This window comes from Pteropus alecto, unplaced genomic scaffold (genome assembly GCF_000325575.1).
Source record: "Pteropus alecto unplaced genomic scaffold, ASM32557v1 scaffold146, whole genome shotgun sequence".
Classification (NCBI taxonomy): domain Eukaryota; kingdom Metazoa; phylum Chordata; class Mammalia; order Chiroptera; family Pteropodidae; genus Pteropus; species Pteropus alecto.
The window spans coordinates 8,360,062-8,411,451 of NW_006442107.1; the positions used below are offsets into that span (position 1 = coordinate 8,360,062).

At 34.4% G+C, this 51,390-nt stretch overlaps 1 protein-coding gene across 2 annotated transcripts; it reads left to right on the forward strand.

Annotated features, from left to right (window-relative positions):
- Nucleotides 1-17,768: 17,768 nt before the first annotated feature.
- Nucleotides 17,769-27,680, forward strand: SYT4 (synaptotagmin 4). 2 transcript variants are annotated; one of them, XM_006919942.2, is made up of 4 exons: nucleotides 17,769-18,008; nucleotides 20,954-21,765; nucleotides 23,443-23,563; nucleotides 24,908-27,680. In XM_006919942.2, exons 1-4 carry the CDS (start codon nucleotides 17,975-17,977, stop codon nucleotides 25,213-25,215), a joined length of 1,275 nt encoding a protein of 424 aa, XP_006920004.1. In that variant the 5' UTR covers nucleotides 17,769-17,974; the 3' UTR covers nucleotides 25,216-27,680. The 2 variants fall into 2 exon arrangements, with proteins under 2 accessions (XP_006920004.1, XP_006920005.1); XM_006919943.2 differs by having other exon boundaries at nucleotides 21,008-21,765.
- Nucleotides 27,681-51,390: the final 23,710 nt, after the last annotated feature.

A 51,390-nucleotide genomic window follows, 5' to 3' on the forward strand; every position in this document is an offset into this window, starting at 1 on the left:
AGACTATGTGCCACCATCCTTCTATGGAGGTGAATCATGCTGCTCACTTGAACAGGATCCAGGTCTGGCTTCTGAGATGCTACATTCTCATTACCCTTGCAGACTATCCAAGTTGTGTTTTAGAAGCTTTTTAAATGTTTCAACTTTTTATTTCAAAGAAAATTTTCATGGAAATCTATAATCCAAAATAGATAAAAGATATCTCTTGTATAAAAATAGAGAAAATAAAAGTTGAATTTGGATGCTCAGATTTCCTTTACTTAGATACCACCCTTGTCAATGTCCCCTGAGACATCACCAAAGACTCCCTTGGCTTTATGGCATGTAGTCTAAATCCACTGGACTAGGCCAGAGACCTTGGCTTGGGCCTTAATTTTCTCCCACTCTCTGGAAGTTCAGACTATGACTCATGCCAATCGCCAATAACTTCAGGGCAATTTGAGCCCCCTGTATGCCACTCTTCTCATGAGACTAGGGCCCCATTGTGAATGGACAAATCACCCAGAGCTATGATGAGCTTAAATCTTCCTGCTTTGATACCTACATCTGCCTCATTAGACTGTCAGGTTGACTGCTGTTGTTTGATTTCATGGATTCGATCCTTCAATTTAGACTCCACCTAAGAACATATTAGCTGCAAGGGAAAAGAAAAAGCCAATATATGTGAAGACAGATATCCAAATTAAACATAATAGCCAGAGATTTGAGACCTCAGCCTGGGACACCTCCCAAGCCTTCATCTTCCATCTCAGTTGCACTTTGACTTGAGTGTAGTGAGCTTTACACTTGACCCATAAGTTCTTCCAGAAATTTCTTAACCCCCCTACCCCATGAGACTGGTAAACCCTCTGTCACTGGCAGCTGAAGTGGGTGTTTGCATGAAAGACCCCTACCTTGGCTGCACTCTGCTCAGTGAGATGGAATAGCAAGTCCGATTTTATCCATTATGCCCATTGAAAGGGGGACCTTTTGGCAAACCATGAAATACTTGTCTGTGTGGTCTTGGATCAGGCTGTTTGATACTGGACGTGACTGCCCAGGCTGCCTTGGGTCCAACATGGCCGCCCCACGTGCCACGGGTGTTAAGATCTCTGTACACATATAGCTCAGTTCTACCCAGTGTGCATCACAGAGTATGTAGGCGTGGTTGGGTTAAACTATAAGAAAAACAAGAAAGAAAAAGAGGTCAGCTCTGGGGCCCTGGTGATGTATTTCCATATGGAGTTTAAGCAGTTGCGCTGACAGAATAAAAGGTATACAAATTTATAAAATCCTCTCTAAATCCAAGGTCCATGAGTTTGGTTCCTCTGTCCTCTTCTATGCAATTTTTTGTTTCAGGTCTTATATTCAGGTCTTTAATAAATTTTGAATTAAGTTTGATGTATGATGATAGATAGCAGTCTAGTTTCAATCTTTTGTATATGGCTTTCCACACAAAGGCAAGGAAATTAAAAGCAAAACTAAATGTATGGGACTATATCAAACTAAAAAGTTTCTGCACAGCAAAGAAACCACCAACAAAACAAAGAGCAACCATTTGAAAGAGAGAATATATTTGCAAACAACACTTCCAATAAAGGGCTAATATCCAAAATATATAAAGAGCTCATACAACTCAATGATAAAAAAATAAAAAATCCAATTAAAAAATGGACTGAGGACCTGAACGCACACATCTCCCAAGAAGATATACAAATGGCAAACAGGCAGAGAGAGATGCTCAACTTCACTAGTTATTAGAGAAATTCAAATCAAAACCACAGTGAGATACCACCTCACACCTGTTAGAATGGCTATCATCAACAGAACAAGTAATAGTAAGTGTTGGAGAGGTTGTGGGAAAGAGGAACCTTCATACACTGCTGCTGGGTATGTAAATTGGTACAGCCACTATGGAAAACAATATGGAGGTTCCCAAAAAAACTAAGAATAAAATTACCATGTGACCCAGCAATCCCTCTTCTGGGTATTTACCCAAAAAACTTAAAAACATTTAACCACAAAAATCTATGCACTCCAATGTTCATAGCAGCAGTATTTACGGTTGTCAAGACATGAAAACAACAAAGTATTCTTTGATATATTCTTCATCGTATCTAGATAGATAGATAGATAGATAGATAGATAGATAGATAGATAGATAGATAAAATGGAATATTACTTAGCCATAAGTAGAGATAAAATACCGCCATTTGCGACAACATGGATGGATCTTGAGATTATCATGCTAAGTGAAATAAATAAGTCAGACAGAAAAAGTTGAAAACCATATGACTTCATTCATACATGGGATATAAAACTGAAAGCGACAAATAAACATGACAAACAAACAGAGACTCATGAATGTAGACAGTGGATTAATGGTTACCAGAGGGAAGTGGAAGAAGGTGGAGGTAGATAGGGTCAAAGGGGGTCAAATATTCGATGATGGAAAGAAGTTTAACTTTGAGTGGTGAACACACAATGCAATATACATATGACGTAGTATTGAATTGTATACTTGAAACCTATTTGGTTTTATTAACCAATGTCATCCCAATAATTTTAATAAAAAATAAATAAAGGCGAGATGACAATGGTGGATCCCTTTAAGAGTAGATAGGGTAGTTTCCTCTATCCTCATTTCAGACACTTTCTTAAATTTTATTAGATTGAAGAAGAAGCCACATATCCATATATACACAGGCTCATGCACATGTATGTGCATATGCACCTGTTCTTCTCTGAATAAAATATGCACCTGATTAGTTAATATTTGGCATTTTGCTATGGCTTTATGTTAAGCATCGCTTTTTGTTCTGAATGTCTGACCTTGAGGTTCAACCATTTTAACATCACTCTTATTATTATTCATAAGATGCGTACAGGGTTAAGAGTTCTTACTGAAAAAATTTCACTGTGGTCTGATTATGAGGACCAAACAGAGTTGACCGCCTCATAGTTCTGACCATTTTAGCTCAGAGAACAATGGCTGTTGATATTCTAGAGTTTAAAGGGATAAAAATTTCAGTTGTTGGGGTGTAGAAAGAAAACCAATTTTCTTATCTGGGAGAAGACAATCAATGATGCATTACTTTAGAAGCAAGAGTGAAAGGGGAATTGCTATAGAACAGTTTCTACCACCAGATCACCGTTTGTCTGCCTTTGTGTACTAATTGCTATCAATAATTAAACACAGGTCTCTGATTCATATGCACAAAAGCAGTGATTCTTAAATTAAACATTTTAGAATCATTATAGTGCATTTTATAGGTTCAGCTAAATACAGCACTGGATGATTATGATTAAACATACTGATGCTAAATTACATATTGATCCCATAAATATCAATGCACACAGAGAAGCAATGAGAAGAATGCTTGTAACTAGAAGGAACATTTTAATTTGAGATGATAATGGGGACAGTTTTTAATAGAACATCATGCAGAGTTTGGGATTCTCTCAGTTGTCTTTCATTGCATAGGAAATATGTTTTTATTTTTCCTTTCATAACATCAAACATTAATTATAGACCATGTCTAATTTTCCAAAGTACATAGCTTGCCTAAGTAGAGTCAAATATCTTGAAAATGAAAAGAAATCATTTGTGTTTCCTAAAACTGTCTTAGAATTTTAAACATAGTAACAGCTTAAAATTGTTTCTACTTCCTTAATGTTTATCAATAAAAGAGACAGATGGACCGTATTGAATTAATCAAATATAGAAACTGTAAAAGTTATTTTGAAAATGACATAGCAATGAATGTTTAAAAACAAAAAAGACTGTGATTCCAACTGGATATTACCATACTATGTGACTTTGTACCAAAACTCTTAACTAGGCATTATTTGTGTCCCCCCCGGCCCCCGCCGGGATTTTAAAGAAGTTACAAAGATCTCTGAGATCTCTTATAGCTCTAAAATGATATGGTTCTATTATCTTATTAAAAATCCACAGCTATTTAAAAGGAAGTTGCATTAGTGAAAATGGGGGCAGAGATTGCTCATAGAAGCCAGAAGTTACACTTGATGATTCACTCATTTCCAGTCATTTCATCTGCAGATCCATTGACTGATGCAGATACTTTACACAGTCTGCATCATCATCCTCAATCAAAGCCATCAGATGATGCAACATGTCTAAAGGACAATCAGTTATGAGTCATGTGTTCAACTGAGTTTAAGGAGACAATAAATAATGAAAATACTTATATGAGAAGAGAAAGGACACTTTTTTATATAAAAATAGATAAATGAAGTAATATTAACTATTGCTAAATTGATAACTTCTTTGAAAAATATTATGCCCTGGTGTTACTAAGTTGATTAGAAATCTTTGGGAAAGCACAGTGTAAGACACATAAAGAACAGATAATTCTTTCTTAGAGCCTTGGCTACTTTCTTAGAGCTTTTGTCTTTAAGGGATTTCAAACATTTTGCAGTAGGTTTTAAAGGTCACAATTGATTCATTCTCTTTTTTTCTCTATCACTTTAGTTTGCAACCAGAGTGCCAGGTTAGAGAGGAGTTCAACAGTAGAGCAACAAGGCACATGGTTTCAACAAGGTCAAAGGATTAAAAAAAAATGCATTCAGTGTAAACACAGCCAAATTTACTCAGTTTTATCAGTTCTTTTTTCAGTGTGGCCTCATGGACTTATCAATTCCATCAACATCTGCAGGATTGATTCTCTAGGACTGATTCTGTAGGTAAGAGAAAGAGAAAAATTATTACTCTTCAGGCTATGACTTAATATCTTCATCTGTAAAATAAATCTATTAATATTCTTATGAAAATATACATATGTTCATTTAGAAGGCTTTTCATTTAATGGAATGATATTAATTTCAGGTTGTATCCAGCTCTGAGCATTGTATTTTATCTCCATTCTGTTTCATTTAGAGAGTAAACATTGTGCCTGCTGTCCTCGGTGGCCTCTTCAAACTCTTCCTACCAAACAGTCATAATGACAATGTTTGGATTTTGTGTTTTGAAAACTTTCACTAATGTACATGAAATGATGTTGTCACTTTATGTTAATAGGATCTTCACAAATAAGCATATTAAGTTTCAACATTAATATGGGATTCTTTTAGATTACTTGCTTGGAGTTATGAAGTAACCAAGACAATGTGAGATTTTAAATATATTGCTCTGTAATGTATGTTATGAGTTATAAAAAGACACATTGCATAATAAAATAAAATAATAAACTGAAATAACAAGAATAGATGAGAAATACAATAGATTCTTTATGTTAAAGGTCATGTATGGTATGCAAGTGCAATATATACTAAGTTTAGTGACGTAGAAAAATAAGGAGAGAACATATTTTTATTTTTCCAACACTGTGCTTCAGAGCAAAAACCCACTGAACACTAATGTAAACAATGGAAACTAAAGTAAACATCACAACTTCACAAGGGGCTATAAAAATGATACAAAGATTGAATGATACAAAGCTGAATCTATAGAGACCTGAAAAGAGAAAATACATTTTATGCTCCACACACACAGATACAAACAATGAACCACCATTATACATGTAAGCTGCTGTACAGGTGGACAAGAAAACATTCATAAGCTCAGAAAGCCATTTGAAATGTACGAATAGCCAGAATGCAAGACTGCATGTAGCAGGCATGCTGTGACGCAGATACTCATGTACAATAGGCTTTGAAAAGAGAGAATTCTCATCAACTGCCTTTCCCAGTTCAGAATGTATTTTTGAGTGGATGAGAATGTTATTATCTTTCGAGTCTTTGCATGAGGACATCCTTATCTGTACCGGGAATTAGTGTGGAGTCCGGCTGATAAGGATCCCATAACAAGGGAACACTTTGTTTATTGATCCTGAGACATCCCCAGGAAGAGTCTCAAGGAAGTAGTTCAAAAGATTTGGCAATTCCTCCTTGCAATATGCCTTTTAATCATTTAATAATCAGATTCTGAAAAAGCTCAATAACTTGTCATATCTACAGAAAGGGGGTCACTCCAATAGGTACTTCAATTATTATACATCATGCTTCAAACCTAGTGACATTTATTTAGTCAAGCTCAAGTACATTGCATGTAGAAAATTGAACTACATTGTACATTTCAAGCATCATGAGTTTTTTTTTTTTTAAACTTCATCCTGGGTATAAGAGGCTAATTTGTGTCTGGAAATTTATTATCAGCTATCTCTTCTTAGAATTTAGTTTGACTCCAAAGTAATTGAAAGTAATGAAAAAGCAGCAAAGAAAAATTACTTCCATCTTTGCCTTCTTGAATAAACCCTTGTTTTCAAGATTCATCTGAGTTTTTTCTAGTTGTTCAGTGACTTCGAAATGTCCTGACATAGAGAAAAAAAATATTTCTACTAATCACAGAGAAAAGTTAGCTATATTAGTATTTTATTGTATTTATTTTATTCACTTTTCTTCCTCTCTTTCTTTGTTTCTTGGACCATGCTGTACCCTGGATATTAACATCTATTTAGCCTTAGATGTTTCAATGAGAGTTTATAATTTTCTAGAACTTCAGTAAAACTAATCAACAATTCTGGGAGCCATGCTTGCATATCAAGTGGGCCAAATGTGGATTGATATTAAAAGTTAATCAGTAGCTTATACATCAGTTTAAAAAACTTATTCCTGTAAAAAATGAGAGTGGGACAGAAAAATGTACAAACCAGACGAAATTAATCTCAGTGATTTCTAATTAGTATACGTTATTGTGCAGTCACCTAAAAGTAATAATTGTGATTTGACTTACTAACCTATCATTGACTTTTCCTTTCTCCAGATTATGGATACCTTCTCAAGTATAAAAAGATTTTCTGAGTTAGAATTTTCAGTTTCTTCTCTTGTTTCTTCTTTGCCACTATTAAATCGATACCATTAAAACTTGATCTTAACTTTCCCAATATTGCTCATGAGTATGAGTACTGCTTTCCAAGAAGAGATACTATGAAGATAGACAAAACAGCACAATTATTACATGATTTTTAGAGGCTCAGGATTTTTCACTCCCTTGATAATTTCCTGGAGAAGAGATAAGTCTTTGGTTATATCCACAGATATAATTCTTTAAAATAGAAGTCACAAAATAATTTTATTTCAAAGTAAGCTATGAGCAATTGTTATAGTTTTTCACCAGAGAGAAGGTATTTGTTTGTGAATGGAAGATAGGAAAAAAGCAGATAATTCTAAATTTGTGAAGAAGTGAATGCTTTAAGGTAAAAAAAAGAAAAAGTTGGCATAAAGCAAGGATAAAGGTGTCAAAGATGTATTTCACTTTCAATTTTTTGTTTGTTTGTTTGTTTGTTTGTTTTGGACATGCATGTTGCTGTACCTAGACTTTAGGCCCTGATATGGTACTTAATGCAGAGTGGGTTTGGTAATGTGGAGATTAGAGCTGTTTCCTCTGGAGTAGAGAATTGTTTCTTAACATTGAATAATTGAAAGGAAGCTTTAAAAGTCATGAAATTCTAAACCTTCCCATCCCTACTTCCTCAATCTGATGCTAGATCATGGTTGTTTCCTGAACTTTATTTACCCTTAACTGCATCATGTACACAATCAAACTCCTTAATGCTGTGGAGTTCCCAGTATTGCCTGGTGAAATCTATGACTAATCTTGTTTATTTCATTTGGTAATACTGGGACCATGAGAAGAATATTTAGAAATGTATATTCATTTTATGTAGAAGTTCACATTTCACGTGCATTTTCTTTATATAATCTTTATGCAGAGCCGATTTCTAGTACTTTCAATTCTCATCTATTTTTATAACATCTGTACCTGGGCAAAAGAAATAGTTCAGAAATGATATGCTGCTATAAGTCCAAAGGAGAAATTCAGATCTTTGACTCTGAAATAGAATTGGAAGTTAGTATATAGTCAAAAAGTTAAAGTTCAGAAGAATACTCAGTTTTTGGAAAAAAAAATTTAAATCATAAAGGCACAATAAATTATACATAGTTTATCTCTAATTTAATTGACTTTCTTGCTTTATGTTTAATTGCCAGTCATTTTCCCTCCCTTACATTCATCTGCCTTAATATTTACCATAACTTGGCTATATATATCCTTGAAAATTGAATGCAAACTCAACAGAGTAGATTTAAAGATTTAATTGGCTTTATTAAATGATTCAGGAATTGGGCGGCAAACCAGCTAACAAATAGAAGTGTGCTCCAATGAGTTGTACAAAATGAAAGGTTTTATAGGCAGAAAGAGGGTGCGACAAGGAAGTTAAGAGAGTGCATTATTTCAGGCAAGGTCACCTTTCCTCAGGAGAAGGCAGGAGGTCTTAATAGGCAGACTACCTCACTAGTGCTGACCAGGAAATTTCAGACTGGTTTAAATTTCACTCTTGGGAGAGATCCAAACTACAGTTAGGTTCGGTGTTAAATCTTGGTAGGACTTAGCAGAAGTGACTCCATTTTGGGCCTTGTTGTTTCTTTTAAATGAAATATTCTTACCTGTGTAAAATGTGAAGCAATGTTAAGGATATACACACGCAAGTTTTGGTAAAATTTTTTGAAAAAAAAACACTATATACAAAAGAATACACAAATCATAACTAAATAATTCAATGAATCAAAAAAAAAACTTAGTAACTACTACCCAGATTAAGAAATAAAATATTAACACCCCAGAAATCTCCATTGGGCTCCATCTCAGTTATTGTCTCCTACAAAGATAATCACCGTAAGATTTCTACTGATTAATTTTTTTTATTTAAATAAGTGAATCTTATAGTGTATACTTATTTCTCTCTAGTTTTTTCATTCAACATTATGTTTTTGAGATTCCTCCTTGTTATATATAGCATTTTGTTTTTTTTCATTTCTGTGTGGTATTCTACTCTATAAAGTTATTTATCCAATCTAGTATTGATAAGAAAGGAAAGTTGTTTCCAATTTTTGGCCACTGCAAATAATGCTTATATAAACATTCTTGTACTTGTGTGTATTAATCTCAATTCAAAATTTAGCAATGAATGGAACTGCCTATGTCTATGTTCTGCTTTAGTAGATATTGTCAGTCGTTCAAAATGCTTATACCAATATAAAAGCCCCAAAGTATCTGCATTTCTGTGTTTTGGTCTGTGATCATTTTCCTTTGTTTAGTTAACATTTATTGGCAATAAATTCTCTTAGCTTCTGCTTTTCTAGAAATTTTTTTCACCTTGATTTTCTTTTAGCTTTATTCTCTTATCATTTTGAGTTATTCATTTATCTTCAGACTTCTGTCATTTCTATTGAGACATCAGATGAGCCTTATTATTGCTTTTTGAAAGAAAATCTCTTTTTTTGTTGTTTTTAAGTCATTTAACTATGATATGCTATGTAGTTTTCTTTACATTAATCTTGCTGAAGGTTCTTAGGGCTTTTTGAATATATGGGTTGATAAATTTCATTGGGTTGGAGAATTTGTCATTTTCTCTTCAAATTTTACTTCTACCTTATTTTATCTTTCCCTCACTTCTGAACTGTGAAATTACACCAATGTTATTACTTTTCCCATGTCCCATATGTCCCTTAAGCTGTTTTCTGAATTTACCATACTTTTAGTGCTCTGTGCTGTAGTCTGGATATTATCTATTAACTTTTTTAGGGGATCCATTAATCCTCTCCACTACTATATTCAATCTTCTGCTTATTATATTCATTCATTTCTGGATTTTGAAAACTATATTTTTCAGTTGTAGAATGTTGGTCTGAGTCTAATAAATTCTAACTCTCTGGTGAATAACTCCATCTTATCATCTCTTTTATCAAAAATATGAATGACAGTTATCTATGTCACTAATCCATGAACTTCTTTGTTATTGCACATTTTCTTCTCAGTTCAGTTTCTCACTAGGCCCGATATTTTTTTTTTGATTGAAAGCTGGACATTGTGTATGAAAAATTGTAAAAGCTCTGGATGATATTTCCTTCTTTAGATTGAGTCTGAACATCCTCTGGTAGGGTGCCTTGTTGGGGAATAATCACAATTATCTATTCAGCAACTTAGCTCAATGGAGCCTGGGTTGTGTTTCTAAAGGGCTCATTCTACTGCTGCCCTATCCTCTCTCCTTAATGCATTTCTTCAGTGCTCCCAACCAGAACCTGTGGTGATTACTAAGCATCTTTTACACTGGTGATAATAAGCATAATTTTTGTCTCTCGAGCACTATGATTCAGCTGAAACCATAATTTTGTTTTTCAGTGGCTTTCTGCAAAGTTGAAGAATGAAACATTTTTCTTGGGCATAAAAACACTCAGTGCAGGAACTATCTCTATGTACCTCCCTCCTTTCCAGAATCCCAGCCATTTCTTTCATAGCTGTTTAGGCATTCCCTAACTCCAATTATTGCCTCTCCAGTCTTCTGAGATTGCCAAAAAATCTGAGCGCATTTCTGTTCCTGAGCTGTTTCTTTGTTTGATTTCTCAGTTTCTTATTGATTTTTAAAAAACAGCCAATTCCCTGAGAAGAAAAGTGACTTGCAGAATATATCAGCTCATGTCTCTGCTGTTTCTCTTATATCTTGGCCCTTGAAGATTTAGTTGCTTCATCAATTCATAAATGCTATAAAGCAAACTTTTAAAAACACGTTTTATGTGAATGTCTTAATTATTCTTGGCAGATGTGCCAAACATAAATCCATTATAGTCTGAAGAAAAGTCTGTGTATGTTTTTTTGTTACTGAAAATATGTACTGATATTTGTGTGTCTTTATTTTGTATAAATGATGTTTTTCTATAACTCTGTTTCTTCAACGTAATATTTTATAAGACATATGTTCATTAGAATATATATATACATATATACATACATATACATATATACATGTAAGCTTTCAGCTTAGCTTTCTGCATGTATAGATAGGTAGATAGATAGGTAGGTAGGTAGGTAGGTAGGTAGGTAGGTAGATAGATGATAGATAGATAGATAGATAGATAGATAGATAGATAGATAGATAGATAGTTTGTTGCTCTTAACTCCAGGATAATATCATATAATTTGCTTTCAATACAATTTACTTATTCATTCACCTTGTGATAAACATTCACACGTTGCCTTCAACTTCTTGCTACCACAAACAATACTATTGTATATAACGACATGCATGCCACCTCATGGTTCTGTGTGAAAATTTTTCTGTGATTATATGTGTTAATGAGGGGATGATTGGATTGTTTTATATAGATAGAGAGATAGATAGATAGATAATTAGTTACTTCTTTAAATGACATTCTACTATAAATATTTGAAAATTATTTTGTGTTGATGTTTAAGTCTATATCTTTTAATAAAATATTATATATTTTAATATATTCTCATTTTTCTTAAAATTCTTAGTAATCTTGCATTAAATAATACATATTTAAAAAATTTCCCTGCCCTCCAAGAGTTTATATGTTTTGAAAATTATTTGTTTATTGTTTGAAAAGATATTGTCAGTAAAACTGCCCACCCTAGGTAAGTGTTCTAAACCTGGAATTATGTCGATCTATAAGTGGCTTGAAAAAAATAATGTCTAGTAAGAAGTTATATTTCTGTTTTTCTTCAGTACTTATCACAATTTTGCTTTATGTATTTAATGGTGATGGAGCATAGACTTAAAAATGTTGCTTATTTATTGTCAGTATATACTTTATCATTATAAGTTACGTATTTTCTCCCTTTTGATATTTTTCTTGACTTTTTAACTTAATTTTAATTTTTTATATTGATATATGTTTTTAATTTTATTAAATTTATTGGGATGACATTGGTTAATAAAATTATACAGGTTTCAAATATATGATTCTATAATATATCTTTTGTTTATTGCATTGTATGTTCACCACCCAAAGTCAAATCTCTTGTCACCATATACTTAATGACCTTTACCCTTTTCTACCTCATCCTCTCTCCTTTTTCCTCTGGTAACCAGTATACTGTTGACTGTGTCTATGAGTTTTTGTTTGTTTGTTTTATTTATTTGTTGCTTTCAGGTTTATATCCCACATATGAGTGAAATCTTATAGTTCTGGATTTTTTCCATCTGACTTATTTCGCTTAGCATGATATTCTCAAGATCCATCCATGTTATTGCAAATGGTAGTATTTCATCTTTTTTATGGCTGAGTAATATTCCACTAATATATATGTTTTATATATTTATATAAAAAACACTTTGGTTGTTTCCATGCCTTGGCCATGATGAATAATGCTGCAATGAACAGAGAGGTATGTATATCTTTACAAATAAATGTTTTCAAATTCTTCAGGTAGATACCCAGAAGAGGGATTGCTGGATCATATGGTAATTCTATTTTTAACATTTTGAGAAATCTCCATACTGTTTTCCATAGTGGCTGTACCAATTTACATTTCCACCAGCAGTGTATGAGGGTTCTTTTCCCCCCACAATCTCTCCAATACTTGTTATTATTTATCTATTGGTAATAGCATTCTAACAGATGTGAGGTGGCATCTCATTATGGTTTTGATTTGCATTTCCTTAATAGCTAGTGAAGTTGAGTTTCTTTTTATATATCTGTTGCCATTTGTATATCTTGAGAGAAGTGTCTGTTCAGACCTTTTGCCCAGTTTTTAATTGGATTTGTTTTTGTTGTTGTTGTTGCTGTTGAGTTGTATGAGTTCTTTATGTATTTTGGATATTACTCCCTTAGTAGAGATGTTGTTTGCAAATAAATATCTTCTCTTATTTGATTGATTGTTTTTTCCTTTTGTTGATGATTTCTTTTGTTCTGCAGAAGCTTTTTAATTTGACATAGACCTATTCATTTATTTTGGCTTTTATTTCCCTTCCTTTGAGGTCAATTTCATAAAATCTCTCTGAGACTGAGGTCCATAATGTTAGTACTTATGTTTTCTTCTATGTATTTTATTTTTTCAGATCTTATATTTAGGTCTTTGATCCATTTTGAGTTAATTTTGTATATGGTAACAAATAGCAGTCTAATTTCACTCTTTTGCATGTGGTTTTCCAATTTTCCCAGCACAATTTATTGAAGAGGCTTTCTTTTCTCCATTGTATGATTTTGGCTCCTTCGTTGAAAATTATTTGCCCATATATGTGTGGGTTTATTTCTGGGCTCTCGATTCTGTTCTGTTGGTCAGTGCATCTGTTTTTTTCTGCCAATATCATGCTGTTTTGATAATTGTTGCTTTTGTAATATAATTTAAAGTCAGGAGTGTGATGTCTCCAGCTTTGTTCTTTTGTCTCAGGATGGCTTTGGCTATTTGAAGTCTTTTGTGGTTTCATACAAATCTGATGGAGTTTGTGGTTGTTGTTGTTCTAGTTCTTTGAGAAATACCATTGGGATTTTGATGGGGATTGCATTGGGTAATATATTGCTTTGGTTGATATGGTCATTTTAACTATGTTGATTCTTTCAGCCCATAAACAGGGATTATTTTTCTGTTTCTTTGTGCCTTCTTTAGTTTCTTTTATTAATGTCTTTTACTTTTCTCATGTCCATATTTTTGATCAATTATAATACATTATTTTATTTTAATTTTGTATTTAACTCATTATGAAACCAATTATCTCGGAGTTTGTAAATCTTTTATGCTTACTTAGATAATTACATTTTACTTTGATTTTTTTTGTATTATGTTTATAACCATTTTAATTTTCATCTTACTACTTTTGTTTTAGCTTTTTTATGTTAGAATATATATTATCCAGTGATTTATTAGACATTATTCCTTGTCAATTATACTAGTGTTTTTTAAATTTTAAAAATAAATATATATTTCATTAATTATTAAATAACAAAATATTTCTTACATCTCCACTATTTTAGATGGAAAATTTAGTATACTTTTACTGCTCCTACACTTCCCAAAATGCACATAAACTAATCTCATTTTTATTGTTATTTGAAAGCTAAGGTAAGTCTCACTTAGGAATAAATTAAAAGAGAAAAGATGAATGTGTTATGAGGAGCTAGCAAGAAATACCTCAAGGTAAACTGAAACAGGACCAGCTTCTAGAAAGGTTCTAGGACAAATTCTTGTTGAAGAATCAAGATTCAAAAATTGGAGATGTCATTTCAAAGACCACAATTTCAATACAGGCCTTGAATGTAAAGATAAAATGAAGTCAAGAGTCATGAAAAAATTGGCGCTAAGATTATGAATAAATGGAAATCTTATGAAATATTTGGAGTGAGCATTAGTGGAGGCCTTTGGTTTATCTTTTGGGGAATTATTGTTATATAGCCAATAATATGTCATTCTGATTTAAAGAATTTCACTAGAGAGAGTTTACAAGAATTTAAATCTGAATAAATTCATGAGTGCTGCTAAATCAGAAACTTGAGAGTCTAAATTAAACTCTAACTGACTCTTAAAAGAGAGGAAAGATATGGACAGACATAGAAGATGGAAGAATGCAATTCGAATGTAAGAGCGATGATGAATCTACAGTTATGAAGAAAAGGGTCAATAAGGATAGATTAAATGTGATGGTGATAACTGTGGGATAGTTTTGACCAAGCTTGGTAGAAAGTACCAGGTTAAAGAAATATGAATGTAATTATGATGTAAGAAATATTTCTGCCCCCAGTTCTAGAGAAAAGGCTGTCCATTTCTCCTGTAGTCTGTAAGCACCATGAGGGCAAAGATAATTTTTAGTATATTGAACAACATAACTCCCCTACTTACTAAAGACCTAGGAGGTAATATATGTTTAATAAGAATGTGTTGAAAGAAATAAAAGAGAAAAGAGATTATAAGCTTTCTTTGGGTTTGGACTAATGGGTTTTTCACTCATAAGAAATTAATATAATAAGAAATTTTATTATATTGAACAACATATCTCCCCTACTTACTAAAGACCTAGGAGGTAATATATGTTTAATAAGAATGTGTTGAAAGAAATAAAAGAGAAAAGAGATTATAAGCTTTCTTTGGGTTTGGACTAATGGGTTTTTCACTCATAAGAAATTAAAGCCTAATTTAGGTTGGCACATAGGAAATGCTGAATACATTGAAGAAAAACAAATGTAGAAATAGTGCATAGTGAAGGGATTTCTGCAGTAGCGATTGGGAAAACATTTGTCTTACAGGATTTTGACTTGGATGTGCTTGTTGCATAAATCTATTCCATTAACATTAAAACCAGCATTCTTAGTAGAATGATATGGAACATTAAAACAATTTTCCATTATCCATTACTCATTATAAGATACTTTGTTCTACTCCACCCACATACCAGTAAAATGTCTTTGTATTACTAATCTGGGTATTGCTATCAATTACTGAAGATCATTGTAACATTTCCAAACCTTTAGAAATTTTCTTTTGCCTAACAAAAGGTTATAAATATGTTTACCAATAATATTTTTAAGTAAAGAAATAGAGAAAATATAGACTAAATTATATAATGAATAAACTAAACTATAAATCAAACTATAAATTAAAATAAACAAAATGAATAGAATGGATAAAAACAATCAATAGTCTTTAAATTCAACTGTATTTATTAAAACCAAATTGAATATAACTGTTCTGTTTATTGTTTCTCAAAGTATGTACCGACCTTTGTTATCGGAATTGGAAATAAAGTAGGGTAAATGCTGAACTATTTCAACAGTCAAGGAATCATTCTGAAGTAAACACTGCCACTTGTACAGAATGGTCTGTGTTTCCCAGGGCAGGAACTTATTTGAGGCTGTGTTTTGGGTGGCAAAAAGGAGGTTACCTAGCAACAACCCCTCCTCCTAAGTCTCTGCTGCAAGACTGGTATTGCTCCTAAGCAAATTGATTACTTGTTTGCTGGATCTAAAAAGAACAATGTAATAATGTGGTAGGGTATGAATCTCAATCATAAGAAACTTACAGACTTTTACTGTATCTTGGGTCAGCTTCCCACTCCTCATCTAGTGCTGCTAGAAGTTCGTCTAAAGAGATTGGATATTCACCGAATGAAATGTAATATTCACCAAATGAAAGTGAAACATCTGATATTTTAATTAATAATGTTTATTTTTAGTTTGCTTCTAAATCAAGCAATGAAACAGTTACTACATCCACAATAGCACTAAGTCTGGGCAAAAGGTAATTTTATCACAATGTGTCCTTATAAATGAGACAGCCTAAGGTGGGATAGGGTCTATAGAAATGGAGTTTAAACAATCTGGACAGGTTTTAGATGACAGCATTTTATCACTTGAAGGTAAAATTAATGAGATACTAGTTTATACAAAACATACACATAAGGTACTTATGTTTACAACAAATGAGTTTAACCATATGTTAGCAATAACTTAGCCAGAAAACACACTCTTTAGTAAACTTCACACCATATATTTTGTCTACCTTTGATATACATCACAAGCAAATGTCAGTGTTCCATCTAATAGGTATTTATTTCTAAGGACAATCTCACCAGATGCACGCATAACTGAGGAAGTGAGTAATCTGAGTGAAAGATAAGAATACAAAACACAGATTCCGTCAATGGAAAATTAAATACAGTAAATTAGCTTGTGTTTTAATAGCATGAAGATAGAAGTTTAAAAAAATCTGTTAGAAGAATGTTAAAATGTCAAGTATGTGGGAGCAAGTAGCAAAGGAAAGAAAAGGGACTTTGGTTTATAAAATTTTCCATGATGCAAAAGACTGAATGAAACCACTTTCTCCCCAGACTCAGTCTTGACGCTCAGAGCTCTTCTTTCCAATGTGCAGGAACCTGTCAATTGTACAGTAGCTTTCTGAGACTCACCCAGTACCTCCTCCTTCCCCATCTCAGCACACATTGAATGTCATTTGCTCATTGAGCTCCAGAGCAAAAGAATTCTTTGCGGAGCAATAATTGACAGTTGGCATTACAGCCTGAGTTCTCTCCTTTGGAAAATTACTAAACATTTGATTTTTAAAAAGCACACTCTTAAGATTAAAATTAATCAGAATCTGACACCATATTTCCCAGTTCCTCAACCCCAGGAATACCATCAGTTCAGAAAAAAAAAACGTTTTCCTTTGAAAATAACTAGTAATTATCAATATAATTTTAGATATTTGTCTGATCTTGTAACTATTTTGCACAACCCTATTAGAAGTCAAAGCTTTTAACCAGAAATGTCATTCCAGAAGCAATCTCATTATATGCAAAAATCATAACTGAGAGTGAGTCTGAATACAGAAGGGATTATTTCCATCTGTTCCTAAGTACTCTAACTGGCCGAATGTCGGATATTAAAGGGACAAGAGCTGACAGACGAAAGGACAGCATCAGCAAAACGTTTAGGCTAATAATTTATTAGAAAATAGACAATTATAATGAGAAACTTATCTGATTTCAAATGGGTCAAATTAATATTCAATTAACTGTTTTCTAACATAGGTATACAAAGAAAAATTCAGAAAGCAATATATTCGTGCATTTTACAATGGTTTTTTTGATACAGAAATTTCTCTTTTCTTACTCTTCCCTTAAATTGCCTCTGTAAATCACATTATTCTTAAAACTCACAGACACATTTTTACTGATCTAGATGATCAGAAGATTTTATTTTAGAAACTGACAGTGATGAGTTTTGGGGCTCATCTCTATGTGTCTCTGAGCCCCCACAATATAGTGAAGCTAATATCCAGTAGTCCGACAGTTAAAATAATCGATGAGTGTGTGCTGAATCCTCAGGAGAGAAGGGAGGAAGAAAGAAGGAAGGGGAGAGGAGAAGCTTGGAGAAAGAAGGGGAGGGGACAGGGGCTGATTTCAACCCTTTAGCGTCAGGATTGCGTCAATTCGGATTTCAGCCACGTCTAGAGTCTCGGAGACGAGCTTCTCAGAAGAGCCAAAACAGGAACAGGGGTGGCAAATCACTGTGCGAGGGCGAGTGGACCTCCCTCTTTGCCTCCTCCCTGTTCCAGGCGCAGATCCCCTGGGCTCTGCGCTGTTGTTTTCAGCACTCGGGAAAGCCGGCGCTTCAGATCGAGGCAAGTGCACCAAGCCAGGGAGTTTTCCGTTCAGTACCTCGGACAGAGCCACGCAGCAAAAAAATGGCTCCGATCACTACCAGCCGGGAAGAATTTGGTAAGCAAGTTACTGAACTTATAACTGCGGTTATTCCTTGAATACTCCGGGTGGGCTGTTTGTTTTTTGTTTTCTTTCCTGCGGGATGTTGAGTAAAGATTTACTAGGTAGTTAATCTAAAATGAAAATGAGAATAGTAACCGGACAATTGTGGCTTATCTCTGTTGTTTCTCCCTTCCTTAGTATCTTTCTTCTTAAAATTGCCTACTGCTAGGGCTATTTTACATCCCGGAAGTTCCTTAAACGTTCAAGTATAGCTCTGTAAATTGCAGTGCGCACTAAGTAAAGGAAAAGAGGTCTGTTTGTTGGTTTCATTAATCCTATAGGTGATTTTATTTGTAGGTAAATCTGTATTTCACTAAGGGGAAGCCAAATGTCCTTGTGATTACATAAGGATTTGATCTTGGCATAATACAATTTATATGTCGAGGGTTCGAGATGTATATTTTATTACAGAGTGTACCATGAGGACGTTTTCTCTGCTATGTTTTTATTGTAACCTGGAAATATGTTGCTAGTGAAAGAGACAGAATCCTATGATGCTAGATACAGTTACAGGTATATTTGAAATGAACAAGCTGAGTCCATTTCATTTCATAGGTGAGCTAACTGAAGCTCAGAGGAAGAGGGAAGTGTTGCAGGTCAAATAGTTAACTAAAAGAGACGGGAAACTAGAATTAAGACTCCATTTTTCCAATTAAATTACCCATTTCCTATACCTAATTTTTGGCACCATTGCTTTTCTTTTCTCTTTTAGTAAATAAAATCAGATGTACTTCTTCAAACAAACAAACAAAAATCACAATTTATGTCTCATTATATTTCAAAGGCAAGATATAAGAGTTTTACTTACTTTTACAAGTATTCATAAAAAATATTTCACAGAAGTTTGTAAATAAGGAATATTGCCTACAAATACATGATAATTATTATTAAACTAAGTAAAATGATGGAGACTTTGCTCTCAAAAGCTTAAGACCTATCGGTAGAGAATATACTGGGAATAGGTAAGTGAGTCTTTCCATGGTATATTAGATATTTCACCATTTGACATAAATATCGAATAGAAACAATTCATGATATTATATTCAGAGATGAGTTTCATAGCCTTCCACTTAGGTAATTGAGTTTATATTGTTGTGATGTTTATTCCTAATTTTTGATCTGAAAGTCAGAAATTTTCTAACATTGAAGCATTTTCAGTGACCATGCTAGTGAAAAATATGTTCTAGCATGGGCCATCAGTCAATTTAGAACAAAAATCATTTTCTATTGCTTTTATTGTTTTTCTTGCATTAGTTCATGACTTTGCTTTTGCTCCCTGGCCTTGTTTTATTAGTCCAAGAGTGAATTTTTTTCCCCTCCACAAAGACTTGAATAGAAAGAAAGGTAAAAAGCTGACACTAAGTTTAGCTGATGAGCTTTAGCTCTCACCTCATTCTTTTCCTGTGGCATTCACTGCTTTTTCTATTTGAGGAATTCAAAGGTTTATTTTTTATCTCTATATGATTTAGTTTCTTGATATAATAAAACTACAAATTATTTTATTGTTTTGTTTTGTTTGCTTATTTATCTTCTTAGACACTTCTGCTCTTATTTGTCATTTCTTAATCTGATAGTCTTTGAGTTTAGTATTGTGATTACAAAGTAGATAGGCAGAAGATTTGGGGGGATGGGGAAGGGAATAACAAAAGACTATTATTCCAGGGGTTATTTAAATGAACCTTAACCCTTTCCTGACTGGGAGTTTTAACTTTGTTATTCACTATTTGTGATGAAAAATAGATTGAAATGAAACTAAATGAAGATAATATTACATTAGTTATATTCACTTTGGCTATGTTAAAAGTTGACTCAATCGATGCATCGTGGATAGATATAGCAATACTGCGTTTACTTACACAGTTGTTACTAATCATTTGTTGGAGAAATGTACTTACATATGGAACATGATAAGCTTCATGCATAATCAATGTTACCTAATCACAGTAATTTAATGACCCTTGTTGAAGGAAAGAATGCCAATTTCAATTTGATTACTATTTGCCATGTGGAAATGTGCTAGGAAAAAATCAGTTATGAATAAAACTGAACTCTAAATTATCTATATTCACTCTTCTCATTACATGTTAAGGAATGATGATTTATTTGTAGCTATTGTTCAGTTTTTATTTTATTTAGGTGTAATTAATTTGTACTTTGAACAATTAAGTGTTTGTGAAATTTTTAGATAGTATACAAGGAGTTTGTAGTGTTATAAATTACATATTATTAATATCCTGTTGTTCATTGTTTTGTTCTTTTTTCTCATAATATATGTGCATTTCTTTTACCACTATTTAATAATTTGGATGGAAATTATTAATGAGTTTATGATAATGGCAGATAATGTTCCACAATTTTTTAAATTATCTAAATCACTGAGTCCCTAGATGTTTGCTGCATGGATCCTGGGTAAATAAGGAACTACTAAGAATACAGAATCTTTCAGTATTTGAAGAATGTGCATTTAAAGTCCCATAGTCAGTAAGAATTAATGCTTCTTGAAAGCCTCAAAATGTCAATGAAAACATAATGAAATTAGTACTGACCCATCATGCTATCGTTGGCTCGTGTTATTTGAGAAAACAAAGGTAGGTCAAAGGTTTTTTAGCATCCTCACCCCTGACCCAGATATAGTTTCATCTTTTTATTTTATTTATGGAAAACTACTGAAATGGTAAAGTTTCTCTCATACTATATTTTTTTCATGTGTGTCACACAGAAAATGTGTTTATTCCTAAAGGTGATGTGAAATGTATACATAACTCATATACAAAACAGTTAGAAAGTAATTTACTCTGTGCAACCTATAACAATTGCCAGCTCTAGTATGCTTTTCACATAGGCTTTTATCTCCAACTCTGCTCATTTAATGTATATTGTTGGTCATTTGATTTTTTCAGATGAAATCCCCACAGTTGTGGGGATCTTCAGTGCCTTTGGCCTGGTCTTCACAGTCTCTCTGTTTGCATGGATCTGCTGTCAGAGAAAATCATCCAAATCTAACAAGACTCCTCCATATAAGTTTGTGCATGTGCTAAAGGGAGTTGATATTTACCCTGAAAACCTAAATAGCAAAAAGAAGTTTGGAGCTGATGACAAAAATGAAGTAAAGAATAAACCAGCTGTGCCAAAGAATTCATTGCATCTTGACCTTGAGAAGAGAGATCTCAATGGCAATTTCCCCAAAACAAACAAAGCTGGCAGCCCTTCTGATCTGGAGAATATGACCCCGAAGCTCTTTTCAGAAGGAGAAAAAGATGCAGTTTCCCCTGATAGCTTAAAGTCCAGCACGTCCCTTAGTTCAGAAGAGAAACAAGAGAAACTGGGAACCCTCTTCTTCTCCTTAGAGTACAACTTTGAGAAGAAAGCATTTGTGGTTAATATCAAGGAAGCCCGTGGCTTGCCCGCCATGGATGAGCAGTCGATGACCTCTGACCCATACATCAAAATGACGATCCTCCCAGAGAAGAAGCATAAAGTGAAAACCAGAGTTCTAAGAAAGACCTTGGACCCAGCTTTTGATGAGACCTTTACATTCTATGGGATCCCCTACACCCAGATCCAAGAATTGGCCTTGCACTTCACAATCTTGAGTTTTGACAGGTTTTCAAGAGATGATATCATTGGAGAAGTCCTTATTCCTCTCACAGGAATTGAGTTGTCTGATGGAAAAATGTTAATGAACAGAGAGATTATCAAGAGAAATGTTAGGGTAATTCATTTTTAGTGCTTAAAGTATTTATAAACAATCTTTTATGTAGCTATTTTGTATCTAAGGGATTTTCATTAAGATGATAAGTTTTGTACATATTATCTTTACCATGTTTAATTATTATTAATATAATCAAATGGGAAGAAGAGGAATAAAGTAGATGAAAAAAATTTAACCCATGACTGAAATGCTTAAAGTATTTTAATGATATAAAATAGATGTCCTTTTAGATATTTAAATATCATTTATTTAAATATTTTTTATTAATTTTTATCACAAGTATTTTGACTAAGCTTCCACTTAAACTAAAATGCAGGCAAATACTTTTATTCATAAGCAAGTTAACAAAGATGTTTCAAGGTCAGCATAATTTAATTTGAAATTGAAATTGAAATTTAAAATTAAATCAATTCATCCTGAGGATTTGGAAGTTGTATTGACTTTTCATATAATTGCTTTTCAAAGAGGAGACATCACATCATATTGAATTATAAATATTCATCTTCATGTTATATAATAGGAAATGAGTTACTCTGTCTTCATAGTTATACTACTTTGGTAGTTCTGGGATTATTAGAAAACGATAAGACATCAATTAATCAAATTTAATCCTATTTTCACTTCAAATACAGAACTCTTGATTTCAATTGTGGTATTTCAGAATAACTTGTGACTATAAAGCATAATTTTATAGAATAACATAAAGCTCATTGTTGCCTTTGTCTCTTTGTTGAAATTAATGAAGTCAAGGTTTAGAAACATTAAGTAGCTCGTTTGAGATATTCCGCTGTTCAGTGGGACTGTGGGAGTACAGATCAATGCCCTACTCTTATTCTTCCTGGAAAGCTTATTCATACAGCTACCCCATATCAGCTTTTGTATAAATATATATTGAAGTTTTAGGATCTCTGGCCCATTCTTAGTTATAATCAAACAAAGTTTACATTTTGTTACTTTCAGTTAAAACTTGTACTTGAATTCTTGGTAATCTTACCTAATGTCTTTAAAGTACAAATAAAACCTAAGTATCATGTAAAGAAGGATCCTGTGATACTGTCTAAACATCAAGCATTAAATATTGAGTAAATTTCCCAATAATTCATTCCTTGGATTAAATAAGGACTTTGGGTGGGGGCTGGTGGCAGAGAATTTTAACTCCCTCAGTCCTCTTGGCCAGGAGAGTGGTGGGGGTCAGAATAAATTTCCGTTGGCCCGAATTCAAATTCCAATAATATCAGTGCTGAAGAACTTGAAATTAAATCAAACTTAACATGAGTCGTTTTGCCCTATAGATTCATTCAGAGGACTAGACAATTTTTGTTATTATTAATAACTTCAAAAGTATAGATTTAATTTAAAAATCAAAAGTTAAAAATACCTCTATGTAGGCTGTAGTCTACCCTTTTAAACGTTTCTTGTAATGGGTGTGGCTAACTCATTACATTTTTTAAGATCCTGTAGTACCTAAGCGGGCCACAAGATGGCAGGCAGTTGTTTTTAGGAGATGGTGCTGCGCAAAAGCTCGTACTTAACTCTTGGATTCTTTGGCATGCTAAAATAACGAGTAGAAAAATTACATTTCAATTACAATGGTATTATATTGCTTTAAAATGTTAATATAAGTACAAATTTTAAAACTAAAAAAAAAATACTTATATCACATATCTCTTTGTTTAGAAGTCTTCAGGACGGGGTGAGTTACTGATCTCTCTCTGCTACCAGTCCACCACAAATACTCTCACTGTGGTTGTTTTAAAAGCTCGACACCTGCCTAAATCTGATGTGTCTGGACTCTCAGGTAAGAATGCTTCTGAAAAAATCAGGTTCAGTGTATAAGTGAGTAATACATTGGACAAAATAGTTAACTAACATAATCGTGATTTTGATTTACTTTTTTTCACTATCACAAGTGAAGCGATTTTTTTCTGTTTCTCATTTTATGGAATAATAATATGAGCCAATGCCATTAGCAAGAAAAAGAAAACTACATAGTTCTATGATCTAAGCCAAAGCTAGTACTTGGTAGATGTATGAATACAGTTAGAGCAGAAAACAGTGATAAATGCAGAGATGAGGGGCCATTGCCAAAAATACAGTGATGGGTATAAAATTAACGTTTGGGAGAAAAGTTCTTAATTTTAGTATTTTAAATGAACCGCCTACCCTTACAGTTCCATTATTTTTTATTTTCTCTAATTTCTTATGTAACTGCTTTAAGAATTAGCTTTTTATTTTGTGACTAATTAAAAAACCTTGTATAGCATAATGAGAAAGAACACATAACCTATGGATTAATATTATCTGAGGTTAAATCCTAACCCTTTCTTAGCATAGTAACTTTGGGTACATAATAGTATTTACCTTGAGTTGGATTATGAGAACTAGAAAAATATAGTTCATTAAATATTATCTAGTTCTATTTTATTATTATTATTATTATTATTATTATTATTATTATTTGATAATAGAAATTAAACCCATAGTCTTTAAAGGTTTAGATTAGGGAGCTAAAATTAGCTCATGTGCTGCAACCAGAAAAAAGGCAAAAATAATATAATTAAATGTGTGATAAAGCGATGTGATCCTAAAATCCACACAATAAGGGTGACACAGGGAAAGTCAACACTGAGAAATAGGAAGCAAACCCAGAAGGTGATTAAAGAAGCACAGAAAAGTTAAGGCCAAAAAGGGCATTACCTTTGTGAATCGTAAATGCCCATTCAGAAAAAAGTTGCCCAAACTTAGAGGAAAAAGACTTATTCCAAGTCATACAACTCAGTAAGTTTAGATTTTTTTTTCTTTTTTTTCATTTATCCCATTCTCTGGAATGAGTTATTAGTAATCAGAATGTCATCAGAACATTCTGTTTTCTTCTCCATTATGTCATCTCTTTAGCCTGTTATTACAGTTTCTTCCCCATCCTCTGGGTTAGAACTGTTTTCTCTTCTGTTGCCTTCTTAGTTATTTTCAGTTTGTTGACAAGAGAGAAGCCAAGATTTTTCTATATTTTCACTTTTTTCTGCCTCATTTTTATTTTAATCACATTTTATTGGCATGTAGTAATCTCTAAGGGCACCATAATGTTGAGGTCAGTTCTTCAGCTGGATTCTGTCACTGTACTGTCTGTTGCTTCCTATTGCAGATCCCTATGTCAAAGTGAACCTGTACCATGCCAAAAAGAGAATCTCCAAAAAGAAGACTCATGTGAAGAAATGCACCCCCAATGCAGTGTTCAATGAATTATTTGTTTTTGATATTCCTTGTGAGGGTCTTGAAGAGATCAGTGTTGAATTTCTGGTTTTGGATTCCGAAAGGGGATCCCGCAATGAGGTAATTGGGCGGTTGGTTCTGGGAGCAGCAGCAGAAGGAACCGGAGGAGAGCACTGGAAGGAGATCTGTGACTATCCCAGGAGACAAATCGCCAAGTGGCATATGCTCTGTGATGGTTAGCATCCTGACTATGAGTTGGAACTTGATGATTTTACTAGGAGAGGAACAATTTTCTTTCTTTCTGATATGTGATTACTAGCTTGTGACAGCAAGCTACCTTTTTTTTGTTGTTGTTAGAAATGGATTGAATTAGCTGACCAGAAAGTAACTGTAAATGTGTATCATGATAATTTCCCCCTTTACTAGAGAAGTTGGATAAATTTTCATAAAATAGTGAAAGTTGGATAAATAGAGAAGTTGGATAAATTTTCATAAAATAGTGATTTCCTGTGCAGGTTACCAGTGCTATAAATATGAGTAGTCAAGCATTTTATAAATACTGCAGTGCGATCCCAGGTTAGGGGTGTGGTTTAGAAAGTGATGATGTCACTGGAATATGTCACTGGAAGGCAACGTGATTGTTAGGATTTAGAAATCAAAAGCATGTGTTCACTTATGAAAATTCATCCATTTTTCTCTAGGTGGGGAAATCAATTTTTCTTTAAATCCAAAGATATTCTAGAAGTGTTCTCTAGTTTGTTTTTATTAGTTATGTCATGTACAAATGGTGTCCTGCATATAAAAGTATATGGTCATTTCTCTTTGGTTTGTAATTATTTGATACAATGTTATCATAAGAGAAATAGGTTTGTTTCAAAAGGACAGTGAATAAACTGAGAAATCATTTTATTAAAGGGCTTAGTTGAGAACACTGTGGTAGAAATATGATTTTTCTCCCCCCTAGGATTATATGTGAGTCAAAATGTTGTAAAATATAACCTCACATAAGAACCATGGCCTTGAATTATTCACTGCCTGTCACAAGCGTCAGTGTGGTCTAAGAAAGCCCCATTTACCTTTGTGAAGTTGTTAAATTAGCTAGTGGGTAAAGAAATAAACTTCAGCTAGAAATCCAGTTAGAGATGCAGTTTTCTTCTAGGAAATATGTATAGTATGCAAGTATACATTCAAGGCTTTTCCTTGCACATAGAGAGGGCATGGCTATCGAAGTTAAGTCTTCCTTTAGTTGTTCTCCCCCAGAAAAGATTAAGCTATTATTTGAAAACAAACAAAAAGACTGAAGTTTTAACCATGCCAGACAGAAAGCATTATTTAAACCAATAAACTAAGCAAGCCTAATATAATTTACATATGTCCACATGAAATATATTTAGGCTGTCAAATTAGCACAATAAAGTATGTCTCACTATCTTTTCTAGGCTAATTTGTCTTGAGCTGTTTTCTGTGGAACAGTTTATATAGACTTGTGTCTTTTACCGTTTTTCCAGTTCCAGGGCTCTGAAATTCATTAAAAACCCATTAGAGTAAAGCAGTGCCCTGTGATTATTTGGAAAGAATTAACTTGAGGTAATGTCACTATATTTGAGTTTTTAGTTAGGTATGAGTGAAACTCGGGTACAATTGAATTATTAAATATGCAAGTTAGAAAATAAAGTCTACTGAAAATTTTACATTTTGAGTCAGCTTTTGTGTCAGTACTTTAGCGATTTTTGAGAATGTGTTTGATATCTCCGTGTTTGTAAATTCTATGACAATGCATTTTCAAAACAACTTATACACGCTTTTTATGACTATGCCCAATGTAAAGAAAATGTTTTACATTCTATAGGTAGGAAAACTGAAATCAACCTCTTTTTTTGTGTTTTAAGATAACTTTGGGATTAAAAAGAATATTCCCTAATCATTGTCTTCATTCCACCACAAAAAAACCCCACAGCATCTTGGTCTGCTCAACATTCCTATGAAAGGAGCATAAAATTAATTGCAGTCAGTGTGTGATTTGGGGAAGTCGATGGCCTTTTTATGTATATGTACTTGGTACATGGGCCATAGAATGTAATTTATTTTGGAGCTCTGAAAAGTTGTGAGGCATCCACCCTAAGTATCCTTCATAGCTGTGAGAAGTTCATGGTGGTATCAACTGAAATACAATTGTTGAAGGAGGGTAATTTTATTTTTTAAGCAGAACAGCGAAACCAACAACAAATACTTTTTAAATTACAGTGACTAATTTGTAAATAGTTTTTAGTTTTTACAATTTAAAGTGTTATTGAGTGTGAAAAGTTGAGTAAAATTATTTGCAACTGCTGTTAAAGGAAAGAAAGAAGAAAAACTAAAAAAGAATTGAAACAGGCAGGGACGTAAGTGATCCCATCATCTTCTGAAAATTGTACTGTTTTATTATGTATTACAATATCAGTGTGAATATCTTGAATTCTGTTACAAATCCTGCACTGTATTAAACATGTAAATTACTTGTCTGATTAGCCAATCTCACCACCCTAATGGGGAAGTATTCACGTTTGAAAAACTGTGTAATTCAGTAACTGACTTGTTCTGATGTTGTAACTCAGTAGAAGTGACTTGGAAGGAAGCATGGTGTATGAGATGGTGTCTGTTCTTTCGTGCCAGCTCTGTACGATGTTTGTAAGACTATGTTTGTAAGACATGAATAAATTGCTGCTTTTGCCCAACGGATTTCAACTCAAACTTTCTGCCAATGGACTCTGTAAAAAGGCTTCTCTTACTTCTTTCTAAGCTTTCACGTTTCCCTAATAGATCTCCTAACATAGATTAGGGAACATTTGTAATTGAGCACCGAGTTCTTCTATATATCTTATTTTATTTAGTTTAATTCTCATAACAACCATCTGGGCCAATTATCATTATCCCTATTATACAGAAGCAAAACCTGAAACTGAAGAAGCTTAGGTGATTGACTCAAGTTAACACAGATGGTAAGTGAAAGGATTTCACGGTACCACAGTCTTCCCTCGACCCTACACCACTCACCTGATGGGAGTCCTCGTCGATTGCCTTTGCTAGAGTCATAAAGAGGATCATGGCCACATTCTTTGACTTCTCCCTTCCATGTCATAGTTATATTTTTCTATTGTATTTACTTTTTTAAAACTATTTTCTATCACTATTCTTTACTTTCTTTTTTTCTCTTTTATCATCTTATTTCTTATTTTAGTCTTTTTCATTACCTATTTTAGATCGCTGCCTTTATTTTTTTTTCCCCATATTTTTGCACTGGATAGATTTAGTTAGTAAAATGGTGTGGAAATACAAGTCATATTTCTTCTTAAAAAGGCAGAGAGTGGGAAAAAGCCAGGACATCCGTAGTGTTCCCATCAGACACCAGTTAAGGCAGTGGTCCCCAAACGTTTAGGCACCAGGTACCGGAGCTCCTATAAGAATCTAATGTTTGCTGATCTGATGTGGAGCTGAGGCTGTGATGCTAGTGCTTGGGAGCAGCTGCAAATACAGATGAAGCTTCACTTGCTGGCACGCTGCTCACCTCCTGCTTGACAGCCCAGTTCCTAACAAGCCACAGTACTGGTCTGCAGCCCATGGGTTGGGGATCCCAAAGCTAAAGTGAGCGAGAACTGTGGAATCCACCACCAGGCTAATCAGCCATTTTTTACAGTACTTGAGTGTCTACATGGAGGTGTTCTGTGTTATCACAGTTGGAGCAATGGCCTTGGAAATGTAATGCCACTAGAATTTGCTGCCATTACATTTTTGTTTCGAGCAATATTAATTGTATTAAGAGTGTGCCCAGGTATGTTAAAAGAATTAGTTGATCATTATATTTAAGTGCTCAAATGTATTTCAGGGATGCCTACCACCCAAAGCAACCAGAGGCATTGAGGACATTTTCCAAGTCATTAGGGAAATGCTAATTAAAACCATAATGAGATGCCATGCACATCTATTAGAGTGAGTGAAATTAAAAAGTTTTAATATGTCACATGTTGGTGAGGATATGGAGGAACTAGATCTCTCCTATACTGCTAGTGGAGATGTGAAATGTACAACTGATGTACAACTGCTTTGGGAAACAAATAGTTTCTTAAAAGTTAAACATATACCTACCATACGACCCAGTCATTCCACTTTTAGGTATTTACCTGAAAGAAATGAGAGCATATGTTTACACAAAGACATGTATGTAAATTTTTATAATAGCTTTATTTATAAAAGCCAAAAAACTGGATTCAACCTAAATGTTCATCAATAGGTAATGGATAAATAAATTATGTTATAGCTACATAATGGAACACTGTTCAACAATAAAAATGAGTGAACTATTGATAAATGCAACCATATATATATATGAATCTTATGATAAATGAGCCAGATATTTCTCCCTGCCCCCCCCAAAAATGTAGAATGTACTATTTCACTTGTGGAATTTGTTTGAAAATAAAAACTAATCTGTAGGGATAAAAAGCATATTAGTGTTTTCTTGGGATTGGAAGAGGTGGTATAGAGAGGTGCAAATGAGAGAGACTAAAAAGAAACAGGAGGAAACTTTTGGAGTGATGGATATGTTCATTTTCCTGATTGTGATGATGGTTTCAAGTGTGCATATACATGTATCAAAATTTATCAAATCATACATTTTAAGTGTGCGCAGTTTATTTTATGTTAGTTATACTTTAGTAAAGGTGTTAACGGGAAAAAAGCATAAGATAGAAGCCAAAATAACCACATAAAAAAAAATAACAATGCTAACATTACTACTAACGATGTAGTTTCTGAAAATTCATAATATTTACATACTTTGGGGCAGTTTCTTTTTCTTAATTTACATGTCCCCAGGAATATACAATTAGATGACTGCTTTTTAATATCCTTTGAGATGGTTTCGGTGTAATTATGCCACCAACTCAATCATTTAAGCAAATTTGTTACTTTTATTTTTATTTTAAAAAAATTGATTTTTAGATTCAATTTTGTTTTCTAGTTTTATGAAATATTTACATTTTTTAAAGATAAAATTTCAAAACAAAGTACATTAATAATAGCCCATCTATTTCTACACACAATCATTCTGTTCTCTCCCATACATAATGACATTTAATAGTTTTGATTTAATTCTTCTAATTTTTAATATAAACAAATATTTACATATATTCAAATTTCCCTGTTAATTACATGAACAAAAGCATACAATATATCATGAAGATCATTCCCCACTTCATATATAGTTGTCATTCCTTTTTACAGTTGTATAGTACTCCTTCATAGAATCAATTTTAAATGGTTATTTGTGAACACACATTTACTCTCTTATTATGAGTAAGAACCTCATAAAAAAGAAATACGTGTTTTATTGACCTTTACATTTTAGCAGTAGCTGGGTTGTATATAGTAAGCTCAATGAATATTTATTTAATTAAAGTTTGAATCACTGTTAGATTTCAATCAAATTTAATTGATGATTATATGGAAAAACATTGTGAAAACCACTATGGTTTCAGGAATAGTAGTAGAAAAAGTTACTCCAAAGATATAAAATGATTTTTGTTGTCATTCTGATGTACTCCATTATATATGACAAGGCATATTCATATTACAGTAATACCAAACTTTTAAAATTAGTTTCTGGGTGAACTATGTTTTATTGTTTGTTTTTTAAAATTGGATTTGCACTCCCAATTTCTAGTATTACACTAATACTAAAGTGGTTTTGTATTCCTTGATAGGATATCATGTGAGGTCAAGGAAAGATAATTTAAAAGCAACTAGAACATAAATTTGACTTGAAAATTTACTATGGGTGATTTGAAATCCTGACGTTGAGGTTGTACGACACACACAAAATATCACTCAATAAAAATCTGAAGTCCATCTAAGCAAAAGATGGACTTTTCAGAGCAAGGACTTACTGAAGGGCCTTCCCAGGTAGCTGAGCAAGGTCATGCAGAAAACAATTGGGAATTCACAGCAAGCAAGGAGACGTCAAGGCCAGCACCTGGCTCAGGCATAGAAAGCAGGAGCACAATGAAAGTATTGCCTCAGGCTCGGCTACAGTCAAAGGCCTTTTGTTCAACAGACAGCCCATAAAGACACATGCTCTTTGCATGGGAAATAGATCTAGCTCTTAACCCTAAATTGCTCCCCTGCCCCAGGTTGCAGATAATACTGATGATGCTAGTGACACTGCTGTAATATTACCTCTAGTAATAACAACCACCACCTTACAGTTCTATAATTCTGCATGAACCAAGATAACTTTATTATGATATCATTTAGTCATTTCACGACTCCTGTTAATTCAATTCTTTCAAAGGACATTTTGGAAATGAAAAGACAGTAGAGAAATATTAAGCAACAATGTTGAAATCAAGATCTGTGTTTGGTCAACAAGGACCTTTTTTTCTTTAAGTACCGGTTCTTTCCCAGCTACTTCATCATCACCCTTGCACAGACATGTCAGATAAGAGGTAAAAAAATCAGTTCACTTCTTCAGAGATGGACTTGGGCATTCTGCTGCTGTCGTGTTTCCCAGTAACCTTTTTTTCCTCTCTCTCTCTCTCTTTTTTGGTCATTGTTTGTTTGTTTTCCTTCCTCAGTAACTTCTCTCAGACTGGTTGAAAGTCATCTTTCCTGCAGGTGAAAGAGAGACTACTTTCTAAACAGCATGGTATAAAAAGCTCAAAAATGGTGCCTCTTATTAACTGGAAAAGCTTCGGTTTTTGCTGTTCATTCTTTAGCATTCAGTATTACTTCCAAATGTCCACTTCAGAATATGCTGACGTGTTATATGACATTACTTAAAATATTTAAGAGGCATAGTACTTAGATGAATGAGTGTAAATCAATCCAGTTATTTGGATAACAGGACCTGGCTTCCTATTCATGAGTATAAAATGACAAATAAAAGAAAAGGTATACAGAAGAATGACAGATTCAAAAGGTAAATGATGTTCTTCAAAATTGTCCTGTAGGTTTGGCCTCAGAATTGTGTTATCTCGTGAAACATACCAATTGAAAAATATTGACTGAATTAAGTTTTGTATGCCAAATCTTATTAATACTGACTTGACTCCACAGAGCTGCTTATATTAGGAAATACAATTTTTAAAATATACTATATGTATTTGATAGATTTTGAGCAAGCAGTCTTAAAACTAGTGAGAAATAGAAAATCGAGAAACTTGACTTTTTAGAAAGATAGATTAACAAGCCCCACTCTTGAAGTTCTGTCTCAGTAGACTTCAGGTAGGATCATATAATACGTTTTAAAAGCAAACATACAAATAAATAACAAACTAAAACCAAATGAAGCCTTAGCAGGCAATTTTTATTGTCAGCAAATTTTAGGCAATACTGATTGAGTTTATAAAGTACTTTGATAAACTTTTAACGCATCAAATCTTCAAAAAAGCCATGTGAATTATTTAGAACATTGATTTTGAACCCATTTTATGGATAAGGACACTGAGACTTAGAGTTGTTACATAACTTGTCCAAAGTGGTAGAAAGGGGGATTCGAATTTAATCTTCTATTTTTAAATTTTATTTTCATTTTTCAATACCATGCTACAGAAAATATTTTTTAAGAATATTCTTTTGACATGTGAAAATTTTTCTTTTCATTTTCTAAAGAATAAATTTTTTTTTTAGTTTGCATTTCCTTCTCTCGTCTTACATAAGAATTTCACTCAGATGTATAATTGGCTTTTCAAACTTAGCACACCAAAAATAGAACTCACAATGAATGAGCTTCCTGTCAGCTACCAATTTCCTACCATGCTCTTTCACTTCCTAGTAAACAACCACTTCCCTCTTCTAGTTACTCAGCCCCAAAATATCATGGTCATTTAAATTCTTTTTATTTTTATGATTATTATTTTTTGATCTCATACCTACATAGCCAGGCCATCAGCACATCCTGTCAACTGAAAACAACATACCATCTCACCACTACCATCCTACTCTGAGCTATCATCAACTCTTTATTGGACTACTTCAATAATTCTTAATGGTCTCTTGGCTTCCATTCTCAAAGTATTTTCCCCAAACTGTTCTCCGTGCAACAACCAAAATTATTCTTTAAAAATACAAGCCACCTCATGTCACTTCTGTGTTGAAAACCTTCCAAAGCTTTCCCACCTGAACACGGCCAGCCGGGCCTCCGTGGTCTTCCCCCACTGCCTCCCTGATCGTTCCTCCTGTGTCTCCCTTCTTCACCTTGCGTCAGCCACAGGGGCCCTGCTTTTCCTCAGTCACAGCAAACATGCTGCTCTCTCAGGGCCTTTCCAGGTACCTCCCCTTTATCTTGGTTGCCCCCACCCCGACATTCCAACATGCTTTGCTCCTTTATTTTCTCCAGAGATAGCCCTTCATCAGAGATACTTTCTTTGAACTCCATCTCCTGCCCCACCTCCATACTTTTCTCTGTAGCTCTTATTCCCTCCCGAGGAAGTACATATTTATTTGTTGATTTTCTGTCTCCAACCACCAAGAATACAGGCCCCATTAGAGCAATGACCTAGTTTCTTTATTCTCAGGTCTTAGAACAGTGTCTTATATATTCTGAGTACTTAGTCAACATTTGTTAAATACATGTATGAATGAAAGAAGCCAGACCCACAAATGTTCAAAGCAAATCTGAAGTTGTGCTAAATATTTATGTGTTGTTTCTCTTTAGTCAAAACTCCTTTATTTCTGTGGTAGCCCTGGGATCTACGGAATGAAAAGAAACAGATCTAGAATGTAGGATTCCTTAGAATTCTGGAGGAAATGGTTTGGATTTTCTGCTGTCCAATAGTCATCTATGTTTCCAACCTCTGTATTTAACAATTGAGTAGTTAGGCATTTTCAGAGCAGAAGTTCCTAATCCATCACCAGCAGGATGATTGGCAAAGAGATGTGAGCAAGTAGTTGAAAAACTCAATTTGACTCTTTAATTTTCACTTTTATCCAATTTCTTAATTTAAGGAGGCCCAATCAAAGAGAAAAATAATTTCAAGAAAACTGTATGCAGGACCTTCTCTCCTGAATTTTAAGCATAAAATACTCTCAGAAATGGTGTCTGACCTTTGGAACATGACTGTCATCTATTTTAAATTGACAACTCCCCCTTTGCAGTGAAGGTGAAAAGGCTAAATCTGTCATGCATGTGCTAGAAGCAAAGTGGGAACGTAATGACATCCCACCCGGGGAACAGAGACTGCCCCTCCTGTTGTGTTGTGATTTGAAATAACCTCCAAGCAATGAAAATGTTCCCAATAACGTGACTTGCTTCATACAGGCTTATGAATCAACAGAGCGGGGGATAGGTCAGTGGGCTTTAAGGTAGCTAAATGCAGAGAGCTACAGTCTACTGTGAAAGATGGCCACCTCCCACTAGGACATCCTGCAGTCCTGAAATTCCAAGAGTGGCAACCAACACACAGGGCTGTCTTACAAAATCTAAGCTTTAATCAGAATATGAGTGATAGAACTTTAAAACTTGCAGATATCATGGAGATGTAGTTAACCTAACATCTTTATTTAATAGATAACAAAACTTTGGTGACATACCTGGTAAATAATACTGTCACCAGTGGAACTTGCTGACATGTAGATCAGAGAATTATTACCACTTCACAGAGTAGGGTTTTCTAGTTTTCTAGTACTTCACACTTCTGACTACCTAAATAACTTATTCATTGTCTCTTTGCATTATCGCAAAGAAATAACTTGTCTTGCTGGGTGGTTTAGTTTGATGTAGAATCAGAGATTCAGAAATGGAAGCATTGAGACTCCGAAGTCAGATATCCTGGCCAGAGCTGGCAAAAGGGTGTTTGATTCTCTGTAAAAGTGAGTGTAGAAAATAAGAGCTTCAGAAAATAATGCAGGGGGGAAAAAAAAAAAGGAAAGGAAGTATCAGCTCCACTCACCAGTTGGGAAGAAATTCATTTTGCTTGACCTAAGTTTCCTCATCTCTTAGAGGCTATTATTTCTCTAGCTGGACCAATTAGGGATGACAACTAATGCTTCTGGTTCCAGTATTCTTAGTTGATCCCCCATCCTCCATTCCCAGCCCCACACAATCTTCCATTCCCAAGAGCTCCCTGGAGCATTACCCATATGCGCACAAGTGCACTGTTTTCAACACTGGTCATTTTCTTTCACTCAGTAGACAGCTTTCCTCCTTGTGGTGATGCTGTGGAAGTTTCAAGGAACCAATAATGTTGCCATAATCACAGTGAGCTTTCTCCTGCCACTGCCCCAGCACTGCAGGCAGTGCTCACATGGCAGACAACGAATGCTTTCCTGTATGAAGCTTCTCCATGGGCCCAGGCCACCAGCAGTGTCAGCATGAGCACTCCCCGGTCCCCCCGCAAGACCCGAGATCACTTTATAGTCCTCTCTTACATGGAACTGGAGAGAAGTCTCCAACCCTACATTTCTGTCAAATTACGTGAGTTCTAAAGATTCTCTCTTCTGATGCCCAATTAAGACAGTCCTTTCCAGAGCCCTTCAGGTTTCACTCTGCCAGTGTGCTGTGGCAATAATTTATATGTACCATTCCCCAGGGATAAGCCCAAAGGTGCTGCATGGAAAATAAGCTGAATGAGTTCTTTGTGGTACTAACAATTTTCATCATCACCCCATATCTGACAAACTACCTTTGGATCAAGTTTGCATGTCCATTTTTTTCTCTCTTTAGTTGGATGGTCTCCCTTATGACTCTGTGATTTGATGTAGAAAGAACACTAGCAGGACCCTTGTAAAACCTCCTCCATGTTTTCCAAACGTCCCTGAATCCCAGAGTGAATAGAGCACAGCTTTGTGCTAGGCAGGCTTCTATATAACACTGGAAGGTGGGTCACATGATCTCCTATGTAACACTGGGAGGTGGGTCACATGATCTCTGCTATTCTCTCCACCCTAAAACTCTGCTCTCAAGTTAAATATTTGGCAGAATTATCATGATGATATCATGAGTCATCAAAATTCCTATCTCTGAAAAACCAAACTCAAGCTCTGAGATTTTGACATTGCAGTCAGGTCTTACAGAAACCCAGGGATATTTCGAAAGTAAAATTTGTATAGTGACAGCATATTTTGGAGTCAAGTGGTGTACTGAAAGAGCAATGGGAATTTAGTCTGAATCGAGGAAACTATTAGGCACAGAATTGTAACTGATGAGATTAAGAGATCAATAAACATGGTTCTTGCCCTCAAGGCCTCCAAAAAAAAAAAAAAATAGACATGGGCTTAAAGTACAGAGCAGGATGTTTTACATGTTGTAGTATTGATATAAAGTAAAATGGGCTTATATCACATTAGATCTTGTAAGAAACTATGCAAGACAAAAGTCTTGCATAGAGAATAGAGAGAGTAATTATAACAAAAAGATCTAATGATAATGCAGAAGTAACTTTAAGCTAAACCTTAAAAAGTTTGAAGTTAAGAGGCATTTATATAAGAAAAATATGGATAAAACAAAAGAAAGTGCATGGATTGTTAAAAATTATCAAGTAATCCATTGTAATTGGGGAATAAACTTTTTGGGGGAGATAGATAAAATGTATGCTTTGATGAGATTTTGGACAACTATTAATAATCTGCTAAGATATTTGAATATTATTCTAGTTTATATTGAGTAAATTGAAAGTTGTTTATTATTATTTCCCTACCCCTTTGAGTTCTGATACTTAACTGAAAAATAAAGGAAAAAGATATAGAGTTTTAAATATCAGATGGTTTTATTTTATATATATTTTCTATAGAAACAAAAGTTGACACTGAAAATTAAATTTCATATTATGTATTTTTTTTCCAGCATTGGTTATAAATCTGGAGTGGTGAAGTGACAGTATATCTTGATGAATGGTTGCTATTAAATCATAGAATTCCCCTCTATTCATCCTCTCTTTGCCAAGTGGACACCTCAATTCTCTGTTTTCTATCTATATGAAGTGTATTGTTTCTTTGGAGCTATAATATAATCAAAAAAGCATGTGGTTTAGTATCTCTAAGCGTTCTTAAGAAAATGACTTTTGTCTTGCATAGTTTCTTACAAGATCTAATGTGATAATAATGTAAATGTATAAAATTTACAGATATAAGATCATAATAATCATCATGACTATGAATATTATCAATAGTAACATTAAGAATTATTTTGAGGAACTGTCCTGCCTCATCCTTCTTTCCTCAAACTCCAGAGCTTTGGTATACAGTCTTTCACTGCCCTCTATCACATGCGGAGGCATTGGATCCCCTGCGACCTTGGCTCCCAGTACCCTGTACATTCTTCCCTGTACCTTATGAGAATATAGACAAATCCAGGTCTTATTATGACTGGCTTGTGTTTTGGTGTGATGAAAATAGGCACTGATGAGGTTTTTGAATAATCTAACCTATTCAATTGTTTTGGCTGCTTTGTGCTACCTTCCTAGGATCAGGAGAGATTGATGAAGTTAAAAACTACATGTTTCAAAAAGTCCTCCAGGTCCACAAGGGTCCTCAACCTTCAGCCTTCCAACCAGTACTGGTCCTTGGCCTGTTAGGAACTGGGCCGCACAGTAGGAAGTGAGTGGCGGGCAAAGGAGAGAAGTTTCATCTCTAATTGCAGCTGCCCCCCAGTGCTAGCATCACCGCCTCAGCTCCACCTCAGATCATCAGTCATTAGATTCTCATAGGAGCACCGGCCCCTGGTACCAAAAAGGTTGGGGACCGCTGCTTCAAGAGATAACTCTATTTTGTAGCAGTGAGGGTAGCTGATGCCAGGACTCCTTTTGAATCAGAAATTACTCTGACAGAGCACCACCTCCTCATAGCTCTGCATCTACAGTCCCAGTAGTAGTTACCCAGGCACGTGTTTAAGATAACTCATAGTAGCAGGATGTTTCCAAGTTCCCAGCTCCTTCTTCATCAACTTGAAGAGATTACACTTCCCCTACAACCTGAAGAAGAGTGAGAGCATATAATTTATTGGGGCCATTTATATGTGCTCAAAAATTATGTTGTCATGTCATGTGGAATTTTTAAGAGCCAGAAATGCTCTGCCACATTCTTCTCTTTCTCTGTCCTGGTTGGTGCTGGGTAATGTTTCAGAGAAAGTTGCCTCTTATCCTGGCTCCCATGATTTGGGAGTTGAGCTCGCAGCTCACCCACTATGGTTAAAGTCAATGAAATTTAGTAGCTGCTTGTTAATGCTGTTATTCTGTAAGTCCCCAAAACTTACTAGATGAGTTACTTACTCATCTAGTAAGTAACATGACTTTCCCAAAGTCAAACTAGTTTGATGTAGAGTTCTCTAGAATCTTACTATCAGTTCCATAATTCTCCCACTTTGCTCTTTTCTCAGACTTAAATGCTAACATTTTCTTAGCAACTCTGTTCATCTAGCACGCTCTTTTGGAAGCATTATATCTTCAGTCTTTATCAAGGTTGCCACCAATGTTTCCATTTGCAAGATTGCCTTCCTTTAACTGTACTAAATTTGCTCTCTTGGAGCCTAATTTTAGTATGCTATGGATTTTTTTGAAGAGTGTCTTGTTCTAACAATAAGTGGAGGACCCGAATACCATTTATAACTATGAATTTAGGACAACTTACTTGTGCAAAATAATGATGAAAGAAAAATCTGAGAATGCAGAAATCAAGTTAAAAGTACAGCTGGCAACAGAGCTCAGGTAGTCTCCTGCCAGGCATATTTATTTTCAGATCAGATGACATGCTATTCAAATTATGCATATTTCATTGAAATTTATTCCAGAGAATTAAAAACATGCATAATTCTCTAAGAATACTAAATAATCTAGAAGAAATGAATTAATCAATCATTTTATTGTAGTGGGGAAAGAAATTTGTGTTGAATTTCCTAAAGTGTTTGTGCACATATTCCTGGTACTATTTGTTGAGAAGATGCTGTTTCTAGGTATTTTAGAGCAAAGTTTCCATATTATTAATACTAGTGTCACACTTTGTCATCAGCATCACAGCCTTCCAAAGTTTTTTGTTAACCATTATTATATTTTATAATATAATATGGGGTTAATGGGTGCTATATGGGCAACCCCTTATTATGTGTAAGCATCTTTCCTGCTATAAAAGTTTTTTTCTTTTCCTTTACTCCCCATTCTCAGCAATTTCAGATAATGACCCCTAATCATTTAGCTCTGATTCTTACTACCCAGGCAGCTGGTCATAGCTGGAAAATATACAGACTTTACCAACAATCAAATCATGGCTCAACCCCATTTTTCTCAATTATTGGCTGTGTAACTTTGAGCAAGTTATTCTGAGACTTGTTTTCCTCATCTGGAAGATGGTGCAATACATACCTACTTTGCCAGCTTTCATGAGAGAAAGTATGTAAAGTGCTTGACAACACATAGATGCTCAATAATTGGAAGCAATTAAAATTTCAGATTAAGATTTGAATCTTCTCTGCTATACTACAATCATCAGGCCTCACTCTATAATACTGGCTCCCTTTGGAAAGAATTCATACTTGAACATTAATTCAAACAGCCCCCTTTCATTTTTCTCATATAGCAAGAGTGCTTACACACTAAGGTCAAGGTAGATAACATCTGACTGGACCCATTTTTCCCTGCCATGGTTATGCTTTTATATGGATCTACACATGAGAATCAGCCTTGGATCAGCAATACTGTAACAAGTCTCCCTGAATTGTCTCTTTTTCCTTCCAAAATTCATAGACCACATCTTTATCATGTTTTCATTATATTTTATTCCTCTTGACTCAATATCTGCACTCACCTACTCACCTCTTGTATCTTACTATTTCTTCTTCAGCCCTTCTTAGACACCAAAGTGAGTCATATTTATTTTTTATAGCTTAAGTAGAAATTATAAGCTCTTACCTGGTTTTTACCTACTGAAGTCATGTTAGCTTCACACACATTCTTTTTTTCCTAACTCTTCCCAGAAATCCTGAACAGAAATCTCTGAGCCATGTCTGGTCTATCTTGTGTTTTCTTGATTACTTTTATCAGTAGGTTAGCACTGAAGCTGAGATCCAAATATAAAATGTGGACTAAAAGTCATAAATAATCAACTGTGAATTATGAGTACAAAGCATGTAAACACAAGAAATGGACCAAGTGAGTTAAATCATGAACTCATTTCCTTTTATCTTATATATTTAAAGATCAGTGTTATAACCATTCCCACTTCTTAAGTGTTTAGATTATTCAACATAATTTAGGTCCTGTTTCCATCTGGAAACTGATATAAATGGCTATAAGGTACTGCAAGCTGAGCACTTCTGCAAACTTTTCCATCTGAGAAGCCTGGGGAATATTCACAGAGAGGCTGAGTTGTGTCTCACTCAGCAAACTCAGGACTACAGATCATTTGAATAAGCAATTTTTCCAAGGTTGAGATCCTGACCTTAGAGGGCTCATCGATATCCATAATGTCAAAAAAGACATCACAATTGTGGTATGGCTAGCATACAGACAATGGGTCTAGTTTCTATTGAGATCTCAGTGAAAATTCTCTGGCTTTGTGTTAAATTTTCATTTATTGATTGCTTCTCTTTCAGTCAAATCCAGCCACTAAATTGATGTGATTTAAACCCATTAGGTACATTTTATATAAACAGAGATTATGTTTAATGTGACATCAGACTGAAAAAGCCTAATTCTTGGAAGTTTGAGAAACACCTGGATGACTAGTGCATTCACTATTTCTCTCTCATTTCCCAGTCATGGGTGGCTCATGTAGAGTGTGGAGCTTCAGTATTCATGAGGATTTCAGTGACGTGTGTGTGTGTGTGTGTGTGTGCATCTGATTTACTGGATTATAAGAGAAATGGAGAGATAGATAGAAAAGTTAGAGTCATTCCATTGTACATATATTCTATATTTGCCATGAACTGATGTTCATATTTCACAGTGATTTATTAGAATGAACCCATCTTGAAATGAGAAGACTGATTTCTAAATTTAGCTTTGGGATGTCCTAATTGGAGGAATTTCAACAGAGCATTTAAATTCTCTGAGTTTCAGTTTTCTTACCTGTAAAATAGCATAATAATGTTTTACCTTTCCAGACTGTTGAGAAATTCATGGGATAATATGTTTAAATGAGTTTTCAAGTCATTTTTGAGATTAAAGAAAATACTTCTTTAAAATTAGCAGTTGTCTTCACAGTTTCCTTTTGCAGATAAATGGATCCCACAGGCTGTGACATTTGCTCATGCATAATAGGTTCGATTTGATTCAGTTCAATTCACATCCATTTGCTGAGCAATAACTAAATGCTTAGTCCTGGTCTATTTGTAATATATAGTTCCTACCTGAACCAGAAGGGAAGGTGATATACAGAATTAACTAGAATATAGCATATGAGTTTGAAAGACTAGAAGAATGCAACAAATAAATAAATGCACACTGAAGAGTGAGCCACTATTTTCATCTGAGATTATTCAAAGAACAGAACAGATGAAAATAAAGTCAGTCTTGAGTTACTGGAGGAATTTCAAAGACTGGGAATAAGAGAGGCACTCTAAGCAAAGACATCAAACCAAGTATGTTCTAGTAAAAGCAAAATCAGATTGGGCTGAAGGTCAATACACATCTAGAGGGAAATGAGAGATATTTTTGGAAATGCAGATTAGAGCTAGATCATTAAAGGTCTTGGATGCAAGGATAAGAACCGTGGACATCATTCTGCAGACAACAGAAATATTTAAGAGTTTGAGTCATTAGTCAAAACAAGGCAACATTATACAATATGAGAAAAAGCTTACAAGTGGAGAGCTTGGCTTTGTGTCTGTAATAATATATTACTTCTCATATGATTACTTAATGACACCTATCTCTTACTTTTGATTGCTTTAGTTGATTTTATATCTTGCTCAATATTTTCTACTACAGTCCTTCTTCTTTTCTAAATTCAATTCATTCCTTTAATGTCAAATCTTGACTCACCATTCCTAGGAAGCCACCACTGACTCTTCGAGGTCTTATTATTCTTCCACTTCTTTGAATCTGTTCTTAATTTATAATCTAAAGCACACAAATAATCTAGTTATGTGCATATGTTGCATGGTTAACTTTTTTGCTTTCGTCTGGAATCTCTGCTTATATCTCACACCTCTGTATGTGTCGTTCTGCAATTTACACTTATGTTTGTGTTGAGCATGTGGTAGATACTCAAGAAATATATGCAGAGGAATTACTTGATTGAGTTATGGTAACCGCTTGACTGTAATATCAACTCCTCATTCTCCAGCGCTTGGGAATCAGTCAGTCTACACAGGTAGAATTTTCAAGTTGGATAGAAACAAAGAGATGTTCAAGCTCCCAATATCATAGGAGAATCAAAAGAGGATCCAGAACATAAGGACAGATCAGGGAAAAGACTTTAACATGGTTACCCTGCTAATTACTGGCAGCATTAATACTCGAAATCAGATTTCAGAGCTGGGGAAAACTGGATCTGTGGATGTGTACTTAAACACTCAGATTCTTGCTGTTTAGATATATAAGCATATGAATATTTCTTCTCGGGGGCAAAGAAGAGAAAAATTGTTATTACTTTTAAATTTTGGAGAGAGGTCTTATGCAAGGTGAATTAATCTGTCCCTACACTTATAGCCATAATGTAAAATTCCTAAACAGAAATTCACTTGAATTTATGATTGTTCATGCCTGCTCTATGGCTTAGAGAATTAAACTAATTTTAGAGGACACCTTCCATTTTATGAAGTATAGGAAAATAAAAAGTGGAAAACTTCACAGTTAAGCCAATTAAGTCTAAATTATCCAGATATTTACTATTTAAACACACACTATTAAAAGTATTGATGAGGAAATTGAGGTTTAGAGAGATTAAGTGACTGAGCTCTGGTCACTCTTTGAAATATTAAAGAAATTTAAAATGCCAAATACGTTTAAGTGCATGAGATGATAGTTTCTTTCCACTTCATTTTGTGCTTATTTTTATATGACATCACCACTCCAAAATTTAACACATTTTAAAATATTCTGAACCTATAAATTCATCTAAAAGGAAAATTTATTGGGCATATATAAACAAAGGAAGTAAAAAAATCTAATTTTGTCACAATTTTCTTTATGAAAGCAAGAAAACACATGGCTTCTACAACACAAAATTTGGGGTGAGAACTTCAAATTCACTCAACTCTTGCATCGATGGTGGTGGGTGTATATAAATGAACCAGTGCACTGATATGATTTCTATAGTAACGGTAGCAGCAGATTTTTCAGGTTTCCTCAATTTAGTTTAAATTCTAAATTCATTTAGAACCTATGAGTTTTCTGAATATAACTGAACACCTAAATTTAGTGATAACATTTAAGTTCCAGACAGATTCAAGACACAAAATTTTACCAGGTCAATATGGGGCTATTTAGATCAGTCTTTTATTCCAAAGAAGTAGATATATTTTCCTGAGAAAGTGACAATGAAACTTGAAAAGACAGATGAGTAGAAGTAATTGAGTTGGAATTTTAAAAAAGCATTTGATACAGTATCACATAAAAGAGTAATATGTAAATCTGGCAGATACATGGCCTTGATAAAATAGTGAATTTGGTAAAAAATTGCCTGGGATACAGAGGCCAGTCTCTGATGCTAAATAGCACTCCTAATGGAAATAGCAAAAATTCCATCACTAAGGTCACTTATAGTTGAGGTGGTCAAAGTACTAGAAAATATTTTCTGATAACAACCTGGGAAGAAATGGAGTAGATATTCTAGTAGGTTTTTCTTTTTTCTACTTAGAATTCCAAGTGGCTAAGAATCGAGTAAGAAGATGACAGGTTGAATGTTAAAGAGAAAAAGTTCTGAATATGAAGAGCCTGTTTATATGAGACAGTGTGAGAATGAGAGAAAAACATGGCTGTACCCTGTCTCATGAGGCAGGTAATGACACTGTTACTTGCTTTAAACTTAAGGAGGCAATTCAGTTAATGTTAATTCAGGAAATAAATCAGTAAATAAGTAGGCAAATGAATAAATAATAAAAGATTAAGCTCACAATTTATAATCTGTTTTATAACAAGAACTGTTTTTTATTGGTCTATAATATAGAAGCCCTAGGCCTGGAATTTGCACCTGGGTTTAGATATTCTGGAAGACCCACCAGGAGGACCAGAAAGGTGAGAAATACTATTATTACTCACAAGGCAGGGAAGCTTCTGCAGTGGCTGGTTGGCTGGTCGAAGCTGCAGGACTAAAGCTGCTGACCAAGAACAAGAAGAGTGTTTTATGTACACAAGCAGAGGGAAGGGTAATCTCATTGGGGGAGCAGTTGCCTTCTCAGACGGAGAAGAGCAAGATGTGCTGCCTGGTTACAGGAGCAGATAACGCCCACGGGAGCAGCAGGAAACGTCCTTGGGTGTAGGTGCTGCTGAAAGCTCTTCATATGGCCTTCCTTGGCTGCTGGCCAGGCAGCTATCAGTCTTCTGAGGATGTGGAGGGGCTATGTTCTGAGTTAACCCTACAAAGTCTTTGCATTTCTAGTCTCTAGCACATTGTCAGGCAGAGTAGACATTAACAATTCTCATTGAACTAATATTGATTAGTTCATTACTGATATAGAATTAGTAGGAACACTCTAGAAACTATAGAGGTATAAAACAATAGATAATGTGATAGGGGTAAGAATGCACATATGACAACAATGTCATTTGTACTACAGTGAGAGCCAAAAGTATAAATTAGAATGAGGTTCAAAGAGGATAAATAAACATCTGTCCAAGGAATTTAAAAAGTCTTCATGAAGGGCCATGTTTGTGATGGCCAGAATGTTAATAGCTGGGAATAGAGAAAATGTCTAAGAAAAAAACAGACAGATGAGGAGGCCACAGAAGTAGGTAGGATGAGAATGGACATTAGTAAGTGGTTGAATTTCATTGGCTTAAAGATATATTTATAGAAATTAGAAGAGACAAGCTGATAAAAGAAACTTTGGGGTATAGTGAATGAGAACATACAACAATGAAACTATTAATAACAAAGTGAAATGAGATGAGAAAACCACATTTATAAAGTGAAGAGAAACTCCAACGAGATAAGAACATTTATATCTTTCTCATTTTCCAATTTGATATAATGAAAAATTATAGGTACAAATAAATGTTGAAAGAATAATATAATGAAGGACCATATGCTCACCATCTAGAACTAATAACCATTAATATTTTGCCAGATGTATCCTACCTATCTCTGCCTGCCTGTTTATCTATCTATCTATCATCTATCTATCTATCTATCTATCTATCTATCTATCTATCTATCTATCTATCTATCATCTATCTATCTATCTACCTGTAAGTCAGATGCAAGGGTTGTGATAATTAACATCTCAATACTTTAGCAAGCACCTCATGAAAATAAGAACATGTATAACTGTAATATCATCATTATATCAAAAATTACAATAACTTACTGCTATTATCTAATAACAATCCTTACTAGTTTTTTTGTTTTGTTTTTATGAGATCTTTTTAGTCTCTTAATCTAAAATATATTCCTGCCAACATTTTTTCCCTCTAAACTGACTTTCTGAGAAGACGAGGGTAATTGTATTCTAGAATGTCCTGTCATACCAGATTTTCATGATTATTTCCTCAAAGTATCTGTCTCCTTATTTTTTTTTATACTCTTGTAATTATTGTAAAATAAAATTAGGCCTAAAGACTTTATTAAGTTAGATTGAACATTTTCAGCAAGAATTCATCAGAGTGACACTTTGTATTATTGCATCATATCACGAGACACATAACATCAGTTTTTATTCCTATTAGTGATTCTAAATTTGCTCACTTGGTTAAGATGGTGAGTGCTACATCTATCCATAAAGGTATATGTGTTTCTTTTCTGATGAGCTATTTATATATAGGATAATGCTTTGACACCAAGTGAATAGCCTATTCCCTAATGGTTTAGGTGACTATTGATGATCTTTGCTTGAATTGATTATTGCATCATAGATTTTTAAATAATAATTTAAAAAATCTATTCCTAATTCTACATTTATTAACTAAGGTACTCCTGTATTAGACAGGCTTGCAACTAAAAAAGAACAAAACAAAATAAAATTTGTTTTCCTGTTTAATTGCCAATTTCTAAAATATAGTAAAACATGAAAAAAGTTACCAATAATGATAAATACGTTTTCCCTCAAACCCTGCCTCCTCCTTTTTTCTTTTTTGAGTAACACTATAGTCTCATGATTTTTTTTATGTCTTTACATTGTTACAGTCGATATATTTATTATTCTCAATTTAAAAAAAAGGTAAATGGGATCCTCTTTAAGATGGTTCTTTTTAAAAAATACTCTCATTATTTTTGAGCCCTTCCTTGAGTTTTAGCATACGATTCTCAGGCTCACTCTGGACCTTTCCTGCCCTATCAGGGCCACCACGTATAAGGGCACCATGTATGAGGCCAGGATTCGAGCTGAGTCTTTTTTTTTCCCTCAGTCTTTCTACTCTCCTTCCACTGTGCTTATTTTAGTATATTTATTCTGCTCATCAAAAACTCCAATTAGTACATCTTGATTCTTCTCAATATATCTGAATATTTTTCACATTTAGACATTTCCCTTTGGACAGTTTCAATGAAGTGTATTGCAGTATAGAAATGGTACAGTCATAGTATAGAAAGAAAACATATGAGCATAAGCTAGACTTCACAGGCCTGCATGACACCATTAAGTAGGAAGCAGCTACATTTAAATGAGCAAACTGTATGAATTGAAAATTATAGAGAGTTTAATTGTTCTTCTTATGTTATATTTGCTCAAAAAGAGTGGCTTTACAGACATCCCTTAATTAAGAGAATGCATTCTCCTCTCCAAAAGTAGTTTTAGGCAATTGTTCAGAGACAGGCTGCTTTAATTTTTTTTTTTTTTTTTATGATTTTAGTTAAAGTGAAGACTCACTCTATGTTAATTACCTAATTATCTCATTTAATTCTCTCAAAATAATCCTGCACATCTCATTAAAGAGTTTTGTTAAATGAGTAATATAAATGTGGCTTAAAAATGTTAAACATCCTGACTAATGCACAGAGCTAATAAGAATGGGAAGCCAAGATTAAATCTTAGCCTCTTTCATTTTTTAAAAGCCTGTACTCTTTAGAAACAACAAAACTTCTTCCAAAAAGAGAACACAATTTTAGTTTTCAAAAATAGAACTAGGTTACTTAAACTGAGGACATGCAAGTTTCATTGTTCCTTTCTTCGTGGAATCGTAGCCAAAGTACTGAATTAGTTATAGAATACAAAGTCTGTCCAGAAAAAGAACAACTTGGCTGGTGAAGGCACAAACAAACCATATCATGGAAGGAAAAAAGACCTAGAGGTGTTTATCTAGAAGGGGAGGAGATTTAAGTCCTAAATTATCTCCAAATCTTTGGAAAATTGTAGTATTTAAGGGGGATTTGTTTTATCCTGTGAGTTAATTAAACAAAGAAAAGTTATGGAAATTATTTCAGTATAAGAGAGTATTTTTCTCTTCCAGAAATGCTCCAGACACATATTCTATTCATGGCTTTAACAAACTTGTTCTGTCCCAGACATACTATGGTTAATACTGCCTTCTCACAGTATCAAACGTAAACCGTGAGAGAAGCTTTCTCCCTGACCAAAGGGTAGTTAAAATGTTCTTTTCAGCAAAAAATGGCTTTCATTGAGGCAGTTGCCTCCAAAACACGTGCAAAAAAGTGACACTGTTTCTCGATAAAAGTCAAAGTGAACTCAGGGATGATTATATCCTCTCATGACTTTGTTTTAATGTTTATTTCTGTATTAAAAGAAATGCTGTTCTTTTCTTGAACCCTTAAAGAAGACTGTGCAAGTCTAAACTTCAGTGACGTTTCCACTTAAAAATCCCCTGTAAGGGCAAATTTCTTATTAACGTAGAAAAACCATGATGAACACAAATAGAGATTACTGCAAATGACTTAAGCAACGTATTAACTCTGAAGTGATACTGAACCTCCTTATTTTGCCTGTTGATCTCAGACCCTCTTAGCCAAATTTGGGTTTTGCCACTCGACTTCCTGACTTCTTGACCACACCCATGTTGATCCCCAGTTTTCTCTGCTGACACCAAACCTCTGATGTCCCAGGCCAATACCTCAACACAGCTCTATTTCTTAGTCTAACTCTGTCAACTGTAGGACTTCCTTTATGAGCGAAGAGACTTCAGACTTGTGCATGAAATTAGATTAAGCGAATGAAACAAAATATTCTATTCCAATCGTTCTCAAATGTTAATGTGCATAAAAATCACGTGAGTGGAGAGAGAATGTACGAAAGCAGATTCCATGAACCCAACCTCCCCAAAATGGACTCAGTACATATAAGAAAGAGCACAGAAATCTGCATTTTTATCAAGCACTCCAGGTGATTTGGATGCAGGTGGCCCACACCAATTGCCGTATCATTAAAATTGGTAATATTATAATAACATCACTGCTTATCTCAAGGGTTTTTGTGAAGCTAATAAGAGATAATATTTGGGTGGATGACTATGATGTTATTATGATGACTATTATTAGAAATGCTGTTTACATGCTTTGTCCCATGCACATTGCTTATTTACTTTTTATTAGTCTAGGTTTCCCTCCACAGCTGGATGATGTCAAGAGATGTACATGATTGTGGAGATTCTGTACACCAAACTTCTTCAGTCATTAATTCATCCATCTACTTATTTGTTTATTCAGTTACTATTCTTGAGGCAGGCACAGCATTTACAGAGAAGCTACAGAAAAGATTCACCAGCTTCCAGGTGAAGTTGAGAGGATTTACAAAAGCAAACCTTTGATCTGGATCTTGAGTGTGAAGTGGAATTTTGGCAAATGATTAAATATTAGGCATAAGAATGGTTTGAACAAAAGGCATTTTAATAAAGATATTTTATTATGTCATGCTGCTAGATGGATTCGGAATTTGTGCAAGAAGCAGCAGAGGATCATTAGAAGCCTCTTTAATTGTGCACTTGAATGCGTATGTACACGTACACACACGCATTCTATGATGATTATGTTAGCCATGTGAAGAACTGAGTGGAATGTGGAGGTGAAGAGACAAATTAGAAGTGTATCGTAACAGTCTAGGTGAAAAGTGCAGGAACCGAAACTACAGCTCTGAGAGTGAAAAGAAATAAGATTCAAGAAACAAATTAAAATGAACATATTTTGTAAATGATAGTGCTAAATAGGGATTAGAATCCAGAGCTTCCTAGTGTCTAGTATACTTCATCGTGGCAACTGAGCCAAACACTAGGAAGATTAGATTAGCTGGGGAAGTTGGTAGCTAGTGAAAGTGAAAATAAGTGGCAGTTAGATTCTTGAGAGAAAGTACCATTTATCAAATTAGGGTAGTGCTGGGTCTATAGCTGAGATGGATTAGAGTCTGAGGTTTAAGCCCAGAAAAATCAATTTACCAAAGAAAACTTGAAAACAAAGAACCATGTACCTTGCATCTTTTGCCCCTAAATTGTATGCAACATTGCTGTATTTCTTCTGCTTACTTTTTCTATGCAGATTGGCATAAATCATTAGATTTAAAATAATGCTCTTTCACAGCTCCCTGTAGCAAGGAGTTTTAAAAAGTTTTTAAGATGGATAGAAACTGAACGAAACAAAATGAAGAAGAACTCAGTTGTTAAGGGCATCAAATTATTTTTTTAATTCCCCTCTTGTTGTTAACACTTGTTTTTGAAGTGTTAACTTGATTTAAATCATTTACATTCTGGACTTGGCCTATTGGTGAATATGTTCTTGTTTGTCCAGGGAAATGAGACTATTGGTTTTAAGATAACCATCTACAAGTCCCTACAGGTGTAAATACCGGAGGGAAATACTGAATTACTTGTGATACAGAAAGGTATAATTAACTCTAGGTAATGTGAGGATACTGAAAAAGGGTAAATTGAAAGGAATGACAGGGAACTGCTCCCTAAGGTTGAGACATATTAGAGCTCTGATTCAGAAACTTCCCAATGTGTAGTGAGAGCTCTGGCATTTTAGCTAGTTTATTCGCACTGGATAGAGTCTAAAAATATTTGTCAGAGAAAAATGATGCCCTGAAAAAGAAGGGGTCAAAAAAAAAAAGTTAAAATCCAATCATATTGTGATCCTCGGACTCATGAAAATTTTTTTCATTACTCTTCAGAAAGGGAGACAAGATTGAAGTGACCAAGGCTACACATATCATTACAATAGAGGGTCCAACAAATGGCCAGAAAATTGAATGGAGTAAAGCAATGTGTGTTGCCAAAGCCGGTGAAGGAATTTTGAAATTTGCGACTTTTCTCTACATCTCATTTTTTTGGAATATTTACCTTCAACTCTTCCTCTATCTTTTACACACACACACACACACACACACACACACACACACACCCCTCCCCACCCTTCCATACATATTTCTTTCTCTGAAACAGCACTGAAAGTTATTGTAAGCATAAGGAGGGGGGAAAATGGTGAAGCTATTTGCAAACAATGCATGGCAGTATAGAGAAGCTTGTTAATAATCAAGGGCAATTAACTATTTCGCAATAAAACCACACATGCCAATAGGTTAGTAATTGCACTTTTTTTTTTACCCTGTGGAAATCCAATTAGATGAATTTGCCAGCACTTGGCATTGCAATCTCGGTATCTATGGTAACTCCTGAGAAGGATAGAAAAGGACAGCCTTTCCATTGTTCTGTCCTCTATTTAAGGAGTTGTTGGAATGCGTATGTTTTAAGCTATAGGAACTATGTAAGTCACAGAATGTTTTTCTTAGCGTCAAATCATGTCCCTTAGGAATGAAGTGTCATGTTAAAAGCAAGCACTGCTGGAATTAGTGGTACCGAAGAGAGAGGTACTACAATGTACCTTGCCCTTGGACATGACCAGCCACAGCTGCAAAGATGCCACGATGCCCTGCTTTCTGACATACAGATGAATGAAACAAAGAGAAGGAGGGTGGGGGGTCAAACATCTCTCTCCAAACATTCAATGAATAGGCATAATTTCCACAGTGCTCTCAGTTGGATAATTTCCCTGTATTATAAAAGCTGATAGAAAGGGCTTCCATAAATCCAGTCACTTCTTTTCATTGTTATAAATAACAGTGTTATAAATAAAGTGAAACATGTTTCTGATGTCTTTGACGGTTCACTCTGATCAGTTTCCATTTGTACCAGGGTAGCAGCATCTGTTCTAAGGTGAAAGCAAGAGAGAACTTTGGAGATCTGATTTGGATTATGATGTTACTATTGCGTAAAAGGAGGACAGTTGGTTGTGTATAAGTTGTGGGCCCCAAAGAGGAGAAACACTGGCCCTAGTCATTGAAAAAGTTCTTTCTGCTTTTCACCCTACTTCTCCACTCCATAGAGGTCCTTATAAAACCAAAATGACATCCTCTTG

Bases quoted from the DNA above. Each gene is read 5' to 3' on its own strand.
- SYT4 (XM_006919942.2), top strand. From the start codon at position 17,975: ATGGCTCCGATCACTACCAGCCGGGAAGAATTTG. The intron at 21,766-23,442 runs GTAATTCATTTT...CTCTTTGTTTAG, and splicing joins TTATCAAGAGAAATGTTAGG to AAGTCTTCAGGACGGGGTGA. The intron at 23,564-24,907 runs GTAAGAATGCTT...TTCCTATTGCAG, and splicing joins TGATGTGTCTGGACTCTCAG to ATCCCTATGTCAAAGTGAAC.